This window comes from Podarcis gaigeae (genome assembly GCF_964106915.1).
Source record: "Podarcis gaigeae genome assembly, chromosome: 5".
In the NCBI taxonomy this organism is placed as follows: Eukaryota; Metazoa; Chordata; class Lepidosauria; order Squamata; family Lacertidae; genus Podarcis; species Podarcis gaigeae.
Window position 1 is genome coordinate 32385920 of NC_139681.1, and position 70782 is coordinate 32456701.

At 44.8% G+C, this 70782-nt stretch overlaps 3 protein-coding genes across 10 annotated transcripts in view; 2 read left to right on the forward strand and 1 right to left on the reverse strand.

Moving 5' to 3' along the window:
- The first annotated feature begins 740 nt into the window (after window positions 1-740).
- On the forward strand, window positions 741-24403 carry TBATA (thymus, brain and testes associated). 3 transcript variants are annotated; one of them, XM_083740785.1, is made up of 9 exons: window positions 741-884; window positions 7599-7838; window positions 8496-8666; window positions 10533-10621; window positions 15852-16016; window positions 18695-18776; window positions 20752-20923; window positions 21783-21835; window positions 23465-24403. In XM_083740785.1, exons 2-9 carry the CDS (start codon window positions 7619-7621, stop codon window positions 23542-23544), a joined length of 1032 nt encoding a protein of 343 aa, XP_083596911.1. In that variant the 5' UTR covers window positions 741-884; window positions 7599-7618; the 3' UTR covers window positions 23545-24403. The 3 variants fall into 3 exon arrangements, with proteins under 3 accessions (XP_083596911.1, XP_083596913.1, XP_083596912.1); XM_083740787.1 differs by having other exon boundaries at window positions 743-884; window positions 10536-10621; XM_083740786.1 differs by lacking the exon at window positions 741-884 and adding an exon at window positions 5568-6165.
- Window positions 24404-24843: 440 nt separating this feature from the next.
- Window positions 24844-43315, forward strand: LOC310845528 (microsomal triglyceride transfer protein-like). Its single transcript, XM_083740686.1, has 18 exons — window positions 24844-25339; window positions 26886-27073; window positions 27785-27919; window positions 29030-29137; window positions 29693-29809; window positions 30408-30547; window positions 31338-31488; window positions 31787-31944; window positions 32723-32891; window positions 33932-34039; window positions 34161-34373; window positions 35120-35334; window positions 36029-36129; window positions 36333-36454; window positions 37567-37788; window positions 38534-38658; window positions 39246-39416; window positions 43134-43315. Exons 1-18 carry the CDS (start codon window positions 25273-25275, stop codon window positions 43282-43284), a joined length of 2661 nt encoding a protein of 886 aa, XP_083596812.1. The 5' UTR covers window positions 24844-25272; the 3' UTR covers window positions 43285-43315.
- Window positions 43316-47955: 4640 nt separating this feature from the next.
- ADAMTS14 (ADAM metallopeptidase with thrombospondin type 1 motif 14) overlaps window positions 47956-70782 on the reverse strand; it is a 71502-nt gene continuing 48675 nt past the window's right edge. For 3 of the 6 annotated variants that reach the window (XM_083740678.1, XM_083740679.1, XM_083740680.1), the window contains 13 exons: window positions 70478-70591; window positions 67695-67843; window positions 66652-66827; window positions 64706-64839; window positions 63164-63287; window positions 62249-62332; window positions 59841-60004; window positions 59121-59286; window positions 56580-56712; window positions 55180-55387; window positions 53350-53479; window positions 52765-52875; window positions 47956-50387 (listed from right to left, as the gene is read on the reverse strand). In XM_083740678.1, the coding sequence (XP_083596804.1) occupies window positions 49756-50387; window positions 52765-52875; window positions 53350-53479; window positions 55180-55387; window positions 56580-56712; window positions 59121-59286; window positions 59841-60004; window positions 62249-62332; window positions 63164-63287; window positions 64706-64839; window positions 66652-66827; window positions 67695-67843; window positions 70478-70591 (2325 nt within the window). In that variant the 3' untranslated portion in view covers window positions 47956-49755. Of the gene's footprint in view, window positions 50388-51153; window positions 51246-52764; window positions 52876-53349; window positions 53480-55179; window positions 55388-56579; window positions 56713-59120; window positions 59287-59840; window positions 60005-62248; window positions 62333-63163; window positions 63288-64705; window positions 64840-66651; window positions 66828-67694; window positions 67844-70477; window positions 70592-70782 lie in introns of all 6 variants that reach the window. The other 3 variants (XM_083740681.1, XM_083740682.1, XR_014564824.1) reach the window with 2 other exon arrangements.

Sequence of the window (70782 nt, forward strand, 5' to 3'; positions counted from 1 at the left end):
TCTGTAACCTGAAGCGTATGTAACCTGAAGCGTATGTAACCCAAGGTACCACTGTAATGTATCTCAGAGTCTTCTCACTCGCATAAGTAACACTATACCATGCCCTAGGAAGTGATCCAGTGCTGTTTACAAAGACATTACTGATGTCAGCACGGAAGCCTGAAAATGCAAGCGTGTCAAAAGAACTCATCAAGCAGCAGCTTGATGAGATACATGATCTCCAACTTCTCTTCCACAAGGTGAGTGCCTGTCATAAACAAGTTACATGAACCCCAGTCTCTTGAGCGGTGAGACCTTTCAGGGGCTTCAAGCTCACACCCGGGCTATTTCCCCTGGAGTGAAGGTCACTGGAGACCAAAGGCATTTCTGTGCGATATGGCTTTATTGGCATATATGTACAAGCTGAGCCTAGCACTGGGTTCATCACAGAGTGCAAGACAAGTATGCGTGAGATTGTTAATGGAAAAGGAATAAAAATAAAATAGAAAAATATCTCAATCCTCCTGTCTCGATCGTGATGAATCCACGTCTCCTCCCACTGCTGAAACAAAATCGGATTTAAACAAAAAACAAAACTCAAGTGAATTTTCTTAACTGGAATTTGCCTCTGGAGGAAAGAAAACCAGGAGTTGACTATATGGTTAAGGTGGGGGGGGGGGGTGGCGAAAAGAAAACAGAGCAGATGAAAGGGGAGAAGGGGTAGGAGGGACAATCATTGGCTGTTGTCAAGAAAAAGTGTTACCTAGCAACTTTGACACAGTCAGGGGACAAAGAAGGCAGACTTTTGTTATGTACAGAAGTGAGATTATTTTTGCAGCCTTTGGCCAGACAGTAAGTCAAAAGGACACCCCACTCCCCACATGGATGTGGCAACAGCTTAAATGGTGAGTCGCTCCTTTATAAATATTGAATAAGAAGCACATCTGGGGTTTGTTGTTGTCTTTGTTCAAATGCCATAGCTGCAGGCCAAATTAGCTTATGCAGATCCTTTAAAAAAACAATTGCTTTCTGAGAACTCAGCAAGGGGGGCGGGCAGAGAAGAAAGGGAGTGAAAGCAAGAAATATACTACCTCCTATATCAAATTTCCATAAGTATCCTACAACGGCTTTAAAAACAGTTGAGAGACAAGAGCACTTTCTTTCTGCTTCTTACTAGGCATTTAAATTAATTGCATACGGCTGTTGACTACGGACCACCTTGATTTTCAAGCATATGGAGTATATTTTTTCTTGTTCTGTTTGACCGACTGCTATAATTTCTTTTCACGTCTTGTTCCATATTCATCTTGGAGACTGGACATTTTATGTATTTGTTGCATAAGTCTATTGGATGGTGGCTCAATTAGGGGCCCCTCCAGACAGGTGTTTTATCACAGGTGTATTCTGCAACGCTTTCTTCACATGACAATAGTGCATTAGTTGTGAACTTTTTCTGCTCTTCTCTGTTCTGGGATGCTGCCCCAACGCTACCACACTGTTGCTGTCTGGAAGTGCAACAAACGTGGACAAAAACAAACGGGAACATGTATGTTTTAAAAGGTGGTGGGATTTCAGCAGGAATTTACAGGCTATGCCCTGACGGGAAGTGAAGCAGTTTGAGCACCCCAAAAGTTTTGCAGCTTCAAACACGGTATTCAAAGCGGTATCATGTCTGACTGCCCCAAAAGCACCATAAGCAGAAATCATCATGAGTGTGGAAGAAAAAGGAAGTGCCCACAGTTTCAACAGCTCCCCCTTTTTTTGCAAAATATTTTTATTGAGAAAGTTTTCGACATAAAATAGAATAAAAACCGATCTAATCTAAAAAAGAAAGAGAAAGAGAAGCGAAAAGAGAGAATAAAAAGCAAGAAATAGGAAGGCGAGAGAGAAGAAAGAGAAAAAGAAATAAAAAGTAGTGGCATCATGTCCTTTATCCATATACCTCGGGTTGAAGTTGCTTCAAGTTGAGCACTTTCGGGTTGCGTTCCGCGGCGACCCGGAAGTAACGGAATGCTTTACTTCCGGGTTTCGCAGCTTGTACATGCGCAGATGGTCAAAATGACGTCATTCGCGGAAGCGGCGAATCACGGCACGCGCAGATGCAGGTTGCGTTCGCTTCAGGATGCGAACGGGGCTCTGGAACAGATCCCGTTCGTATCCAGAGGTACCACTGTACAGAAAAGTAGACCTTCCTAGCTCTCACCTGATAACTTCTGTTTCTTACTCCAGCCTCCCACCCTGGGAGATCCTTTTTCCTCTGTCTCCCACACCAGCCAGTCATGTGACCCTTAACAAAGAAAAGGAAGTACAAACTTTCCATTATGGGTGCTAGATCAGAAATTGCTTTAGGATTTGGTTGAGTCAGTTTCCCCATTCTTTTCACTTCCATAGGACATGAGGAAGCAACTCAAAATACGAGAACCCTAACCCATTCCCACAAATTACATTTATACATTGACGAGCCTACTGAAGCTGGATCAAGACCAGTGCCTCAACAGGAGATGGTGGCAAATAAAGATTTTTCAACACCGTCTGAATCAGACTGTGAGTGAAGTAGCTACCTCTTCACTGTGTCCATTCAGTCAACTCCCCTTCCTCCTTGCAAATCCATTCTCTCTTACAAGGACTTTCCTGGTCCACCACAGGCTCACCTATGCTTTCTACCACTACGTAAGCATCCCTGGATGGTACGGGCCCATCTGCACAACATAAACCCTTCTCCACGGTTGCCTTTTCTGTCAGAGGCGCAGGCAGAGAGTGATGAGAAATAGGACATTGTGTCAGTCCCTGGCATGGCCTTGAGACATTACACTGCATTGCACTAAAACTTTTGCAATGCCACAAAAGGAGACCAGCCTGTTTTCAGCACTAGGTGTACTACATGTGTACAAGCTCATCAGAAGAACTGCTGGATCGGTTCCACATTGTGTTTTCCACAGTGGCCAACCAAATCTTCTGGAAGGTCCATGAACAGAGTGTGAAGGCCAACCACTATGACTCACTCCCAGTAGCTGGTACACATTACCACACTACTTTTGAATCAGGATGTTGAATGTAGTCATCATGGCTACGAGCCATCGACAGACTTCTCCGTGAATTTCTCGAATTGCTTTTTAAAGCCACCTGAGCTGGCCATCATCAGAACCTGGCAGTAGCGAATAGTATTAATTGTGTCTTATACCTAGAAATCCTGTCTTTTGTCTCTGCTATCTCTGCTTTTTTGAATCTGCTATCAACCAATTTCTGTGGCTGACTCCCAGATTCTAGTAGTATGAGAAAAGGGGATATATGTTTCTCCATTTTTTCCATCTATGCATAATTATATAAACCTCTATGACAGCCCCACTTAGTCATACTGTATATCTATTTTTCTAAGCCAAAAGGACTCTGGTGTTTTCACCTTGATCATTTGGGTTTCTTTTCTCTGCCTCTTTTCCTACTCTATTACATCCTCTTTGAGATGGGCAACCAGAACTGTACACAGTATTTAGAATGAAAGAAATGTGAAGGCATCTGCCCCATCCTTGCAAAGAATAAAAAACAAAAGCAACTACCTTTGTTACTCAGACAGTTCACTGTCATGATAGGATGGTGAAATTTGTTTTTGAACTGAAGGGTGGAGGGAAGTATTTACTTTCAGTAACAACGGCACAATCTAACCAAAGCATCATTGATTTCTATAGAAGAGTAGTAGAGCATGTGCTTAAGTCAGAGGTTTTCAACCTTTTTGAGCCTACGGCTCCCTTGACCAACTACATTCTTTCTGTGGCACTGTGATGCCTGGGACTTGGGCTCAGAACCAGAGGAGTCTTAGTCCGCACCGGATCCTTTTCCTCAGTCGGCATCTGAACCAAGTCTGGGGCTTGATTCTGAAGAGCCCCAGTCTGCACAGGTTCCCCTGCAACAAGCACCAGCTGAGCCAAGTCAGGGGCCTGAGCCTGCCCTGGCTCCAGATGCAGGGATTACCTTGTTGCCTTCAGCTGGGCAACCACTCACAGCTGCTCTGCTTCCAGTTGGGTCAGGAGAGGCTGAGGCGGCCTCTGGGTCTAGTAACCCACCAATATTTCCGGAGCTGCAGAGACTAAGGTCTGAGAGAAGGAGAGACCCGAGTGCTCGCCTTCGGGCGAGACAGGGAGTTGAGTCACCAGGGGATCAGGATTGGCTGTTACCCCGACAAAGATAAAAGGCTGCCGGACCCCACCCCAGATTGCGGGACCAACATTGCTGTTTGCCACAACCTGCCTGAGACCCTGTGCCTGACCTAGCCTTGTTTCCTGGTGTCCTGCCTTGGCCCTGTCGGACTGACTCCTTGCAGAATCCTTGGATTCAGGACCGGACCTGGACCACGTTGCTCAGGTTAACCCCCAGGCCCAGCACAGGCACCCCTGTGGGGTCAGGGGCCCAGTTATGTCACCCCTTGCCTGCAGAACTGGCAGTCTCTTACCCTTTTCCAAACAACCTCCCTTGTGGAGTGTTTCCTCAGCCTCCTTTCCTTGAGAGTCCTTCAGGCAGCCGTGCTGCTGCCCCTGGTCTCTGCACTACGTCCCCACCCCACCACTGCCAAAGAGAGATGCCTCCTCACACTGCCCCACAGGGGCCTGGGACTTGTCTGTCCATTTCCAACAGCAAAGGCTGGCAGACTGGCTGTCTGGACTTCCTTGCCCAACTTCCTTGCTTGCTTAATCCGAGGCCATCTCAGCTCCTGGCAACTGCACCCCCTAGCCAGCCACAGAGGCACCATTCACCTGGGGAGCTTATAGCCAGGGCTGCTGCAACAAAGAGGTACACAAGCCTTTGGGAGGCAGAGATGCAAGAAGGCATCAGAGGAGGGAGGGAAGGAAAGAAGGACTGAGGCCAATGTTGCCTGTGGCACCCCTGGCCACCATTCAAGGCACTCCAGGGTGACATGGCACACTGGTTGACAACCACTGGCTTAAGTATATTCCATTGAAATGGGGGTTTCAAAGCTCTTCAGATGGATGATTGCATCTGTTTGTAAACAAAAAAAGTGTGAGGGTTCAAGCCCACCTGGAAGCTGACTGAGGAATCCTTTCACCCAAAGTCAGAAATAGGAAGAGCAGCTGCAGGGAGTCACTGGTAAGAGGGGACAGACTTCAGAGATAACACTCTTTTCCATTTGGCTGGGAAACGGTGCTGGGTTGCACTTGATATGGGAGAGCCAGGTCCCAAACTGAACAACGGGTTCAACAATAAATTCCAGGCCTGGTGCTGCTCAAATCAAGACCCTAATTGGCAATCTCATTTCCATGAGCCTAAATGGTACATGCAATATCTTTCCTTGAATGAAAAACGTATACCAGAGGTGGGGAAACTACAGTCGCCCAGATGTTGATGGACCCCAACTCCCATCAGTAACATGTAGGGACGATGGGAGTTGTAGTTCAGCCATATCTAAAGGGCCACAGGTTCCCCACTCTTGCTATGTATCATCACTCATGTAGGATAGGAATATCCCTGCCCAGGAATGGTAGCAGCGTTTGAATAAACAGGACCTAGCAGGGGCTAGTTAATATTGCAATGCAAGTTGCAAGATCACCATTTCACAAATTCTGATTACTATCAGATTCCAGGCTTCACCTCCAGTAATAGCTGTTGGCTCTGTTCACCTCCGTTGGGCAAACAAAACTTTGAAACCATAACACCTTAATGTAATTAATTAGCTGCTTTCCATATAGCACATGCTGTACACAGGTCTACGTGGAAACATCATCAAAGTCAACTTGGGCAGCACTGTGGGGCATCAAGATAGCATCATTAAACTGAGCTGTGTTTCTGAGTTTCTGTTTTCGTTTTGCTAAGATGCTTCAATGCTTCTTCACAATTGCATCTCTTTTATTGATGCTGACGGTGCAACGTGTGTGTGTTGAACAGCACACAATCCTTTGAGACAAAGAGCTTGCTGGGTCTTCAGAATATGATCTCAGTGGCACGGCCAAGACTCCAGGTCACCTTTCAAAACTGTCAGAAGGGAGGGTGTCTTTAAATGGCCAGTTGTTTTGTTCTTCAGCAGACCTGTTGCAGACTCTGTTTCTCAAGTTCGCGTTCATCACATGACTCAGGCTCCCTGTCATAGAGTCTCTGCCATTAAAACCTTTCCTGCACACCTATGCGAGATTGTTCACATCATCCTTACTTGCGGCAATCTGTTTAAGAGTGGCTTTTAAGGTTGGTACAACATTTGGGATTATTGACTTCTTTATAGAGAGAAAAATATAAGAACTCGCCAGCGTTCATCTAGACATTGGATTCAATCAAGTTGGTTGGATTCCCTGGAGTGTAAAAGATAACGTGTAATAGTTAGGCCAGATCAGAGCAAAATCAATGTATTTTTAAAGGCATTCACTTCAGTGGGAGGGAATAGAAATGTTTTAAACTGTATTGGCTTCCAGACAATGTGTTTTTATTCAGAATTTATTCGGATTTGCTTGTTTATACAGCATCATGTCAAGTAATTGTTATCCCACGCTTTTTCACTGCTTTTCCATTGCCTTCCTTGCTGTAGAAAGTCAGGTTATTTTTGAACCAGGCTTGATGCATAATAATAATAATAATAATAATAATAATAATAATAATAATAATAAATTTTATTTATATCCCGCCCTCCCCAGCCGAAGCTGGGCTCAGGGCGGCTAACAACAATCAAAATAATCCAACATTCTAAAAACATTCATTATAAAATTAATTAAAATCAAATTAAAATCAAATTGATGGCAACCATTAAGCAAAATTCTGTGCAGATTGCCAGAGGAGGGGGTCAGGCTGCGCCCTGACCAAAGGCCTGGTGGAACAGCTCTGTCTTGCAGGCCCTGCGGAAAGATGTCGGGTCCCGCAGGGCCCTAGTCTCTTGTGACAGAGCGTTCCACCAGATTGGAGCCGCGGCCGAGAAAGCCCTGGCTCTAGTTGAGGCCAGCCTAACCTCTCTGTGGCCTGGGATCTTCAGGATGTTTTTATTTGCAGACCGTAAATTTTTCTGTGGGACATACCAGGAGAGGCGGTCCCGTAGGTACGAGGGTCCTAGGCCGTATAGGGCTTTAAAGGTTAAAACCAGCACCTTAAACCTGATCCTGTACTCCACCGGGAGCCAGTGCAGCTGGTATAGTACCGGATGAATATGATCTCGCAGCGAAGACCCCATAAGGAGTCTCGCTGCAGCATTCTGCACCCGCTGGAGTTTCTGGGTCAGTCTCAAAGGCAGCCCCACGTAGAGTGAGTTACAATAATCCAGTCTGGAGGTGACCGTCGCGTGGATCACAGTGGCTAGGTCAGGGCGAGAGAGGTAAGGAGCCAATAAGAGCACCAGATCCAAAACCATTTTAATTGCACAAGCTGAATTTGCTGCAATTCTACTTGCAAACTCGCCACAGTCTAGAAGCGCCCTGTCTCACTAGAAACGGGGGTATTTGCAATTATTTAAAGTTGTTTGTCAAACTATTTTTGCACACCTTTGTGGATTTGGAACGAGGAGCCTGGGTACTACGTAAGCAGCCAAGGAAACCAAATTTCGCTGTTTTCCTAGGAGAGACATCCTTTAGGCATCCGTTGCTCTGCAAGTTGTATAATTGTTTTTTTATAACTTTGCCTCTTCTCTTTTTACTCAGGAACATCTACGAAAGAGGAAATGGGGGATCTGAAGAGTCCGTCTGCCAGCCCCTTCACAGGCAAAGACATCACTGTTCTGGCGGGGAAACTTAAACACATGGCCCTGAATACCCCACTCCGTTTCAGCGCTCAGGCCTTGAGACCCCATTCCAAGAACAGCGCTCGGTTTGGCTGCCTCAGCCATCACTCTTTCTTCTCACGGCACAATCCCCACCCTCACAGAGTCACTCATATTCAAGGTAAACACACAGCAGTGCCATCCTGTACAAGTCTGTTCAGAAGTAAAGTTCAGGCTTGCTTTTGTTAGGTAATGAAAATCCGAAAGCGCTTAAATAAATAAATAAAAATGCGCAAATGTTGCAGCACAAAATTGCTGCTTATAGCTGTAAATTACAGTGGCATATTTATGTGCTTTGCATGCAATAGAATGCAAAAAGTACAATGTGTGACAATTCAATTAGCTCTTTAAGGCATGCCACAACAACAACAAAAAATCCTCTGGTAATTAATACCCTAATGTAGGCTCACCACGCCACAGAAAGCACATGACCTCCCCCAAATAACACTGGGAATTGTAGTTTGCTAAGGGTGATGGGAACAACAGTTTCCAGGATTCTTTGAGGGCTGTTGGGTGCTTTCAATGTATGGTGTGTACATAGCTGGAGGCTCACCTTTGAGACAGTTTGAAGGCAGAATTGGAGCCTTCAAAATCCGAAATGGATTCCAAAAGGGAGTTCTAAAGACTCAGCAGGCACACAGGTGAAGAATCTGAGTCTAGGAAATCCTTTCTGAAGCAGAACCAGGTAGCTCCTCCAATCTCTAGTTCAAGCCAGTTTTCTTCTATAATGTGGTTCTTTCCTGTGCAACTTATCCATGGATGCCTTCTTCTGTTGCAGGCTTGAATGGTGCTCCTGTTTGCACAGTTAATGACGAGTGGTGCGAGCAGACCATTCTGCCACCTCACCCAATGATAAAAAGTCAGATTCGTGCTTCTATTTTGGGGGCGCCTGGGGCTCAGATACCCATCGGAGACCCACAACCTGTTCCAGTCCCCTGGCTATCAACAGGTTAGTATGCAACAGGAATATTTCCAACGCAAGCGCCACACTCACACATGCACAACTTTCCAGGGGTGCACACTGGCAATTTGCAAAGCAAGAGTTTTTTTGGGGGGACACCTCCCATTCACTTCAAAATGAGCTTTCCTCCCATTATGCAAATAGCCCACAGGGGCCTTGATCTGGATTGGGGCTAATAGTTAAACCTTCTACACACACACACTCACACAAACACACACCCTATTCCACAAACATGCTAGGGTCTCAGTCTGGATCATGTTCCTCATGCTCAAAATTTGTGGGATATATATGTATGTGTGTGTGTGTGTGTGTGTGTGTGTGTGTGTGTGTGTAAAGGTAAATGACCCCTGGACAGTTAAGTCCAGTCAAAGGTGACTATGGGGTTGTGGCGCTCATCTCGCTTTCAAGCCAAGGGAGCCAGCATTTGTCCACAGACAGCTTGCCAGGTCTCGTGGCCATCATGACTAAACTGCTTCTGGCGCAACGTAACACCATGATGGAAACCAGAGCGTACAGAAACGCCGTTTACGTTCCCGCCACAGCAGTACCTATTTATCTACTTGCACTGGTGTGCTTTCAAACTGCTAGGTAGTCAGGAGCTGGGACAGAGCAACAGGAGCTCATCCCGTTGTGTGGATTTGAACTGCTGACCTTCTGATTGGCAAGCCCAAGAGGCTCAGTGGTTTAGACCACAGCACGACCCGCATCCAAATATCTGTGCATAAGGGCACAGATCTGGAGCTGGCGTATTTTGTAGCTTGGTGCATAGATCAGATACTGATAAGAGTCTCCGGGTGAAGACTTTTTCCTGCCTGTTTGGACAATTACAAGGAAGCTTGTCTCCAAAGGAGAGAAAGCTTTTCGCACAGTCCTGATAGTCGTATGAAACAGGTTTTGGTGTGTGTATGATTTGTTGCCCGTCTTACGATACCACAGAGAGCACTACTGTCAAAAAGCTCAGCTTAGCTTCCTTCCGAGATCCACTTCACCACCTGCAATCTATCCTAATCAACAAGGGTTGTCAATGCTATTATATCACAGACTGTGCCATTAAATATCATCATGATGAATATGCCTCCTGAGGACACGGTGATTAATAGCACCCGCATTAAAGCAGAAACAGGGTGTTCGTGTGCCTCTTTCTTGAGCTGCCTCACGTGATCTCAGCAGGCTGTAGTGTGGTTCTCAACTGTTTCTGAATCTGCATCAAATTATTGCCAGGGGTTTAACAGATTCCACTTGGGTTCACATCCATACCAATATATACAAAGCATTCTTATACCACTTATACCATTTTCAACAGCCATGCCGTTTGTTAAGGGTGCTGGGAATTGTAGCCCCGTGAGGTCAGCACCCTTAACAAACAACACTTCCAAGATTTATTTGGGGAACTCCATGGCAATTACAGTGGTAAAAGAGTGCTTCGTATGTATGGCGTGAATGTGGCCTCGTTTCCGATCTGTTTCCGAATGTTCATCAAGTTGCTGCTGAATGTTCAACAGCATTTGAAACAATGATCTTCCGTCATAACCCAGAGGCCAGGATGCCTCTGTCAAAACTAGCATATAAGAAATAATAGAACGAGCATGCTAGTTTTGAATGCACAAGGGGTTTTTGTGTAGCAGAACGTTCAGTCTGCCTTCTGAAGTGGTACAGTCCAACTGCCTGCTATCAATATATCACACAAGACTGCCAGTCATGTATTTTGCCTATAAGACTGTTCCACACATTACACACAGAGGCAAGCTCAGGGAGGGAATCTGCAGCTGATCCTGGTTCCCGCATGACCACATTCCAGCCGCTTTTGTTTTTATTTTGAATTTGCCACCTTCCTCATTCCTCCTCTCTCTCAAGCAGGTTCTTTGTCCAATGCCTGGCGAGAAGAATTGAGGGAACTTGCTGCAAGAGTCAGAGCCGCCTCGTCCACTGAGAAAAAGGAGGCAGTGAGTATGAAAGGGTGGCGGGGCATTGTGATCCCATACCGTGGGGCTGATTTGCTAAGGAAGAGGGTGAGCCCAACACTGGGAATGAAAGTAACCAAGTACAGTGGGTGGGAGCAAAAACAGTCCAGCACAATTATTTGTCCAGATAATGAGGAAAAATAGCACTGCTGTTTTCCATTTTGTAACCCTGCTGAGACTTGGGCCGTCTTCTTTAGTGATTCTTTCAGAAGATGACAACTCCTCATTTTGTACATATCAGAATAAATTACTTCTCATTCAAAGAATACCCAAAGACGAATTAGTGGAATGCTTAATGTACAGATAAAGGTAAAAGGTAAAGGGACCCCTGACCATTAGGTCCAGTCGTGGCCGACTCTGGGGTTGCGGCGCTCATCTCGCTTTACTGGCTGAGGGAGCCAGCGTATAGCTTCCAGGTCATGTGGCCAGCATGACTAAGCCGCTTCTGGTGAACCAGAGCAGTGCACAGAAACGCCGTTTACCTTCCCGCCGGAGTGGTACCTATTTATCTATTTGCATTTTGACGTGCTTTTGAACTGCTAGGTTGGCAGGAATGTACAGGTATGGGATGATAAACCCATGGTACAGTGGATTGGTGTGTCTGACTGTTAACCAGAAGGTTGGTGCTTTGAGCCCACCCAGGAATGGCAGTGGGCAGGATTCCTGCAGTGCAGGGGATTAAATGAGATGGTCCTCAAGGTCCCTTCCAACTTTACAATTCTATGATTTTATGATATAGTTACATGATGAACTTCTGCTGAAATGAATAAGCATGCATAACACTCCCCTGCAGGGGGCAAGGAACCTGCAACTTCTAGATGTCATTGGACTCCCAGCTCCCATCATCTCTGTTGGCTAGAGCTGATGGGAGCTGGAGCCATCATCTGGAAGGGATTAGGCTCCCAAACTCAGCTCCACCAAGGGCTGGACTGAGACTGAAACTTGAAGAAGATAAGAAGAGTCTGCTGGATCAGGCCAATGGCCCTTCTAGTCCAACATTCCCATAGCGACCAACCAGGTGCCCATGGAAAACCCATGAGATCTAAGCAACCTCCAGATTTAGGGATGTCAACACTCCAATCCAGCTTACTTCTCTGAACTTTGAGGCTAAGGTCCAGTACCAGAGGACAGGGCACTGTGGAAAGACTGGGGTGGTTCCTAGGCAAAGAACGGCATGCAGTTGATAGCCTTCCCATTGTTGAAACTTTGGCTCCAACTGACTTTCTGGAGCAGCTGCCTGGAACGATAAATATATGTGGCCGGTTACACAAGGCCAACCAACTACACAACAAAACCATCATCTCTAGTTTTGTAAGGGTTGGTGCTGAAACTCTACTGGAGGTCAGAATTATGGAGCAGCAGAAGACTAGCACAACCGAAATTTGAGCTTTTCCTCAAATACAGACAATACTGGGAGCAGCTTGTTCCAACCTAACCTGGATGGCAGCTCAAAAATGAACTTTTTATAACGGCCTTAGAAGTTCTTTTGAACTCGATTAGACAAAACAAGATTATAAAGGGAGTGACAATCGGCCAGAACGAATATAAGATCAAAGCATTCGCAGATGACTTGGTTATAATGATTGAGGAACCAATAAGTACGATAAAAGCAGTTTTGGAGGAAATGGAACAGTTTGGAAATTTGGCAGGCTTCAAACTTAGTAAGAATAAAACAAAAATGATGGTCAAGAATATGGATCAAGAACAAATAGAAGCATTACAACTACAAACCCAAATAGAAGTGGTTAAGAAGGTAAAATACCTGGGTATTTGGATAACCCCCAAAAACATAGACCTATATAAAAACAATTATGAACCAGCCTGGAAGGGAATCAAAAAGGACTTAGAGATGTGGGGAAAACTGAAGTTGTCATTTTGGGGAAGAATCTCTACTATCAAAATGAATGTGCTCCCCAAGATATTATTCTTATTTCAGACTATCCCTATAATTAAGGGAAGTAAGATCTTTAGGGAGTGGAGAAGAGTGATCTCGAAATACATATGGCAGGGCAAAAAGCCGAGAATTAAATTTAAGTTGCTAACAGACTTAAAAGAAAGAGGCGGCTTTGCCCTGCCGGATCTAAAGCTATATTACGAGGCCTCTTGTCTCTGCTGGACGAAAGAGTGGATTAAATTGGAGAATAACGAGTTGCTGGATCTAGAGGGATTCAACAATAGATTTGGGTGGCACGCCTACCTATGGCACGAAAAAAAGAGAGCCCACAAGGGCTTTGAGAACCACATCTTTCGAGGCCCCTTAATTGAAGTATGGGACAGATATAAAAATCTGCTAGAACCTAGAACACCACGCTGGCTATCACCCCTAGAAGTAAAGAGCATAAAGAGACCAAATAGGGGAAATAGGTGGATAACATATGATCAACTGTTATATAAAGAAGGGGGAAAGTGGAAAATAAAATCGTATGAGCAGGTGAAAGAATATGTAGATGATTGGATGCTCTATTTCCAAATGAATGAGGTGTTTAAAAAAGACGGTAAAGAGCGAGGTTTTATGGAGAAGGAATCGATATTTCAGAAAGAGGTTATAAATAATGATATGAAAAATCTATCTAAAGTGTACAAACTGCTGCTAGACTGGAACCTGGCAGACGAAGAGGTTAAGTCGGTAATGATCAGTTGGGCAAAGGATGTGGGCCATAATATAGAATTCGAGGAATGGGAAAAACTATGGAAAGAGGGTTTAAAATTCACTGCATGTATGACGTTAAAAGAGAACACGATGAAAATGTTCTATAGATGGTATATGACACCGGTGAAATTGGCGAAGATGTATAAGACATGCAATAGGTGCTGGAAGTGTAAGGATAAGGAGGGCACGTTTTATCACATGTGGTGGGGCTGCGGGAAGGTGAAAGACTTCTGGGAAAAAATATATAATGAGTTAAAGAAGATTTTAAAATATACGTTTAGGAAGGAGCCAGAGGTCTTTTTGTTAGGAATGGTGGGAAAGGAGATTAAAAGAGAGGACTGTAAATTTTTTAGATACGCAATTACGGCTGCAAGAATGGTATTGGCCCAGAGATGGAGACAACAGGATATACCGACTGTAGAAGACTGGAGAACAAAATTGCTAGAATATGTAGAGCTAGATAAAATGACAGGGAAGATCAGATACTTAAGAGACCAAAAGTTCATCGGGGACTGGGAGAAATTTGTAGAGTATCTGGATAGCATAAGTAAAGGACAGATGACGCTTAAGGGATTTAAAGAAGCACTGTAAAAAAGCAGCAAGTATTGTCTAAAGGGAATAGGGGGAAAAGAGATAAATAATGTCAATACAAGTTTGAGGAATGCGTAAAGAATGTGATGAACACGGATGATTTACGGGACAGCTGAGGGAAGTTCAAAAGAGAAAGAAGTTAGGAAAACGATATGAAATTATTATTTTTGTTGTTGTTGTTGTTGTTGTTGTTTTGTTCTGTGTTATGTTCTATGTACTATGTTTAATAATAAAAATTCATTTGGAAAAAAAAACCAAAAATGAAGTGCTGCACTTTCTGGGAGGAGCTTTGTTCACCCAGCTCAAATTTACTGAGTGCTACAAACCACTCATATTTAGAAACAGAAGATTCAAGGCTCTCTCTTTCCATATCAGTCATTTAAAGCCACAGCTCAGTGGTTCATACACACACACGTAGATATAGATATAGATATAGATACACAAAAGTTGGGTGCCTCCCCCTCTCTCTGCTGAGCAGTGGGAAAAGTCCATAAGGTTTCAGGCACTCGCCCAGGGTTTGGGCTCCTTTGGAGAACTGAAAGCAGCGGAGACCATTGTAGCTTTAAGAAATATGATTCCCCCCCCCCCCACCTATTTAGTCTGCATGGATGGAGACCAGATTTTATAGCATGGTCATCTCAAGAGGGTCAGTGCAGCACTCAGTCCAAGGCATCTCTCCTAATTATACCTTCCTAAAAACTAAGCCTCCTCTATTCAGTTTCGTTCTTTTGATGCTTTGGAGTACTCATGGCTAGGTTTCACCTAACAAATGAGTTCCCCTGCCTTCATCAACACTTGTTGATTGACTAGGATTAAAGATTGGTAAGCACTTAGAACATTTACCTCTTTCCATGCTAATTGCTGATGCTCAGAAGTAGGTACACACATTCCAGTACACATGGATCTTGATTATATTCTCGACATTGGACACAGTCTTTACAGATAACTTCTGATTAAACCTCTTGCATAACCCCTTTCTAATGCACATTGAGACAGTCTTGCAACATATAACATACAAGTTCTAATTACATTCTTTTCATTAAACCTAAACATTTAGCACCACAGATCTATCTAGATCCATCCATCCATCCAACTATACACACAATCTCTCTCACGTACACATCAACCAACCAACCACTCAATCGTGTTTAACTAAAAGTCATTACAAATCTCTCACACACATATACACTGTTGGCCACCAGTAGATGGCTCACAAGCCTCAGCTATAAATAAGGATGGGTTATTTTGATTTCAACATCTAGTACTTTCCCCATGTCATATTTTGGAGTCTTACATAAATTTTCTTGATGCTGAAAGGCCACACCTTTAAATCACTATTACAACATTTAACAGTTGTGGCTTCCCCCAAGGAATCCTGGGGGACCCCTGCTCCCCTCTCAGACTGATTTAACAGTCCATCTCTCTTCCTAGGAGACTCTGGGAACTATAGTTCTGTAAGTGGAATAGAAGTCTCTTCAGGACTTTCAGCACCCTTAACAATCTACAGTTCCCAGGATTCTTTTGGGGAAGCAGTGACTGTTAAAGTGGTGTGGGGGCCCTTTAAATGTGGCCAAAATGGATTCACAATGGTTTCTTAAGAAATGTGTTTCCTTTACTGGAGCAAAAATAGGCTCCCGAGTTTATGTCCACATTAAAGGTTCCTTATCAGATCCATAATCAGAGAATTAATTTGCTGTAATATATGCTAATAGTGAATATAGGGCAGGCTGCAAACTCAACTCAGCAAGATCAGAGCATGCTCAGTAGACATGGAATACTGATTGACAGATGAGAGCAGGTGGGAAAGGAAAACCTGGGCAGGAGGGGAATGAAATGGAATGGCGAATCCTGAAAGAGGGTATGGCTGGCTTACTACAACTCTGGACAGGAACACTCTACATTGCAATATTTGTGTCTGACTTGTTCTTCCATGTCCAGTTCCTCTACTGTAGCTTGTTGTTGTATTTTAAGGCAGAAAAGTCTCGGAGGGAGACGCAATACTCAGAAGAAACAGGACGTCTCATCCCACCTCCCTCTCGAGCTACAGCTTGCCATTCGTCCCGCCGTTTGCACAGGAACAATGCCAAGAATAAAAGCAAGGATGCGACCCTGCTCTTCCGGGACCAAGAACTTATAGTAAGCCATGCATGAAAAAAATGGGGCAAACAGACCCTTCTTCTTCTTTTTAACCTGTACCACAAACCAATTACAACTATTTTCCTAGAAATTAATTGGTGGAGTAATAAGAAAAGTTTCTGCTCAGAGCTGATTATAAATTAAATTTGATAATTGATGGAATAATAAGAACAGTTTCTACTCAGAATGGATTAGAAATTAAATCTGATAAAGCAGATAATTATCACAAACACGATTGTTATGTTTCATTTGCTTTGGGGAAAAAGTTAGGAAAGCAGCAAAGTGCCCAGAGATGTTTATCTTTTTAAAAAAAACAAAAACAAAATTTATATACCATTTGGTTGTAAGAAATCTAGGTGGATTACAAAACTATAAAGTTAAACACTGATTAAAAAAACCATTAAAAACAGGTATTTGAAAACATTCAAAAGATGATTAAAATGAACAGTAACCAAAAAAGAGACAAGCACATGTAGTTTGCATAAACAACGTTTTAAACAAGTTCTGAAAAGAGTACAGCGAAGGAACCTGCCTGGTGTCAATAGGTGAGGGGGTCCAAAGTGTAGATGCTGCTGAACTAAAGGACTGATTTCTTACAATTGTGGAATGAGTATTATATGGCATCAGTAACAGCGCCAGTTTCACAAATTCAAGCAGCTGCATGTGCTTACAGGTATACGGATTAAGGTGATACTTCAGGTAAACTGGTCCCAAGCTGTTAAGGGCCAATAGTAACACACTGAACTTGGCCCAGCCCAGCAGCAAATGGGCAACTAGTGCAGAACTCTTTGCACTTTGAAAAGAATAAAACCTGGTTCTAAATAGCCACTGTCTGAGAGCCCTACGTAGAGCGAGTGCCCAAACAGACCGGAGATTCATGAGACACAACTTTTGCTAGGCTGTGTAACTCAGGCCTGCTGCGTGCTAACCTGCCTATTTAAGATCTTATTCTCAACCCCCACCCCCCAGAGAGTTCATGTCTCTCCTCTTGAATACACAAATAGATTTCGTCTGGTAGAACTGGGGAAAACTGGCCTTATTCAACTTTTCCATAGCCCATCTCCCAACTTCCAAAAGATGTTGAGGCATCTCCCTGGTGGACCTGACTGACTAGTTATTGGCAGGCCACAACCACCTGTCCACCAAGGCCCTCCTGGATCAGAAACTCTTTCAGAGATTACTGTTGCCAGTTCCTCAGCATTACTGCTACCTTATACATGCAGAGACCTGAAGCCTGATTATAAGTAGCAGTGATAGGTTGGAGAGATTTGAACATAAAGAATCCTTTTATTCTTTTCCCGAAGCAGCAGCCTATTTTCGTCCTCTTATTGCCTCTTTTATTCTTAATAAATTTCATAAAGTTGGTGTCGGGGTCCTGGGCGTACTTCTGGCCAGACTCAAAAGGGATATTTCCCCTTCACATGCCTAGATCCAATTGGCTCATGCTGCATTTGTGCAGGGTTTGACAAAGAAAAGCTAGCTATACCTTGGGCTCTGGGCTAGCTCTGTCCCCTCATAAGTGTTTGTTTTGGACTCTCAGAAAGCACGCCTGTCTAAGGATTGAGGGGTCCTAAGGAAAGTGTGGTGGCAACGGGGAAGATCTCACACTGCCCATGGCATTAGGTTACTCTCCAACACCAAGTAAAAGTTCCCAGGACCTTTCCTGGAATTCCTAAGCATTCTAGGGTTGCCATATTTTGAAGAGCAGAAAAGAGGAGACAATGACGGCCATGGGATGTGGGTGATGCTGTGGGTTAAACCACAGAGCCTAGGACTTGCTGATCAGAAGGTCAGCGGTTCGAATCCCCACGACGGGGTGAGCTCCCGTTGCCCGGTCCCTGCTCCTGCCAACCTAGCAGTTTGAAGCACGTCAAAGTGCAAGTAGATAAATAGGTACCGCTCCGGTGGGAAGGTAAACGGCGTTTCCGTGCGCTGCTCTGGGTCGCCAGAAGCAGCTTAGTCATGCTGGCCACATGACCCGGAAGGTGTACGCTGGCTCCCTCGGCCAATAAAGCGAGATGAGCGCCGCAACCCCAGAGTCGGCCACGACTGGACCTAATTCTCAGTGGTCCCTTTACCTTTACCTTATGACGGACATTCAAAGCAAATAAATGCAATGTGACTCAAATTATACTCCTGAAAAAGAGGGTGTGTCTTGGAAAAAGAGGACACATGGCAATGCTAATTATCCTAAGATAGTCAAAACAAAACAAAATTCCTTCCAGTAGCACCTTAAAGACCAACTAAGTCAGTTCTTGGTATGAGCTTTCGTGTGCATGCACACGAAAGCTCATACCAAGAACTGACTTAGTTGGTCTTTAAGGTGCTACTGGAAGGAATTTTGTTTTGTTTTGACTATGGCAGACCAACACGGCTACCTATCTGTAACTATCCTAAGATAGGTCTCCATACCTTGCTGCCTGCAAGCTACTAGGTATAAATGGAAGCCCACCAAGGGTTTGACCAGCGTCCTCATTCTGACCCCTGCCTGGGACTGCGGGGAGAGGCGTGGGGAGATTGCACCATAGGAACAACGAATGGTAAGGTAGGGCAAAGTTCTCATCAGCATAAAAATTACCGAGATAAGCCTGTGTGTATACCCTCTTGACCCTGTTGTTTCAATGTCACTCCGACCCCGGTTGTGCTGACACTTTCCCACTGTACTCTTCTGCCAACAGATTTTGGAGCTGCTCTGTCAGATCCTGCAGACAGATTCCTTGACTGCGATCCAGCAATGGCTGCTCATGGCTGCGCAGAGGGGTAAGGTGTATGCAGAGCCTGCAAGGAGCAAAAGGCTTTGGAAATGTGGATTATCTCTACTTTGTTATCAGCAATCTTCCCCTATTAACACCCGTTGCAGCTCAGTGGGTTGTTGTCTAATGCATCGAAACACTCAGGGCATGCAGCACGTTTGCAACGCCACCTTGAAGCATAGGCCTTTCCACACATTACAACACAGCAGCAGAATGTGCAGCCAACAAGTCAGTCCTGATTTTCTGGCCATTGTTTCCAGCTATGTCTCATTTGCATATAGCCCAGCCAATGTGGTCCATGAGTTGGTACCCTGCATTACTGCAATGCGCTCTGTGTGGTGCCACCCTTAGAACTGGCCTGGGAGCTGCAGCTAGTGCAGAATTTAGCAGCTCAGCTGTTGAGTGGGCTGGGTCCAGTGGCAGAGCAAGCCGATGGGGCAGCCTGGGGATGGGGCCAGCCACCCGCAGGGGCGGGGCCAGCCGGAGCAGGATGTTCCACAGGGCCTCAGAGGAGTCTGCCTGTCTCCTCCCACTCAGCTGCCCTACAGCTGAGGGGGAGGCAGTGGGCGGACTGTTTGGGGCAGCATGGAGCCTGTGGGCACTTAAGCCACCGCATCACTCCCAGGAGAGACGCGTGGCTCAGGCATGCTGCAGGCCCCGTGGTGAGTGCCACCTGGCAGTTAGTCACACACACACCCAGGGCAGGGCACACACCCTCACCACCCTCCCCTACCTCCACCCCTGGCTGGACTATGGAGACCGCACACATCACCTCTGCTGAAATATCTGCCCTGGCTGCCAATATGCCACCAGGCCAAACACTTTACCTGCTGGACCACCTCACTCCATATAGCCTGGCTAGACCATTAGATCATTAGGAACGACACTTTTGCCAGTGGTGCATGGTGGAACTACCAGGAATAGGTCCTTAACAGTGGCAGTGCCAAAAGCATGGAACTCCCAACTGATATTAAGCAGACACCTCACTATTAAGCATCGGACACTTAAAGCTTTTTTATTCATTCAGGTGTTGTGACTCAGCTGTGTTCAATCTGCATATTATGAACAGTTTTCTTTGTTTTATTAATTTTATGTTGTTTTATTGGTGTCTTAGGCACATCACCCTTTTTGTGACTTAGCAGTATATGAACCTGCATGATGAATAAACATAATAAATTAGATTCCTAGATATGCACCTAAATTAGCAACATAGGAATAATTCCTAAGTGTGGTTCAGGTATGTTAAACCTGTACAACGCCTTCCTCTAAGGAAGTCCCCAACTGACTTTACAGCCAAAGTGAAAATGCAATAATAAAATCACACAAGCGTTATTAAGCACAGTCCTATCACCAGGGTTGCTCAAATGCCTGGGGAAACAAGTATGTCTTTGCCGGATGCTGAAATGATGACAAAGTTTGTGCCCGTCAGGCCTCCCTGAGGAGAGCATTCCATCAGTGAGAGGCTACTACAAAGAAGGCCTGTTCTCTCATCACCAACCCACAGAATTTCCAAAACCTGGGTCTCCAGCTGTGAATAAAGACTGGGCCCTATTTGTATCTCATATGCATAAAATGTTTCTTGGATAATATTTTCACAATGCGCCCTTTATTTGCATCAGTGTGTCCCAAGCGTGTGTCTCTAGCTGCTTTTGGACTACCGTTCCCATCCTTGCATACCACTGGTCCTGCCAGTTAGGGAAGATGGGAGTTGTAGTCCAAAAACAGCTGGAGACCCAAGTTTGGGGAACCCTGCTCTATCTAGATCCCCCTCAAATATCTCAAGGTCTGGGCAGGTTCATTTGGTTATTTACAAACTGATAGTTTTATATGGGAATGATAACTTGTGGGCTAATTCTTATTTATATGTGAAATTGCATGCAGAAAAAAAAGAAGGGCAGCTGGAACAAACCTATTTATTTTACCTTAAAACTGTGCAGGTGAGATCTTTTGATTCCTAAACATGTCCTCTCCTCTCCCTGCAGAAAAGGACCTTGTCATGGGATTGTTGCAGACGGCCACTGCCAATTTACATCTTGATCCTCAGGAGCTGACCACAAGCATGGAAAGTGATGGAAAGCATCCATCACGGTTGCCCCCAGATACTTCAGGATTTGCTCCCAAACAACGCAACCTTGGGAGAAATCATGTGTCCAGGTGCCCTCTTTGCAAGTCCTTTGAATGTTTGCTAAAATGAATTTCTGTTGCATATTACAGAAAATAACTAGACACGTTATGGGGGAAAGTACTTCTTGACACAGCACAGACTTAAATCATGGAATTTGTGCCCACAAGAGGTAGTGGTAGCAAGCAACATGGATGGTTTTAAAAGAAGTCTAGACAAATTCATGCAGGGTAAAACTATCAATGGCACCTAGCTGCCCAGAGTGGCTGGGACAAGTGGCTAGGATGGACTACAATTAATACATTCTCATTATTGTTATCATCTTCTACTTCCAGTAGAGCGTCAAACCCACTGGTTATATGTTATATAAACACAGGGCTGGATTTAGGTTTGATGAGGCCCAAAGCTACTGAAGGTCATGGGGCCCTTTATATGTCCAGCTGTCCTTTGTCAACAGCCAATTGTCACTGTTTTTTGTGTTGAATATATGCTATACGGTAATTTATGGGCCTAATAGGTATCTAAAGCCATTTGCACAAACCAAAATATGTATTTTATCAAAGTAATGGTTGAACTGAAATACAATTAAGAAGTATATTAATAGTGAAATTGGGGGGGGGGGGAGAGTGGGGCCCTAAACTATAGCTTGTTTAGCTCATATGTAAATGTGGCACTGCATGAACATTAGGGACACAGCCAGCGGACTGCTAAAGTCTCCCCAGCATCATTCCTGCTGGAAAGAAACCATTTGAAGGGCTATGCAAATGCTGAAGATGAACAGATTGTCCAAGATGATCGCAAAATGACAAAAGTAGTTTTCATGCCAGAAATGTTGTCCAAGGTGCGTAGCTTCTCTTATAATCATGTTGGCCCTGGTTTATTTTGTTGCAGGCTGTCTGTTATGAGACAAAAACAAGAACCTATCCCGGAAGAAGAAAAGCCAGGTAAAAACAAAAACAAAAAAACCCTGTAGAAAATGCTGTGTTTTCATTGGAAAATGCAAGGCATTAAGTAGGTGCCCCTGCGGCAACCAGTGGAAATGTCCTGTGTAGGAATCTTAAGCAGGAAATTAGCTGCTGGATGTGCTTCAGGTGGGTTGAGAATCAGACTCTAGACTCAGAATAAGCCAAGGGCAGTGCCCGATTACACAGCTCAGCTTCCAACATGTTCCCATCAAACTATTTCATATGAGGCCGTCTGCGCAGGGTATGCTTGCTCCTTAGGCTCAGTGAGCTACCCTAAGGTGGAGGAGCAGGACTGCATATGTATTGTGTAAGCACTTCATGTGGAATTATGCTTCATCCCTGCTTTGTGCATGCTGAACCACACAGAGAGCCAACATTGTGCCCTCCTGACATATAATTACAGCAGGACTTATATAATTAAAAAAAGGATGGCACAATCGTTTCCTGTATTTCCAAAGAAGGAAGGTGTTCTCACCTGGGGCCTGTGTGAAGTCAAGACTTTGGTGAGCTGCATCCAAAAAAGCGAAAGATGCTGGCACTTCCTCAAAAAGCTTCAGGTTTATCAAAGTGATCTTTGACTTAAGCAAGGTTTTTCTGTTTGCGTTTTCTGTCGTGGCAGTGGGCCCAGTCCAAATCAGCAATGCTCCTAGACATAGCACATGACTTGATATTTCGTAACCAGCAACTGGAGAAAGAAAATTAGCCATGTATGCTTCCCATGGGACTTGATAGATATTTGTAATTAACATTCCTTACTGGATGACCGGTGAATGTGACCTGTTTTTAAATGACAGGCTCCCCGATCCTTCATTGAAATGGATCGATACTATACTGTTCTGTTGCTAACAAAATTTAACAAATTTTCTCCTGCAGATTACTTTTCCTGAGCGCTTCCCAGCATTTTGGTCTCAAGTTTAGGTTATAGTCAGTTCCGGCCTTACTGTTAGACAGTTTGAGGGGACTCCTTCATACTTCATATATATTTTTGAATACCATTAAAGGGGTGAAAAATTCTCTATTACTATTTCCCCATCCCCCCACACAACTGAGTGGGCCTTTTTGATCTTTGACCTCAGGCACCAAGTTAACTTGGATTATCTTTCCACTTTATATTTGTATAACCCTATTGAATTCTCTGCTGATTTTGGCTTACTTCGGTGGATGCAAGCAATCAGCCATCATTCATAATATGCTACCTAGTTGCCCAAAGGAGGTTTGGAAGTCTGGTGGTATGCCTTTATAGTGTTTAGGGGAGCAAATCTGGGCAGGGGGTTTACAAAAATGTGGCCATAATCTCTGGTTCTCATTGTTAAGTTGTGGGTGAACATATCAGACGACACAGCGATTCTTCAAACAGCTCTTGTTTATTCACAGAACTGAACTGAACTGAAGGGTTCAGTCAGCCTGCTTATATAGAGCTCCAGTACATCGTAACTGTAACAACTTTTCTAAAACTATCCAATCACTGAACATCACTTTCGATCCCTTATTTGCATAGCTATCTACAGTATCCCCCTGCTGGCCCAGGGTGAGAACTTCAGTACATAACACTCATATCCACTGGAAACACATTAACCAAACCGTCTCATTTGTGCTTTCCATTTTCAGTGCACATCGGCTCTGCAGAGGTTCTCCAGTTTCACCCCTCCGCAGATGAAAAGCAAAACCAATCAGACCAAACCAATTAGAAAGAAACCTTCCTCCTGATGTGACTCCTCTTGCTGCTCCAGCTTGTAGTGTTACCGCTCCTGCTACTCACCCAATGGCAACAATGCTGCAAGAAAAAGGGCTTCTTTAGAAAGACCTGACATCTCAGAATGTGCCTCTTGGATTGAGGCACTGCAGTCTTCAAGGGGGATGACATTTTGAGATGTTGTTCAATGAGACTCTGGACAATTCTGAAACCATTGGAAAGACCCATTCTGCTGTGTCCCCCTGTGTCCCAGGTTGGTATTCAGCATGATTCAAGAGAGGAACGCCAAGAAGTTGCAGAATGATGAACATAGAAGGTGCACCTTTAATGGCATGGTGCCTGTTGTAGGATGATTCTGAACTTTGAGACAAGGACTCAGAGCCTTTCATTCCTTCTTTGATAGTTGGTAGTATGTCAATTAATTATTTCCTCCCTTGGAACCATTTGCATTCCATCCCCACACTGCTGTTTGCTTGCTTGCTTTTTAATGACCATAGTAGGAGTGCAATTGAGATGTTACAAAATTCTGCAGCTTTGTTTTTTAAAAATAAAAAGCTAGTTGTTTGAGGCTGCTGCTTAGTGCTCTGAATTGTCCTGGGCGTGGAGGAGCTGAAACTTTTCCTAAAGAGGCAGACTCTAGTTACCTGTTTGGGCTGTGAAACTGACTAGAGTGAAGGGGAGAGGACAGAGAGAAAGATTCCTCCTGCTCAGGAATTTGCTGATGAAATTAATGTATATTACGTGAAACAAGGATTTAATCGTACGGAATTGTTTTGTTGTTGCTGCTGCTGCTGGGTTTCTAAAGTCAGCCTGTAGAATTCTCTTTAACAATAAATCTACGATGAGCAAAAACATTTGACACATGCCTCTGCCTGCCTCCAGAAGCCGTTCAGTTCTTGAGGCGAAACAAGGATGCAAAGTGCTTGCGGTTTGCACATTCCTCTGCAATGGAAAGCCTGTTCTGCAAAGGGACTGTTCCTCCAGTGTCAGGGAAACACCTAAACTTTCTGTGCCGCCATGTGATCCCTATCAGGGATGCCAAATTTCATCCAAGCAAAGGAAGTATCGGGTCTGCCTTTCATTCACTATGAATGATTTCCTCCCAAACGATCCAACTCAGCGTGAGGGAAGCCTTCATACAAGCTAGAATGGGCTGTGTTTGTGCATGCATATGCATGTGTGTGCTCCGTTCTTCCAGAAGCGCATTCACAAAGCCAAGCTTCTTCCTCCCTCCCAGCCTGCCCTTGAAGTAACTTGATCTTAGAGGCTGGAACACTGAGCCCCTTGATGTTGGTAAAGAGGAGAGAGAGAGGCGCTGCCTCTTAGTGCTATGCCCGATTCCTCCACGTCAGTTTCCCTCTGGAGGAGGAAGGTGAAGGGGGCCCCTTTGCAGAACTTTCTTACAGATGGGGGCTGATGGGTAGGGAGTAAGAAAGGCTACAAAACAGGCAAGCAGATTCCAAAGGCTCCGATTCAAACGTCCATTGCAGCATTCATCCCCAGAGCTTTGGTAAATGTTGATCCACCACATTCCAGGCCCTGAGTGCCTTTTACTGCTGCAGATTAATCATTTGCCTTCCCTGTGATGTGTAATTTGGGGATAGGAAGCAAGTCAGGGCTGGCCGCAATATATTGTGAGTCTCAGCTCGAGGGGTCTCTCCCCACCCCCTTTTCGGATTCGCTGCCCATCCATGCATTTTGATTTGCGCACACAATCTGCACCATGAACTCGCCGGCAGCTTCAAGATACTGCTGGCTGCTTCTCTTTTTCTTTCCCTCTGCAGCAAAAGGTAAGAGAGACAAGGCACTGGAAAGCTTTTGGGGAGGGCATGAAATCTGAAAAATATCTCACTGTGGTGAGTCCTGGTTAACTTATTTGCTCGTTGGGATTCTCAAGCTCAAAGGAGGGAAGCTGTGAAAAGGATCCCCTTCTCAGTCCCATTTATGTACAATTTATTGCCATGGCAACTATCAACCAGTGGATCTTGAGGGGCAGCTCTTTGTGACTCAGATTCTGGATCCCAGAGTCTTGCCTGCAAATTTCCCTGAGCACCTGTTGTTTTCCACATGTTCATGGGAAATATAAAATTAAGTGACACAGAAAGTATTTAAATATGACTTAGCTTTCATAGCTACCAAACGGTCAGTGGAAAGCTGATTATGCCCCCCCAACCCATAGCTGTCAACTTTTCCCTTCTCTTGTGAGGAATCCTATTCAGAATAAGAGAATTTCCCTTAAAAAAAGGAAAACGTTGACAGCTATGCCCCAACCCCATCCTTGGATCTGCTATGGACTTTTTGCAGAATTAAGCATGCCAAATCGACATGGGTTATGAAATGTAACTACTTGGTTGCTATGAGCATTCAAATAGCATGTTATATAAAACAACAATCATTTTAATAACACAACGTATTGGACCATCCTAGCGTTTGGCAAGGAGGATCTTTAAACCCTACAATTTATGGGGGCTTAAATTGGACAGCATCCGTATTAAGACGATTCAGATGTGGCACACCTCAACCAAAATTAAATACATTTTTAAAGCTATTGGCAACGGGGATTGAAAATGATCAACTCTAACTGGATTGGGCTGATTTCCCCTCACCCCCCATTAAGCTCTATGGCTGAAATTCTAAATATATTTTATGGAAGTCTCATCCTATTCAAATCATTGGAACTTACTTACCCAGTGTGGATCAGGATTAACAAATGTCCATTAATATCTGTAATAGTGTCTAAGAGCATCTTCCTGCAGACATGGTAATATCTCAGCAATGATTGTTCTCTCTTCTATTTAAAATAGGGGTGGGGAACCTGTGGCCCTCCAGAGCCTACTTGACTACAATTGCCATTATCCTTAACCACTGGCCATGCTGGCTGGGGCTGACAGGAGTTGGAGTCCAAAAAAACAGAGGGCCACAGGCTCCCCACACTCTATAGGAGTGAGCATAATAATTGCACTGCCCCTCCAGAATATTATGATACTAATCAAAGCCCATGGCAGATAATCACACAGAACTATGCTCATCTAGCTGTTCCATTTTCTGCCATCCAGCGTGACTTTCTCCTACCTCTGTCCAGCTGTTCATGGCATGAGAAGGAATTACAGTGCACATGATAAGAGCTTGATATTCCGTCCTTGGGGTGATGTAGGACCAAGCCACATTGCCTTACCAAAGGGGGGTTGTGAGATTGGTGGGGAAACTCAACTGGTCAGTAATCTTGGGGTCCAGCACCTCCAACAAATCCAGCCCTTCCTTCTCACATGGACCAGCTGAGACTCAGCATCTTATTTAAAAGTGTTCCAGTGACTTCAGTGTAGGACTCTTTTATAGAGAACCTGGAGGCACCATCTTTCAAGTCAGGAATCCTATACCAGTACCGCTACTCATTGGATGGCCAGCTAAGATACCTGTCAAGGCCATCTTTGCAAGGAAGCAAGCTGCAGGCTGAAGCTCTGGTTGATGTGCATCTCGTGTGGAGAAATCCCAGCAATGCCGGGGAACACCTTCTCCAAGTCCAAGTTGGTGACGTCTTCATCCTACAATGGGTTTTAAACGATTGAGAGGGGAAATACTGGTTTTCCATTACTAACCAATGCCGGAGATTTCATTAAGCATGTTCAGATTGTATGTCTCTCCTGCTACCGCTGGGCTTCTGTTCGGCACTAGAACTGACATTGCTCACTTAGAATGTTCACCTAGTCTGACCAATAACTCAGGTTGATCTGGAATTGATCCGCCTCAACTAACAACCCTCCCCGTTCCCTGCCAACACTATCTGCACAGATGTCAAGCAAAAGAACGTTGCTTATTATTTTATACACTGCAAGCACATAGGACTCTTTGCCAGCAGGGGAGCTCATGTCCACTAACTTAGATGGCTTTAAAAAGGGATTGGACAAATAATTAGCATTGTTATTCAAAGGGGAGTAGAGAAATGCAGGTCTTTTTCCTCAGGCTAGCCCTGGGTACATAGAATAACCAATGGATACTTCTCTTGAAGACCTGTTCTGTTTATAGACACTTAGCCCCACTGCTTTCAGCTGGGAGAAGAGAGGGACATCACGGTGTGGTACATTTGCAAATAATTTGTGGGATGGGAAAGCAAGAGATAGAATGAGAAGGGGTGCCACCTTGTCCCCTTCAGACCACCTGGCCCAAAGGTGTAACTCTGAAGGACTGGGGAGGTGGGCAAAAGTCTTAATTTTCTTCTGCTCATTTTGGGAACTTAGATCCATGGCCTGCAACTCCATCATGATCCGGAACAAAGTAAGAGTCAGACTGAGAACAACGATCAACCTGCCCAAGTTTCACTGAACACTACAGAACTGGAGCAGCCCGTTTTCCTGCATTGGAAAAATGGGAAGGTATGTTAATACGAGGCAGACATTTTGAGGTAAAGGCTTGCTCACTTTTCTCTCCAGTTTCAGCTTCATGCAAGCATCACCAACAAGGATGTTTATACTTTTCATTGTCATTAGAAAGCAATTAGTGGCGGACAATTGTCCATCTTTGCCTGAGTTAAGAGGAAGCTCCCTTCAGAAACCACAAGCACAGCTTTCTATGGGCTAGTGGCAGTGCCCAAGTAGTATCAGGTAGTATGCCAGGTAGTAACACCACTGATAATGCACTTGTGCAAGCCAAGGAGGAGACGGAAGTGACTGTACTACCCAGCCTGCTTCAGCCAGATATATTTCACAATAAATATAGGATAGAACTAATATTGCAAAGGACACAACAGAAGCCTGTGCTTTCATATTTCGGTGAACATTTTAAAATGTTCCAGTTCTCAAATAACTTTTTATCTACAGTGGTACCTTGGGTTACATACGCTTCAGGTTACAGACTCCGCTAACCCAGAAATAGTACCTCGGGTTAAGAACTTTGCTTAAGGATGAGAACAGAAATCATGCTTCAGTGGCGCGGCGGCAGCAGGAGGCCCCATTAGCTAAAGTGGTGCTTTAGATAGGAAAAAAATAAGTTGTTCTACTGCCACTGCAAGTAGAAAACCTCCCTCTTGAGAAACCACTGGAGAATTTCTCCTCACCCTGGAGAAATTTGGTGGAGTACTTAGCCCACCCACCAAATTTCCCTACTCACAAATGGGGCACAAAATTTCAAGAGGCTGCTTCCACATAGCTCTGACTTAAATGCTTGATAATTAACAGCTGATGTGTGTGGATTGAGTTTGCTGAAAAAGCATTCTGTTTTGAGGAGGTGCGTAAGTTTGGTCTGTGGTGTTGGACCTGAGATGGCCTGTTCATCTCAGAGTCACAATTCATCCTTCTGTTGTCTGAAAAGTTGTCTGGGATACTCCAATTTTCCTACCTCATGCTGCTGTTACTCATTATCAAACTACTGATAGCCCAAGAGGAAGAGAAATGATGACCATTTAGTTCATGCACCTCTTTCTGCTGTCCTTGGTCACTTTTTTCCTCAGGATTTCCTCCCACCATGGCCTTGCTTTTACTTTGCAGGTTGAAGGCATCTATGAAGACAAAGCTGGAAGCCCCTTAACTTTGGAGCTGAAGAGAGGCCTGATCAGCCTTCTCCAGTTTCAGACCCACCCTGGGACAGTGACTGAGGTAAAACAAGGCTTTTTCTTTCTTTCTTGTGGTATCCTTGTATTCTTATACAGCTGTAATAGGACTTGGAATACTTAGCACCTTTTACGTCCTCTAAAAAGTGCTCTTGCCCACCACAAAATATGGCCAACAATTAAAGAAGCGCCATGGGGGTTTATTTCATTGTGCCTCAACTTTATAATCGGCCAGTTCTGCTCATGTAGCCACTCCCCTTTTTATGTTTGCAAAAAATCAAACACCAAGTGCTTTCAGCATTGATAAAGAGCGTTTGTGCATCTTGTGTAGGAATCGTGGAATTTGGAAAACATCCTCCTTGCCCTTTTGCAATGGTGGATGGGAGCTGGAGGGCTACAGATCCGCCACCATTGTTACAGATGAGTCAACGCACCAGAATCCCATTTATTGCATCGTCTGGATAGAGTCTGCAGCATATTCAGAAAACATCTGATCCAGCCAAATCCATCACTGGAATAGTAAAAAAGACATTTGAACCAAACACAGGGCTAATTTAGCATCCACTATTCTACTCCTAATTTTCCCATTTATTATGTTTAGGATGACATTTCTGGGAGCTGCCCAGTGACCTACACAGTCTCCAAGGATTCTGTTCTGAAGACAAAAGACCTACATGGATGCAAAAGAACAAAGTTTGGATTCAGCTCTGTTAACAAGGCAAGTTTGATAATTGCATCTCTACCCATTTTCCAGCTTTCTCTAACCACTTTCAGAATATCAGTCTATCCTGCGCCTGAAAATTAGTGGGTTTTGATTTCAAAGTCCATGTAGAACTACTTTTCCTAGGCTGATTCACTGTGCAATATTCAATGAATGCCATACATAGAGTGCACATTAAGCTCTCTCTCTCTCTCCCTCCCACATGTTTGACATTTTATTTGGTTTTTATATGTGTTGGAAGCCACCCAGAGTGGCTGGAGCAACTCAGCCAGATGGGCGGAGTATTATTATTATTATCATTATCATTATCATTATCATTATCATTATCATTATCATTATCATTTGCACTGAGGCAGCAACATTTCCCCATAGGCAACCACTTACTGGGGTCTGACTTCTCTTTGGAGGAAAACCATTGGAGGCTAATGGCACTTTATAATATTTAATAGCAACTGGTTGATTTTAGTTATCTGTTTAGTTTAACTGGTTGAAAGTTAGATAAAGCTAACTTTATACGGAGCACGATTGCTCTTCCAGGCAACCTGAAGAAGTGGAGCGAGGGTCTAGTGAGGAAATATTCATCTTCTTTTTACAGATGTTTGGAGTCCTGTGGCAACCTGTAAGTAAAAGTCTTTATTCTGTGGAAGGACAGCTCCTCAAGTCCGCATTGTCCGAAGAAAGTCATACAATCTCTCTAAACCTGAAGTCTTCCGTTGGAGTCGATATCACCTCCAGGTTGGTTCTGCGCTGCTACATTCAGTTGGCCTGGCACACTGGGGGTGGCAAATGGTGCCTTCTTTGGTCAGAATTAGAAAATGGAGTCCTGTAGAATCTTGATTTCCTTGGAGTTGAGGCCAGAGTATGAGGAGAAACCTATAAGCCCCAAACAAGTGGCAACAACGTAGTATTAATGGCTGTTGTTGAGGGCCTCCTCACCATTTCTCAAATGTCTTCATCTATTTATATCCCATGTTTCCTTCAAGGATCTTAAGGTGAGCATACACAGTTCCTCCTCCCTGTTTTATCCTCATAAACTTGTGAGGGAAGTGAGGCTGGGAGACTGATTGTCCCAAGATCACCCAGTGTTATTCAAGGCTGAGTGGGATTTCAACCCTACTCTTTCAGGTCCTGGTCCAGCACCCTAACAGCACTGTCTCTCCCATTTGCACAACCTGCAGAAAACACCAAGGAGTTCACCTGAATTCATATCTATTTCACTCAACCACAGTAGACCACTATGTGTCTGGTGGAGCTGCTAGGTGGTCATGGGAGTGTGGCCAATTAGTGTTAATGAGGACGTGCCCAAGTTGTTCTGGTTTTCTCCTCTTGCAAGGATACTGTGGACACTTGAGTGTTGCATTTTTACCAATACTTAACACCTAACTAAACTTAAAAGTGCCTTACTTTGGTTCAGAAGGGGTCCCCACTGTCATAATTTCAAATGTGAGTCCATGCCACACAGTAAGTTATGTTCATGATATTTAAAGATGGAGGCCCTGTCAACAAGTGTCTTTTCACTCCCCAGGCAACACCTTGAACTTGTGACTCAAGTGCCTGGATCAAAAGAATTACCGGGGGAAAGTCTTCAGGAAGCCCTGGCGGCTGTGCTGAGGAAACCGCAACCCATTAACATAGCGAGTGATCCTGTCAAGAGGACCAACACCCAGTACCCAACTGTGAGTGGAACAGAAAACTATTGCTTATCTCTAGATTTACCCATTTTCTATTTAAACTTCAGAGTAGAGGAGGCCCGATCAGGAATTATTTAGAGCGTTGAGACCTCATCCCTTGGTTTCTTGGTTCACAAGGTGTGAAAACAGCACATAGCTTGTGGAGACTGTTTGTCAGGAAGGTGTTCTGCAAATTTCTGTTTTTGGAATCTATATCAGCATACATTGCTGATATATATTGTTATGAAGAAGGATGTTTGTGTATTTCAATTTCTCTCTCTCTCTCCTCCTCTCTCCCTTTTAGCTCAAAACCTACTTGAAAACACTGGCTAAAAAGAGACGAAGAATGGACCTCTCTGAGGCATCAACCACTTGGCATTTTTGCAAAGTTGTCCAGATGTTGCGTGATGCCAAGAAGAAAGACATCCTGCTGCTGTTGAAGAAAGCACCAGAAGAGATGGCGTAAGGAAAGAGATGGCAGGGCAAATAAAGAATTGCTCTTTCTTAAGACCCTGGAAATTATTTATGTATTTATTGAAAAAATGAATTTTTTTACTCAGAACCTTCTAAAGGGATGACTCAGGGTGGTCTGCAACAGTTAAAATCAGACAACCTGTTTGCTGAGCACCTTTCCTGATTTGTTTGCACACAGTTTGTGGGGAGCTTCAAGGACAGCTGCTATTTGTTGAGCATTTGTTCTGATCTGTTTGCAGGAGGAATTTTAAGATATATTTCTCTAGCCAAGCAATGGACACAAAAAAATGCATTTTATTAGGGTAAAGTGTGCATACAAGTGAATATAGTAATGAAAGTAATATACAATTGCATTATATTAGAGAAAATGGCTTTGCAAAAAAAAAATTGTTGGGCAAAACTGCATGCAAAAACATTTATGTTAGGAGACATTTGAATGAAAGTGATTGTTTTTTCAATTAAAAAGCCCAGAAAATTCACAAACAAACCAACAACAACAAACTGATGTGAAAATATGGAGAACGAAACTGAAGAATGGAAGGATGAGAAACTTAATAAAACAAAAATTGACAGATTTGCCCATCCCTTGCTGTCACAGTGTGTGTGGCGCCAATATTTAAATTTGGGTCACCTGATGTCAGATGCCCATCTAATTTATATACTGTATCTATAATTTGCACCTGTCTTGTTAATCCTGGGTTCTCTGCAGGTCTCTTTTCTTCCAACACACCTGATTTTTTTGTCTCCACCCCTTCCCACCTTTTAGGTCCTTTTACGTTGAAGCTGCAGTGGCTGCCCATTCTACAGCTTCCTTGATGGCCCTGTCTGAATTTCTCAGTTTCGGGAGCAGAGAGAACGCCGCCTTGCTGGAGAAGTTTTTCTACGCTGCAGCCTTCTCCCCTCGCCCTTCAAAGGAGCTCTTGCATCTGGTGGTAGTAAGTAGAGGGCACTGTGGCTTATTTCTCTGGGCATTTTCTTGAGCTATACTTCACCCCTTTTATTTATGAATGGATGTCCCTGTGACATAGGATGGACAGAGATTTAGATCTGGGCGTAGTTTGACCTACCTCACAGGGCTTTGGTGAAATTAAATGGGGCAAACTGCTCCTTTTTTTTTTTGCTGCCCTAAGGAAGGAATGAATTTGAAAATGTGAAATGCATGAATGTGACGTTCTGGAAACCTAGAATTCACTCTAGTGATTTTCTTGGGCTTGTTCACACACCTGTGCACTGTACTCGAGTGCTCAGCTCATGATGACTCTCAGGTGAATGTTTAAGCTGGCTCCATTGAAACAAGTGATGTTGAGTTGATATCCATTGGTAGCTAATATTGGCAGTGATTCATCAGTGGTGGCTTCTTCATATATGCAGGTTAACACTCAAGCTAGGGGTGGGGGCATCTCTGTTCCGGGAGCTGAATACAAGACTCTCTATCTGGCCCATAGGACTTTCCCCAGACCACACACACACACCCTAAGCCACACCCCCTCACGCATCCTGCTTTGCACCCTCCTTAAGTGATTTTGCCTAGCTGAAAGGCATCCTTGAACTTAGATAAGGACTCTTGCTTGTCTGGATGGAGGATACAGAGAGATGTGTGAGTGTGTAGAAACTGGTGTACAAAAGAAAACAATTATATTCATTGTTCTACTTACTTTTGCTTCCGGCCTTGCCAACCAACGTTTCTCATGCACGTGTGAAAAACCTGCATGAAAGTCCATGCTCACATAGGTATTTTTGAACACGTTTTCTCACAAAATATGCATCTCAAGCCATCTTCCGATACATTTTTTTTTTTTAAAGGCGGCAGCTCAAAAGGTTTGTACAGTACCCAGGAAGGCTGTGCTCTGATCCTCCCGGTACTCCCAAGAGGTGTGGATCAGGTCATCCCCGATTGGGATTTGTAAAAACAAATAAATCAAATCAAATTTCTCAGGCATCTCTATGCTATGACCGGTCTTCATTCCTCTTCCAGGATAAGCTGAATGGAAAGAAACTAGAAGCAGCCACCTGGGAAACGGGGAATATTGTAATCGGCAGCCTGATTGGCAAGCTGTGCCAAATGAAACTGTGTGGTCTTCAAGTGAGTTGACGCCCGTCCAGTGCCTTGTTCTACTCCCACCCACCCTCACCTAGGAAAGCTCAGACTTGTCAATTTAGTGCCCACCTCCCTTTTTCTTGTGTCTCCCGTGTCAAACAAACAGGAAGTAAGACTTGAAGTAGACTCCATCGTGCAAAGGCTCAAGAACACCAAGAAGGACTCTGAGAGGGTGATTTATCTGTTGTCCCTGAAAAGTGCTCTGCTCCCAGAATCCATCCCCATCTTCCTGCATTATGCAGAAGAGGGCTCTGCCACGGTCTCAGCCACAGCGCTGAACGCACTACAGAGGTATTCTGCACAGCACATCTCAAACACGGTATGGCACAGTCTCCGTTACTTAAAGAGCATTTCCCAAAAATATATCTCTTTTTTTCCTATGTAAGCTTTCATCAGTGAAACATTCTAGGTCCTCTTGTGTCAAGAAGGGCTCGGTTTATCCAACAGAAAATAATTTCACCAACCCTCTGTGGTTTTTGGAGGTTCCTCCACTTCTGCTTGAAAGGTTATATTCCTCCTTCTTCTCCATCTCCCGCTACTGGTGGGACCTGGAGATATTCTGAGGCTGGACTTTGAGACAGACTCCCCTTACTTAGGGAGAGTCAAGGGTCACTTCTATACCATACATTGCGAGCACTCTTATAATACTTTAGCAGTCCTGGCTTCCCCCAAAGAATCCTGGGAACTGTAGTTTGTTATGGCTAGGAGACCCCTTACAGGCCTACAATTCCCATGATTCTATGGGTGAAGCCATGACTGTTAAAGTGGTATAAGAATGCTCTCAATGTATGGGTGTGGAGGTGACCACAGTGGGTATAAATATATCACCCTGTCAAAAAAATAAAATAAATAGAGCATATGGTATAATCCTCCTGTGACTATACCACTTCACAATGCAATTAAGGGATTACATGACTGAGAGCATGGGGGAGACCCCTACATGTAGAAAACTAGTATTTCAGGGTTAAAATTGTAGCTTGGTTTCATGAATGATCTCTGTACAAACCTAGTTGCTGAATGTCATGCTAAAAACAAACAGACTGTGTTCAATTTCTGCGTTGCCAGGTTAAAATGGCAATGAAACGCATATTCCATGAAGTGCACAGACGCTATCCAAAAAATTCAAGGCTGGCTGCTGCAGAAATCCTGTTGAACAATGATCCATTGCCAGAGGACTTCACCAATATCCTGTTGGCCACCAGAGAACTTGAACCAGAAATGTCAAGATTTCTGCTGTCAAAAATCCAAAACATCGTACACTCCGGTCATCATCCAACCAGGTAAAAATATCCTTGTATGATAATATTCAGTTTGGGCTTGGGGAGAGATCAGAACAACCCCACTTTCAAACTGGCTTTTAGGAACATGGCAGACATAGGCATTCACAGGGTGTGGGGCAAGGGGAGGCAGCCCTATCCCAATGAATCATAATCCCCAGATTCTCAGATTTTATTTATAGGAAAGTGTAAGGGTAGGATCCAATGTAGTACTAAGTGAATGTTTCTGTCAGTGAAAGGATTTCTGCTTCTCCCCCTCTTCTTCCCCAGTGTATCTCACATATACTTTAGGGGTTCCCCTAACACTCTGGAGCAAGTTGGGAGAGTGTGGGCGCCTGCACAAGAGGAAGTCCCATTGCACAAGCGGAAATCCTTGTCTGACAGGATGCGGTCGTTTCTAGCATTTGTAGCACCTGAACTACAAGGCAAAATGTACTAGCACTGGTTGTTTTTTAAGTGAGAAATTAACCTCTCTGCCCTCCCCCCCCCACACGTTGTGGGTGTCCATGGTCACAGATTTTCTACATTATTCTATGGAATCCACTCCTCCTTCTCTGCATTTACCATATATTTCACAAATCAATTTAACCTCTTCCAAAATGGCAGCCAGGTTCCCCAAAACAAGTTTACTCTCCTTTGCAGATATAGTCCATATCACACACCCCTTCCTGGTTTTTTTGTTTTGTTTCCCCCACAGGAAGGTTGCTAAAGAGGTTCTGAATGACCCGCAGATAAATAATTACTACTTCCTCTCCTCTGAAGCTGGCAGCTCCATCTCCTTCTCAGGACCAGTGACAGGTAACTTTTCCCCTTCATGCACTAGGCAGCCATAGTCTCCTGCATATTCTGGGGTCAAGGGATCAGACCACATGTTCAGACAGATACTTCCCATGTTGCCACACTTTTATTAAAACCTTTGGAAAGCTGTCTGCTCCTCTTCATGCAATATTCCTTGACCGTGATGTGAAGCTATGTGTCTCTTTCTCGGATCTCCCTTTCAGCCACCAATGACACTCTCTCTACCATTGGCCTGGATCTCCTGTTCTCAGACATTGGCATTCTGAGGAAGAGCACCACCAGTTTCAATATCCTAAGCCATGGCTACCAGCTCCAAGCAGCTCAGGTATGGTGCTTCCTATTGCGCCATTGTGGACTCGGCTACATTAGTAAAGAAAAAACGTTTTATATGCGTTATGACACTGTGACACCAGGTGGCACTGTGAAGTCCCATCTTTCGCCAACGTGGCTTCCCACTTTGAGGTTTACAACGAGTTTTCCTGAAATGCTTTTTTACATGTCTAGATCCAGCCCATATTTCATTGTTCTGTTGTTGCTCGAGAGAGTTCTGAATATTTTTTAGGTGTCACCCTTGCCTTATGGGCAATGTGTAATTGTCGTCCAAGCATACCCTTTAATTTTCAACAGATTCTCCCTCTCCCAATTTTTATTAGCGGTATTCGTCAATTTATACAAAAAGATGCGTCCCAATTTGCTTAGGCAGTGGCCCCCACTCCAAAGGAGGAGGAGTTTCAATGGCCAATAATGCTCTGGAAACCAAGGCAGGTACTTGGCATTTTCCACACACCAGCCCAAATCCTGAAGATAGCTGCTGAGTGATAATTGGCTCAATGCCATAGTAGAAGACCTGCTTTAGGATGAGGGGGTGAGGCATTGCTGTGTGGTGTATAGAAACATCTTGACTCTTTTCCTCCCTTTATTTAGGAAAAGGGAGCTCTCTTGTTGGGAACTAGAGTGGAGTGGGGAGTACACATCCCTTAAACATCTGAACTAACTCTTTCCCTAAGATAAGCGGGGGGGACCCTCTTGGTGGTTCCACCACCCTTAGAAGTTCAGGTGGGTGGTGGTCCAGGAGAGGGTATTCTCTGTGGCAGCCCCTAAATTTTGGAACTGCCTCTCCATGGAGGCACACCTGGCAACTTAACCATACAGACTTTGGGGAATGCTGAAGATGCTCCTGGCCTTTACTCTAGCCTTTGACACCTGAGACGTGCATTTTCAGGGCCCGTCCTTTTTCAAGTGTGATATTCTTCACCCTAAGGTTTCAGGGCATACAATAAGTAATAAATCAAAATAATAGTAGTAGCAGCGTTAACAACAACAACAACAACAACAACAACATAGAAAGAGGAGTATGTTCTGAAGTGGTGGTCTAGTGCTGCAGAAAAAGGAGTAGTCCTGAACATCACACAGACTTTCCCATCTCATGTATCCTAGGTGGCCATAGAAGCAAAAGGATATGAGGGCATCCTGGGAGGCAACGCAGCCGACGGAGAAGACGAATTAATGGCCGGCATGTCTGCTGCTCTGCTTGATGTCCAGTTACGGCCAATCACTTTCTTTGAAGGATACACAGATCTGATGTCGAAGTTCTTCACGAGCTCAGGAGAACCCACAAATGTGGTCAAAGGGAACGTATTACTGATGGACCATCTACAGGTACCAGCCCCTGCATACCCGTGTACACTGACGGCATAGAAGGAATTGTCATGGTGGGACCAGCCCCCCCTACTCACACCCACCCACACACCCACTACGCTGCATTTGTTTAAGCCATGTTGGAACCAAAGCACCAAGAACAGGTCCTCCCATGACAGTTGGTACATTCAGGTACAACACCAAACATTCCCAGTGCCTGCAGTTTGATATATTAGCCTAAGGACATCCACCCTTCAACTGACAACATTGTACATCTGCATTAGCTTTCCAGTCACCCATGTGCATCAAGAGTACTGCTTATGAGAAGAGGTGAAGAGCTGCATCCATAAGAACATCCCATTGCTCCTGGTGCCACCACCTTTGGAGGCTAGCTTGGTGAGCTACAGGAAGCAGGACTTCTTTGTGTAGGGCTATTTAGCGGGGCTCCTTGATCAAGGGCTCTTATTCAGTCCAGTCTTTGACCATTTGCCATGTTGGTTGGGGCTGATGGAAGCAGCAGCCCAACCCCTGCTGGAGAGCACTACATTTAAATCCCTGATTTAGAGAAAGATGGGCTAGGAATGTGATTGCAGTTATTACTGTTTTGAAGCAATGAGCACCAATTGTCCCCTGCAGACTAGCTGGCGGGGGGGGGGGGGGGACACCTGTACAGACAAGATGAACCTTACTCAATAGTAAGCCCCATTGATAAGCCCATGATAAGCGCTTGAACAATCCAGTAAGTGAATGTTACTGTGCTGCATAGGCAATCCCACTTCAGTCTGGTTTGCAAACTGTGATCACTCTCCGAGGAGGACTTGGGTTAGATGTTTCAGCTGACATCAATGTGAATTTGTGGGAGCAGGAGTTCAAAACAGGCGTCGAAACCAGGTACGTGTGAGTAAGAAGTGGATTCATCTCTTAAGTATGATAGACCCTTACCCAATACTCTGTCAAACACTGGAAAATTCGTAGTGTTATCCCAACTCCATAAAGCCCATAAAATGACTATTTGATTGTCCAGCATTGCTCTCTGCATTTCAATCTCCATCTCCACATGCAAATTGCTGGACATGCTTTCTATGCTGGGACAAAGGTACAATTCAGAGTCTGCATTGCCCCTTATATCAACCATGCTAAACATGCACTGTTTCAGACCCATCCCAGTTTACTTTCATGTCCAAAATGGCACCTCTGGTCTTCAAGCCAAAGCAGCCAGATATGTGTGTCCTTTGTTTTCTGGGCCCAAGCAGTTGCATCAATGCTACTCAAGAGTCATGGCACTTCAGATGATGACTCTTTTGCTAAGAAGCAGCAGACATCAACTGTTACATTGTGTGTGGGGGGGGACACCTGAAATAACTGATCAGCGACAGCAGGACTTGGTGCAAATCAAGGTTAAAACCAGCTTTCCATTGCCAACAATAGTTAGCCAACTTCCTTGAAAAACAGTGCTGATTTCCCCTCTCCAATTACAGGGGCGCATTGACCATTGATTTCCAAGCAGAACTGGATGCGCCATTTTTTCAAGCCACAGTCAAAACCCAAACAGAAGTCGAAATGGCCACAAACTTCAATACAGCTGGAAGAGTTTCTACCGTGCCCGTGCTCATGTGTCTGCAGCTTACAGAAGAAGAAGTCGCTTACAGGTGAGCTGTAGATCTCAAGCACCTTCCATAGCTATGGAATCCAAACCAAGGATAATGTCAAATGTTCTCCAATTTTACAACACCTAACTTTCTCCCAAGTCACAATGGCTTCTCCATAAGGGGCACTGGAGCAGGTGCTGTTCTTGACTCCCATATATCCACACAACCAGAGCCCTGTCCAAGAATGCAAAACTCAACGACCTCAACATTAAGGAATCACTTGCATGGATAACAACCACCATAACAGGTCAAATACAGAGAAAAGTTCAACTCAGCATATCACACTTTTTGGGCTAACCATTATTCAGAGTCCACCTCATAGTCTGAGCTTCCAAACATATAACATACCAACCACAGTTTGGAGCGAGGGACACTTTTCAGTCCAAAAGCTCCATTCCCTTTGGATTACCCTTGAGAGCCACATGGCCAGTCGTGTGTGGGGCCAGAGCAGTTAATGTTGATTAAGGCAACTTTCTACACATATAAGAGGCATTGTCAGGGTTCAAGGAGACATTCCAACCAGGCAAAAACACTCAAGGGGAAGTGTTGCTGGAGAGAATCCAGAGAAGTCTGGGGGGCTGCATCTAGCCCTCAGCCTGTGGTTTCCCATCCCTGAATTATAAAGTATGAGTTGGGCACAGTAGTCCTCCATGTCTGTTGGCCATCATTGCTGTTGATGGATATTGCCTAGATTCTGTTGGTCAACATTGCTGCTGGTTAATACTGGAGTCTCTACCAAATCCCTGGCCAAAGGCATACCTAGGGTCCCTTGCACCCCCAGTAAATCTGCCCCCCAAATCATTTTACTGTGGTGCAAGAAGGACAGGAAGCTCCTCCCACATTGCATCTCGCTGTGAATGCGGTGTCATGTCACCACACGCATATATATCATATCCTCCATAGTCTGATAGGCACCTGTCCTGAACCCCTGGCCTACCTGGCAGCAAGTCAGTATGTCAAGTCCAAAGGTCAAAGTCCGGGGGCCAAGCCACACAAACAGAGTCCAAAGGTCAGGAAACACAGTCCAAGTAAGCCAAGTCTGAAGTCCAGCAGCCAGAATACAATCCAGAGTCAACCCTGGAGGACCAGGAGCCTCCAAGCCAGCATGAGCAGTTGAGCAGACACATCACCTCAGCTCTGCTTCTCTTTTGTACTTTGCCTGCTGATTGCAATATCTGAGCTTGACAAGGCATGTGACCCTCACCTGTTCCAAGCCTACTCCAGCTGAGGAATCACAACCCTCCTCCCAGAACTAGCAAGCCCCACCTGGCCACCTAGGGAGCTGGGCTGTGGGCCCTTGCCTGCCAGCGTCTGGGAGTGTCCCTCCTGCTGCTCGCTACACCTCAGAGCCTGCCGTGTTGGGTCCTGCTACTCTCGTTCCTGTGCATGGACCCCCATCCCCATGCTATCCTCCATCACCCTGCAAGTACTTCCTTCCCCATCTGCTGCTTGCCCTGGTGTGCCCCAGTGCCAGCTACACACCTTGCCAGGGTTCTCTTCCTCCTTCCCATCGTCCTGCCAGTTCATGAGAGTGCCCGTGGCGGGGACTAGTTTCACCAACCCCTAGGTATGCCTCTGTCCCTGGCTACTGCAGCGCTTTGGTTCAACTATGCCATGAGCTTAGCTGCCACTTGGGCTTTGTAAAAATGCAGAAGCCACAGGCCGAGGGAAGCTGGGATAGCCTCTCCTTTTAGAGAGCCAAATATTTATCGCCCTTGTCTTCAGCAACAAGCGATAATGAGTTCCGTACCCACCGTTTGAGCTGAAGCTGGTTCTCTTAAAATAAATCCACCATCTAGGAAGGTTGCCGGGAGGTTAATGGAAGCCTTGGGCAATGCCAGACTAAGGAGCTTAAGAGGTGCTGCCCAAATACAAAGAATGCAGGCTTATCTTTTACAGTGTTATGGCAATAAATCCCTTCCTTAGGACCATAACTACCGCATCTTGTGCCAAGATTGATTTCCCACCAGACATAACATCACTGCTCTCTTGTGCTCTCGTCAATAAATCTTTCATGGCTGCCTCTTGACATAAATAGACCCAGAGCAGGTTTCGGGTGCTGTGTATGACATCCAGCACAGATGCACTTGGCAATGTTCCCAGGCTTCATCCAAGCTTGTGAGACAGAGCCTTTGCTTGTGTAGAAGAGAATGGTCTTGGCATATCTGTCTAGTTCGGGGACATGAGACAAACTTTGGGACAAACAGGTTTGGAATTGGCACTAGGGAGAAATCAGAACTATGTCATGTCTTCCGCCTCTTCCATGGAGGTCATATGCTCTCAGGTTTTGATATTGTAGAACTCATTTGTAGAACTTCCCCAAAGGGCCAAACCTTCAGCCTCTTTGCCTGACATGCTCCTACAAAAGGCAAAGTGCAGATAGGTTCCAATCCTATATACACTAATGGCAAGCTCATTCTCCAATTGCGGATCTTTGGGCAGAGAAGGTAAATGCGATGCCATCCACATTGAGAGGAGAGCTTTCCTAATTCACGCTTTCTAAACAATACAGAAACTGAAACACAGCATCCCATATAAAAAGAAAAAAACTTCAGTGATTTTCACAAGGCACTTCTTCAGCCAAGTAATATGTACAAATCTGTGTAAAATTTTTTTAGGAAAAATAACATTTACAAGTGCCTTGCCAATTTGAGTGTGAAAGGCAAAATTTCAGACAAATGTGGGTATATTTTTTAAAAAAAATTGCACTGATGAATTTTCAGGAGGAGTTTTTGCAAAATTGTAGAAATATGTAGATTTGAATCTGGGAAAATGAGAACCTGAAAAGAACCAAAATAGACACTCCTAGCCCTATCCTGGAGTAGCCAAAACAGCATCACTCATGCACAAGAGAGTAAAATCAGCAGGCATGGAGGAACTCCAAAAGTTTGCAGAAATACAACAAATATTTAGCGCAGAAACTTGGGGGGGGGGGCATAAACTGTTCGGTAAGGAATGAGCAATGCTCAGAAGGAATGGAATATTAACTGGGAGGATAGAATGCAAGGGGAGGGGGAAATGGAATGGAATATCCTGGGAGAGGGCATGCACCTCTTGAACATGTGCTTTCTAGGCACAGGGGAAGTAGAAGTGTCTATGACCCCTTAAGCTGGTTGGCTAGGATCCTGAACAAGAGCACATTTTGTTGCAGGTCCCATATGTTGTAAATTACTGGGAGTTCTTGAGAGTTTTCAAAGATTCTACTTTTCCTAGTATATTTGCAGAGGAGGAAGGGAAACTGGGAAGGCTGTGTGTGTGTGTGTGTGTGTGTGAGAGAGAGAGAGAGAGAGAGAGAGAGAGAGAGAGTCCTGTCTAAAGGCTTATTGAGGCTGCATTCACCATCTGAGATGGGAAAAGTACATTTTTAAGAATCCCTCCAAAAACTATTTCGTAAAGATGTTAAGAACCAGCTATTTTTACATACAATGAATGTCTCCCAAAGCAAGTCTTCCAGGACCATATAACGTGAAAATAGTTTACCTGAATATGTTTTCTTCAGTACCAGTTGGTTTAGGTGATATTGTGGAAAGGTGGTATTTTCAGGCCATAGGGACATATCTAAAGTTAGTTGCATGGATGACTTGTCCTAGAGAAATGTGGGGTTTTTTTGTATGTCTGTACATGCACTCATTGAAATCCCAGAAGCCATCCTACAGATACGAAACGCTAGGTCAGATTGAGTTCACTGTTTGTTGGTTGTGTTTTATTTCCTCACAGAGAAATCTTCTCGGTCTCAGAATCCTCTGCAAAGCACAGCACCACTGTCCGCAAAGGGAAATGGACCACCATCCCTGGGCGCGAGCTTTCCTTTCACAGAGCCAACTCTGAAATGTGCAGGATCCTGCTTGCAGAGACAACGGAACAATAAAAAAGCAGCATCCATATGTTGTCACCTTGTACTTGCTGTTTCTCTTTTCCCACTCACATCTTATACCTAGGCCAAAGTTTAAAGTGTGCAAGTTCCTGGTCCCGTTTTTCCACTTACATTTTTATTCTGACAGAAGTTTTGGATGGACCAAAACAGTACATCACAGGTCACAAATCCTCCACATTTCCAATCTCAACAAATGCTGTTTTGTGCCTTTATATAGTTGCTAAGGCGGTAGTTCAAACACGAGAGTCAAGAAAGGAACTCTCGCCAACATTTTTGATCATTTCACAGCTTCTTTCATATCAGCCCCTTTACATGGGATAGCTCAAGTTTGGCTCACCCTGCTAGTCCATTCTTTGAAATGTTCCCCTTTGTTCTTTTCCAGCCTCTGCTGCAGGGCATTGGGGGAGAAAAGATTGTGCTTTGCTGTTTGCTATCGGATCACCTTTCTGCAACAACTGCTGGTCCTCTGCTTTTGCTTCTGAATAAAGGGGGCTGAATAAGCTTTCAGATAATTGGGGGGGTGATTCCGAGGTTTTCAGAAGTATAAACAAGAATTAATTAAGGAAGGGGAGAAAAATTCAATTTTTAATGCTGTTCCCACTAGAAAGACACCTCCATATTAGAGCCCTATTTACTGTATTTTTTGCTCTATAAGACGCACCAGACCACAAGATGCACCTAGTTTTTGGAGGAGGAAAACAAGAAAAAAATTATTCTGAATCTCAGAAGCCAGAACAGCAAGAGGGATCGCTGCGCAGCGAAAGCAGCAATCCCTCTTGCTGTTTTGGCTTCTGGGATAGCTGCGCAGCCTGCATTCGCTCCATAAGATGCACACACATTTCCGCTTACTTTTTAGGAGGGAAAAAGTGAGTCTTACAGAGCAAAACATACGGTAATTGCTAAGGCTGCAGTTGACAACCATTTGAATCACTGGGAGACTTTGCCACTGACTTTGCCAGGACCTGGTTTGTATCCTGTTGCATGATCATCAAACAACGTTGTGTCTCAATTCCTAAAGGTGCCTGGCCATTAGATCTTTCCAAACTGCTGACATTGAACTCAGAAATAATCAGTCCAGCAGTGACCTCTAGTGCTTGCAAAGTGTATGCAACTGAACGAGTGCCTATGAACTGAAACAAAAGCCCTTGTACCCGAAGGAAGGATGTCAACTTCTTTTAATGGTGTGCGGGGGGAAATCTCAGTAAACTGTGTGGACACAAAACCCCTGCTCACTCACCAACAATTTTCAATGGAAGCAAAAATGGTGAAGGAGTGGATTTTTAAAAAAATAAACCAAACAGCTTTAGAGAATGGCTGACTCCTGTCCGCAAAATTCCAGTATCTACTATGATGGAAGCATCATATTAATATGCAACCTGCAACTTAAGTTTTGGTCTTTCTCATGCAACAATACCTGGCTCTTTTTATTATAAGGATAAAGAAAATATGTTCAAATTCTTGAACTGGCTATGCATTGCCTAATATTTCCCATCCACCAGAGGAAGCAGCCCAAAAGACTCAGTGTGCAGAGGTGTACAATACTGTATTCACTAAGGCCCAGAGTAAAAATGACCTGTGACTGTTTTACCACCATTTAGAGAGGCAGAAATGTAGACAGAACATGTAGAATGCATGTGCTACTTATATGAACATTATTGGAAGGGGGGTGTTAGGCTGAGGCCCAAGTCCCACTGACCTGGGATTAAGCCCCATTAAATTCAGCAGGATATGCTTCTGAACATGGACTGTGCCATTAGTCAAGTTACAATATAGTTACTGTGACATAAACTTTAGTAGATTAGAGCCCTAGATCAGATGTATGATCCTCAGTTACATGCACATTCATTGGCAGATATAACTGGGTATAGATCGAAGAAACTGAAAAAGATGGGGGGGGGGTTAGCAAATTGCTGCGAAATGTACCAGGGTAGTGTTTACCGAACAACACTTCAGTCATCTGAGGAAGTTCTACTCCCAACATGTGACAACACAATTCTATTCTTCTTTTAAGATGCCACGAGACTGTTTTCATAAAAACCACTGCTGCCCAGTCAGCTCTCACGCCGTTGTCCATGGCTGCTTATTCATCACTACAGAGCGGAGTCATGCATCGCAATCCTGAGCAATGTTTGCTAACTTCTGTTTGCTCAGAGGTCCTACTGAGTTTAGCAGGACCAGTTCCCAGGGACATGTCCTTTGGACTGCGGCCTGAGGGTCAAGGTACATAATTATGCAGCGGGTCCATGGATTCATCTCCTTGCTTGACCTTTTCACTGAAATACAGTCACACATGGTGGGTGGTCAGTTTGGTGAGGGGGGCAGCAGTAGAGCGGAGGGAGGAGCCATTAACTTTCCTTCCTCGTTCCATTTTCCAGATATGCCTTTACATGCGAACTGAATTTTCTCCCCCCAGCTGAGCAGATGCTCAGAAGCACCGTTCTGTAGCCTTTCTGAGCCACTGTTTGACTTACAACACCATGTTCCCCAAACCATGCCCATCTGATGTCAGGTATGGGGCAGGTAGAGGCAGCTACCAATGCACAATTGGGAGCCTTAAACTGAGCTGTCGATGATGATGATGATGATGATGATGATGATGATAATGATAATAATAATAATAATAATAATAATAATAATAAAATTTATACCCCGCCCATCTGGCTGGGCTTCCCCAGCCACTCTGGGCGGCTTCCAAAAAAATATTAAAATACTGTAATACATCAAACATTAAAAGCTTCCCTAAACAGGGCTGCCTTCAGATGTCTTCTAAAAGTCTGGTAGTAGTTGTTCTCTTTGACTTCTGGTGGGAGGGCGTTCCACAGGGAAGGCGCCACTACCGAGAAGGCCCTCTGCCTGGTTCCCTGTAACTTGGCTTCTCACAGTGAGGGAACTGCCAGATGGCCCTCGGTGCTGGACCTCAGTGTCCGGGTGGAACAATGGGGGTGGAGACACTCCTTCAGATATACTGGACCAAGGCCTTGATGCCTTAGCAAAGGGAAACAGGCTTTGGCCTGTGGCAACCCAGCAGCTGATGAGCAGGAAAGCTGAAGCCTCAGGAACTTTGCAAGCCCTACCCAGTGCTCTGAATCCCCAACTTGAGGACTTCAAAGCACCCAAACACTTTGTGTCATTCTGATATCAGCTGATTGACCCACCTGCCACATTTGATATGTTTGGGCCATGATCAGATAAGGTTCTGACCCGCAGAATCAAGAAGTTCCCCATGCCTGTTCTAAAGGGATGCTTGGTGGATGGAGAGTGTGCTACACCTATATGCATTCTGTGATGAGTTCATCACCGCAAGCTAAGAAGGCCCTGTGTTAAGGACAAATTGTGGTTATTTGGAGAGCAGTTTCAGGAGCAGTGGCATGTAATATAGGTGATTAAAGTGAGCTGTTCTGTATCATGGGAAACAAAACAGGAAGCCTCCGGTAGACAATTGGTTAAGCTGATACACAAATACATTGAAAAACTAGGCAGGTCTTACAATCTTAGAGGGGAAATGGTTGTCCATCAACACATTAGAGAAAGCTACGCTGTAAGAACTAACCGTCACCAAATCATTGCAATGTTCTGACTTCATTATTTATGTGCTTATTCCAGCTTTGCTACATTTAATTAGAAGGAAGGCAGCAAAGCCAGAAGCAGCTTCTGGTGGTGTTTGTTAGATTTGTTTTTGTTTTTTTTTTCTTGGTAGGAAAAATCTAGTTGCAGTGACATGATTTGTATAAAATGGCTTTCTAGTATAAAGCAAATGGTGATTTAAAAAACGAAGTAACTTAATTTATTAGGAAAGACTGTCACGTCAGTGACAGATGAAGCAAGCCTCTGTGAATGAACTTTCAGCAGGAGACGAGAACGTGATAGCTATATTTATCATGCTGCAAAACTGTGATGGGCTTCAGTAAAGCAGCTATCGTATAACCAAAGGTACAGTCCCCTTGCATTTGATCAACACTTTTATATTTCCTTGAATTCAACTGAAGAAATTTAAGTTGCTCAACAGACTGGACAGCTGAGCACCCTTCCAACACGTCTCTCGGTGGAAGATTTCCAAGTAGAGCTACACAAATCCTATGAGTAGATCAGTGTCTGGAGCAAGGAGGGAAGCTAGCAGTGCCTCAAACACTGTATACATATGTTTCTCACAATAGCCATTTCTGCACAGTCCCATGAAAACATGCAACGTGGAAAGTATAATTTGAGGGTGTGTTTTTTTTTTATAAACAATGAACTTCAAAACATGCAAGTCTCTTTCTGCAAATGCAAACATGCGGCTGCTGAATCTGTCCCCTATACTTTCCAGATATTTGCCCTGCTTTCCTTCATCTCTTTTTGCCATGGCCTGATGTGTTTTTGTCTGGATACTAAAATGATAGGACTTTTGTCTTTTCAGACATAGGAAACATCTCCCAGACACAAAAAGCAGCACGAGTGATCAATGCGGTTCAGTGGGCACCATCCAAAACTGTCCTGATCCCTGAGACTACGCTTGTGGCATTTGCAAGGTTCTAGAAAGGACAGATAACATGGTGCAAACACGATTAAAAAGAAAAGAAAAGGGGTAGCCAAAAAAAAAACCCCACCAGCAAACCAAAATAATAATAAAAAAAACAACCCACCACCACCAAACCAAAATCCCAGAAAAGAGAGACTCAAGTGTGTTGTGTGGGGTGGAATGGGGTGTCCATTTAATATTAAACCAGCCTTTCTCCCCAAAAGGCAATTCAATTATTTGCATAACCTTACATCAGCTCGATCTTATTTAGCATCCACCGTTGGCAAAACACAGCTCGTATCAGACAGTTTCAAAGCTGCCTATTGCAGCTCATGTTGTTGTTCTTGGGTAAAAGTCACTCCAGAGTTGTTGTTTTTAAAAATGCACCTGTTACCTAACTTATTCAGAATTCCTGTGGTGGGCATATTTTATTAAAACTGGTGTCACCTCACATCACAAGCAGAGTTCCAGAACAGCAACCTGCCAATGCAAGAGGACATCTTCAAACTCAGAAGTGACATAAACTGCATTGTGAGGAACAAAAGTGGCTTTTCAGAGGGAGAAGAGAGAGAGAGGGAGGTGTGGGGAGAGAGAACCAGGAAGCCCACAACATCCTTGCAGTAATAACATTGTTTTAAAACACAAAGCATTTGGTAACACGCTTGGGTATCTGGTTCCCTGGTTTGCTCTGAAAATCTACTCATTCTGAGGGCAGCATACCACTGATGACTGCTGGGGGCAGACAAATAATGGCTGAAAAGCAATCATGAATTGCTTGCGGGTGTCTAGCTGGCCACTGGAACAAGCAAAGTGCTGGAACAAATGGACATTGGACCCAGTTAGCAAGGCAATCCTCATGTTCTCATATTCTCCCTGCTTTTGACTGAGAATTGTCACTGCCATGGTGAACAAAAAGGTCATAAAAATGGTTTTTAAAGACAAGGTGTTCATTGCTCATACCCTGTTCAAGGGACACTCCAAGTGAGCTGGGGAGGGGGTGTTTCAACACCCCCATCCCAGGACTCTCAGCACACCAGCTCAGCATTGCAAGGAGGCAGCTGGCCTGCTGGCTCAGGAGCCCATTAGTCCAAACCACACACACTATCCCGGGATTGGTGCCCCTCGTGCATGCAAGGTTTTTGCAGCATCTACACGGTGCCATCATCATCAACAACAAAAAAGCCAGCCTGCATTTCTCTCCCCACCACCACTTTTAATCTAGATTTGCCCTTGCCAAGGTAGAAAACAACAACAATAACCTGTTGCCAACAACCCGTTTGCGCTACCTGTAAGACCCGTTTGCAGTATTAAGCCCTCCACCTGGAAGCACCCCAGGTCTCCTCCTCTCTCCTGACACAATTTCAGTCCGCATAGCGTGCTGTTATGGAGACGTGTCAGGCTCGCTGTCCACAGTAACTCAGACTAAAACCATGTCCCTTGCAGCACCATTTCAAGGCTCCATCGGATGGCTGGGATAGCAGCAGCAATGAGTGGAAACTGAGGAGGGGAAACAAGGTCCTTGAGCTGGCTTGGCTCTTTCTTGCCTTATTGACTGAGAAATTGATTGAGAAACTTGTTAGCAACCTTGACGGAAAAGCCCTCAGAGGCGACCTAACCTGGGCTACGGAACCACTGTGTGTGTGTGTGTGTGTGTGTGTGTGTCCAACCTCAGCAGTTTCAATTTGTTTCCTTCACTGGTTTTTTCTTAAATATATATATATACATATATATTTCTAAAAAGTGGCACCGAACAACGGCGAAATCACCGCCATTGCTAAAACAAACGTGGTTGCGTTGGCAATGGTTACGCCTTCCATTTTGCAAAAGGGCCCCAGATAAAACAACAACATCATGGTGGCTTTGCCGCTCCACTCCTCTGCATGTAAACGGTGTAGAGAGACGTAATGAAACCCCGCCAAAAAAATAAGAGAGGGGTTTCTGGGGGGGAAAGAAAGCACCACCCCCACTCATGTCACAACAGGGGAGGAGGTCCTGAGAGTGGCAGCTGACTGTTTGGGCCCCACACTGTCCTTTCTCCACCCACCTCCATCTTGAGGAGGAGATGGGCCTCCTTTCTGCGAAACAACGGAAGGCTTGTCCAAGGCGGCAGGGAGCCATTGGGACAGAGAGCTGCTCCGATGCTCCTCAGGGTCCCACCCTGCTGGAGCCTGCCGAAGAGGAGGAGGAGGAAGAGGAGGAGGTAGTAGAATTGGCATGCCCACTTTCGAAGTGCTATTGTCTGGGCTGCCCTGAGGCTGTGAAGCAGCGTTAACCTGGCAGGTGCCAATGGCCGTGGAGCCGGCGAGAGTAGCCAGGAGGCCACGGGATGCCTCTGTCTCTTTCGGAGAAGTGCCCTTCATCCTCCGCAGTTGGCTCGTGGCAGTGGGATGGGGAGACAGTTGTGGGAGAGGGCCAGGAAGGGCAGCGCCTCCGCGGGTGCCAGTCTCAGAAGCTCCTTGGTCAACGGCGGGAGGCTGGCTGGTGGGGACTTTTTTGCCGCAGGATTCGCAGCAGAGCTTGTTATAGCCAGGGATGGAGCAGTAGCGAGCCAGGACTTCCATCTGGCAGAATATGGACTTGTCTCCAAGGCACGGCTCCTCTGCAACGAAGGGAAATTACGGAAAGTTGGCGTGAAAGTGACCGTGACTTCAGACGACCGCACACAAGAGAACAGTGCTACAATGCAGTCTAAGACTATTATCTCAAAAGGCTCATGTGTGTGGTTAAGCCATGTCAACCTAGGCTACAACACTCTTCTAGCCATAGAATAGCATCTGTGGCTGCCCAGATGTGCCTGGGCTCCAACTCCCATCATCCATGAAGAGTGGGCCATGCTGGGTGGGTCTCATTGGGTTTGGGAGTTCAACTTATGGACAGCCACGGGCTTCCCCACCCCACCCCGTGCCATAGAAGGAATGCTCCATATCAGTTACACAAACAATACATAGCAGTGATACCAGAAGCGGAATCAAGCAAAGAGAGAAACAGAAATAGGAATAGACAAAAAAGAAGGAGGAGAAAGAATCACAGACCCCAGTAGAGTTGTGGGGCAATCGCAACCTCAGGCGAGTGTCAACGATGCAGGAGGGGTGGGTTCCATCCATATTATGATCCTGGTTGCATATGGTGGTTTCGATTCAGAGTTAGAAATTTGGGATTGTGGGTGTGTCACACTACCTTTCCTTCTATGGGATAATCCCAGCCCCTATGATACAAAGACTAAAGAACTACAAGACTCAAACCATATTTCTAAAGAGAAACAGTGCTGAGGGGAGGGGACTTGGGGGGGAAACAACCATAAGTGGTGGGGTGTGTCTGAAGATTCAAGATGATACATATATAGAGACAACCACTGTATTATTTACTCTTTACAGGAATCAAGTTGCAGAAAAGCATGTACCCAAACGCCATTAGGCCTATGGATATGTCAGCAACTGCAGAATGTCAGCTGGGGAGCCTAAGAGGAGAAGACAAAGAGAGGAACGTAAAAGTCAGTGAGATGCAAGTGTACAGACAGCTGAAAGAGAAACAGTCAGACAAACAAACAGGCAGACAGAAGCACCTACACAGGAATTTGTATAAACATCCCAGAGAGTCAACACTAGCGAGAAACACCTGCAGATGAACGCTAGAGGGCAGTGATTCATTTTCAAACAATGATCTCAAGGGTCTGCAATTACTTACCTGAGTAAGCCCCAATAAACTCAATGGGACCTGCTTCTGAGTTGAGCTTGCACTGTAAGGCTCTCGGATGAGCATTAATCCAAAATTAATTCTGAAGTGGGATCATGAATCTAGGGATCCATATAAAGGGAAGCCTTTCCACTTTATTTGGTGTATTTTAAGGTGCAGAAGATTCTACTGGCTCTCTAAGCTAAATAAGGTTGGCCTCTTCCTCCCAGTGATTGCTTATAATTATAAGCGCTCTCAGCTTAGGCTATATAGTTACACTGGAAGCAACAACAGCAAATCCACTTGTAGTTAACCTTTTCTGCAAATTATTTATGTTTCACCATATGTGATGTTATAGCAGGCCTGCACAACATGAGAACCAAGCTGTGGCATGGTGGCCCACTGAGAACTCAATAAATATGCTTCCAGCTGGAGCTGGTCCAGAAACCTGGCAGGTGGGCTGCACTCAGCTTGGTGGGCCCCCAGTTGAGTAGACCTGATCTACAGAGTACAACAGAAGTCTGAATTGGGATGCGTCGACTTCCATGTAATGGCCCATGGCAGGGGTGGAAAACCTATCTGGAGCCCAAGGGCCACATTCCCTAATGGGCAGCTTTCCAGGGGCCAGAGGTGGGTGAGGCCAGAGGCCAGAGTGCATAGACAATGAAGGTACTCTTTACCTCTGTGCCATAGGCTAGTTTCTACATACTCACCCATCCAATGCAAACAAGCAAGAGTCATCAGACTTCAAGGCCACATTCCAGCAAGACAAAAATACTCTAGAGGTTGTGGAACAAGGCCAGGGAGGGTTTACGGCCTGGGGAGAGTCCCAAAGGCTAGGAGGAGAGTCTTGGTGGCAGTGGTGGGGAGACACCTGGCCTCCAGGACTGAGGTTCCTCACCTCTGACCTCTGACTTCAGAATTAGTGTATTTACTCACTTGCAGAACTGGACAGAGAACATCTAAAGTTTTCATTCTTCTCAGTTCCCCAAGGGTAAGGGGAGGTCCCAGATGGCGGCTTCCCGTTCTCAAGCACACAGCAGCCGCCCAAGAAGCATTCCAGGCAAAGGAAGGTTTCTTCTCCTTGGATTACGCCCCTACACCAACTTCCCACCCATTAAAGTCACGGGAAGTCAGCTGTTTGACCTGTACAACCTGGCAAAGCCTCAACAACTGTTATAATATTCTACAAAACCCATCTTTTCTGAGTAGTGTCTGAATTTTTTTATTTTTTTTTTAAAGAAACCGAGAGGGGAACAGGTGATGATCCAAACTGTGGAACTCAGAAGTAGGTGGGCACTTACTTGATGATATCTTGGTAACAGGATTTTTGGCACTCTCCTGAGGCACCCATTGGACCTTGGGAGTCACATGATCGCTGGTGCCTGAGTTTGTTGTGATGCTTGGTAGGTTTCCTGGGGGAACAAAAAGGAAGGCGGGTCAAAGTATCTAGATCACAACAGCGAGTCAAGTTTTTGTTTTGTTTTTCCGGGGCAGGTGGGACACCAGAGACTTTCCTATAATAATGGATTCAAATGGTGTGAAGAAAATAAAGTGCACTCCAGCATTCTAGAGACTAACAGGATGCCAGAGTACCTTGGAGGGGGGGTCATTAGGTGTCATGGCTCCTTAGGATTCTACACATATGTACAATATATGGTACAAACCACCCTGTGATCTTGGGATGAAAGGTGGTATAGAAATTAAATAAACAACAACAACAACAACCAAATGACCCAACCCCTAGGTGTAAACAAGCACAATGCCACACACCCATGGGCATCAGCATGTTTCGATTGTGTGTGTGTGTTTTAATGCTGCATCTATTTCATCCACTTTGCATGCATTTTTTTATTTTGTTCCTTCTGCAACTGCAGCTCTTCTCTTACCTGGGCATGCTGCCATTTTGCAAACCTGGATGGTCTCTGGCTTCTCGCTCTCGCACTGGCCGAGGTTGTTGTCGTTGGACTTGCAGACCACCTGGCGCTGCTGGATGCCTTCTCCGCAGCTGACAGAGCACTGCCACAGAGGAGGAAGAAGAAGAAGGAAGAAGAAGAGTTTGATATCCCACTTTATCACTACCCGAAGGAGTCTCAAAGCGGCTAACAATCTCCTTTCCCTTCCTCCCCCACAACAAACACTCTGTGAGGTGAGGGAGGCTAAGAGAAGTGTGACTGGCCCAAGGTCACCCAGCAGTTGCCTGTGGAGGAGCAGGGAGTCGAACCTGGTTCACCAGATTATGAGTCCACTGCTCTTAACCACTACACCACACTGGAAAACCCATCTATCAAGGCTAAGGGGAAATGAAGGGCTGGAGCAATTTCAATGCACTCCCCTGTTACACCCTGATGAAAAGAGGGCTGAGCTAGCAAGGAGGATCTGCAGGAACTACATGTCACTGGAGCAGGGCAGGTGGTTCCTCTGTCAGGATTCATACACCCAAAACAAATGTGATTTCAGTCACCGCATTGGGTCGACTGCAAACACATAATGTCCTCTCCCCTCCAACAAGTGGCTGACTCTCAAAGCTGCCGTCGGAGGTTCTGGATGAGGACTGGTATGCGTTTGAGAAATACAAATAAAATGATTCTTTTGACTGCAGTGTAACTTATCCCCTCAACCTTGAGGGAAAGAGAGAATGTCAATATTTTACATTCTACAACACTTCACTTAATCCATCTACCTTCACTTGGCTGCTCCCAAACTGTTAAAGAAAGAAAGAAAGAAAGAAAGAAAGAAAGAAAGAAAGAAAGAAAGAAAGAAAGAAAAGGACCCCCTCAAAAGAACGCCAGTTTGTGTCTTGATATACAGATTTAGAAAAGCATTAAAAAGAATGGGAAAACTTCAGTAATTACATCCTTTATCAGTTTTTGCCAGAGATATTTTTGAACTTCTCTGTAGCTGCAAGGTCTAGGATGTTCAGGATTCTGAGAAGATCTCCCAGGCAGCTCAAAAGTGTCTAAAAAGCTGCATCATGACCCCATATCATTTGTTTGCTTGCAGCAAATGTAATTGCTCCGACACCATTCTCAAGCCATGTTTTTCCTCACCCAGTAATACCAGTGGCACTGCTCTGTGCTCGCTTTTCTTTTCTTTTTTCTTTCTTTCAGAAGCATCCTCCTGGCACAGCTAAGGGTTCTCAAATCCAGCCAAATAAGAAAAATAATATTGCCATGTAGTCTGAGCTATTTGGCTAGGCTCTTCCTTAACAGCAAACCCAGTAAGACAGGTTCTGTTAAGGAGAGGGCTGAAGTCAAAGGAAGGACAGGTGTCTACTGGTATCTTTAAAAGAATAACTCCTAGCAACAAGCATCATCATTGGGAATTCTGGCTCCTAAGCTTACTGTCACCGAGCAAAGGGAATATGAGACTGTGGATTAAGGTAGGGCAGTGGCCTTCTGGTAGAACATATGCTCTGCATGCAGTAGGATCCAGGAAAAACTAGAAGACTCCTGTCCAAAACCCTGGAGAGCAGCTGTTCATCAGTACAGACAATGTCAAGCTAGATGGAAAACTGTTCTGCCTTGGCATTAGGCAGCTGCCTAAGGTTCCTTCCCCAAAAAGTCCCACTGTGCTCTGACACATCATAGGGCTGCTAGTCAAATCAAGGTGCTCTGTGGTGCACTGCAGAGGTGCAAAGTGTCGATATTTTCCTTGTTTTGCTTAGGGCACCGAAATGCTGGCTGCGGCATAGTAGCCAAGTGGCGGCGGCCCCTTACCTGAGACCAGGCACCTGTCCTCCACTGGGCAGGGCACGGGATGCGACTGCAGGGCCGGCGTGCGTCTGGCTTGTCTCCTGTGCAGTACTTTGTGTGCACGGTCCTGTTTGTGCCGTTGTGTAGGTGCTGGGTGCACTGCACCACTCTGACCTGGACTCCCAGCTTGCCGCAGGACTTGCTGCAGGCCCCCCACTCCTCTGCCCCCCAGCTGAAAAGAGAATAGCAAAACCAGACACTCTTAACAGAAAGACTCGTCAGCTCGGTTCCCACTGAACAGGATAAATCTGGGCTGGGCCACTTCAGCCTGCAGGAACAAGCTCACAAAACAAATTCCCTTGGCAGAAAAAAACCAAGATATCAAGGGTAGGGAGGAATATAGCCTAGCTTCCAACCTTGACATGTAAGTTTTCTATAGGCAGGGATGAGGGTAGTTAGCCCAGATGCATATTTACCATCTCAGTGAGACCTAGGCCACCTAGGTTGAAAATATGAAGGCTGTTGAGATTTCAGATTATGGGTGTCTGGCTCTGCACAGATCAAAATCAAAGACTGAACTACATAGTTGCTCTGATCCTGCAGGGAACTTCTTAAGTTCTCGCCACTACAATAGTATGATCTTAACCAAAAAAACATTGCCAAATAACCACAGAATAAGCATCTGTCAAAAGCAAGAACACCAGAGTGGATTTCACACGACTGTTATGCAGTGATAGCCACATGGTGGCTTTTTCTTTCAATGTTCATAATAATAACAATTTAATAATTATTTCTTATTTATACCCCGCCCATCCGGCTGGGTTTCCCTAGCAACTCTGGGCGGATCCCAACAGATTAAAAACAGAATAAAAAAAACTTCCCTAAACAGGGCTGCCTTCAGATGTCTTCTAAAACTCAGATAGTTGTTTATTTCCTTGACATCTGATGGGAGGGCGTTCCACAGGGTGGGTGCCACCACCGAGAAGGCCCTCTGCCTGGTTCCCTGCAACCTCACTTCTCACAGCAAGGGAACCACCAGCAGGCCCTCGGAGGTGGACCTCAGTTTCTGGGCAGAACAATGAGGGTGGAGATGCTCCTTCAGGTATACTGGACCGAGGCCGTTTAGGGCTTTAAAGGTCAGCACCAACACTTTGAATTGTGCTCAGAAATGTACTGGGAGCCAATGTAGGTCTTTCAGAACCGGTGTTATATGGTCTCGGCAACCACACTCAGTCACCAGTCTAGCTGCCGCATTCTGGATAAATAGAGCGATCTCAATGGTTTTCCACTTACTTGAGATTTTATTACATATGGCTATTTCACAAGACCACAATACCGTGGTAATATTGAGGTGAGTTCTGCACATCAAAAATGGTTGTGTGAATTGGCCCCTGGACCTTTAAGACAATGAAAAAATGACTCACAAAGGCTGCGTGCACTCCTGCATGTTGCATCTCCTACGGATGGGTTTTGGTTTCTTCCCGTTATCGCAGAAGTTCCGGGGCACCATCCGGTTATCGCTCTTCCTCCGGCAACCATACTTGGTATACTGTATTCCTGCAAAACAGCAGAATCAAAACTACAGCTACGAAGGAGTCAGCAAGTCTAGGTTGCTCAAGGCACAAAGTGGGCATCCTCCTGACAGCCACTAATGCCTTTGGGGGGTCCAGAAAATGGCCTGAAGGCACCTGATGTACTCTACAGTGGACGCTCGGGTTGCAAACATGATCCGTGCAGGATGCACGTTCGCAACCCACGTTTGTGCGTCTGCACACGCACAGGTTGCAATTCGGCGCTTCTGCGCATCCACAAAGTGCGCTTTAGCACTTCTGCGCATGCGCGACCGCCGAAACCCGGAAGTAACCCATTCTGGTACTTCCAGGTTTCAGCGGTCTGCAACCCGAAAAAACACAACCTGAAGCATCTGTAACCCGAGGTATGACTGTACTCTTGTCAACTATAAGTGGGAAATAGGTCCAGACAATATATGGAGATAGCCTGAGAGTAAAGACACTGAAAAAGTGTCATGATGCAACAAATACGTTAAAAAATAGTGCAAGTGAGGTATTTGGAATCCTGGTGTCACAGTGCCCAGCAGGGACAGATAGGCCACTTCCATGCGGCATAAGAAACTACTTTTGGATGAATGCCACCTGATAAAATCACTTCTCTCTTTTCCCGCCTCTGTCTCTGGCTAACACAGGCTCATTGAGGCAGCTGAAATCCTCCCCCTTCCCCTCCCCATTTTTGTTTCCGCTTTCACACCTTGCTCATTTGCATAGTAGGGCACTTCACTGAACAGCCATATTACACAGATAGCACAGCCATACAGAAAACGTGCCCATTGAAAAACGGACTTCAATATACTACAGTATTTGTGTGTGTGACTTCCCATTCACATCTTTGCACCACATGAATGAATGAATGGATACTACACAGCTGCTGCTGCCACCATTAGCTCCTTACTGCTCTGAGGAAGCAAAGGGGCAGGAAGCACTCTGCATCGGAAACGCAGTACAAAACGGACGCTGGGTCTTGGTGTAATCGGCAGCTTCGGTCTTTCAGGCTTGGCTTTCACTTCGTAGGACGGCCCACCAAAGGCAGCCTACTGTGATTGCTTGGAAACCCAAAGGCAGCACAGTGATTACTTGTAAAACACCCTGTCTATGATACAAGGGTCTACAGATCGGAGTACCTTCTCTCAAGTATTTCCATTTGTTTGGACAGATGCAGGCTGTAACCCCCGCCTTGCACAGGAAATTTCTAGCCTAGCCAGTTTTACTAGCGCAATCCCTCCTTGTAAGGTGCAGAGCTGATCCCTCAGCCTGGACTCAAGCACAAGTGAACAAGGTCAGAATCCAACAGCTCCACACATGGGTGACTGCTGTGAGTGAGTGAGTGGGTGGGCGTGGGTGGGGCAATATTTCTGGCATAATATCTGCTGAGACAAACATAGATAGGGGAGGACCGAGGCAGCTGCTTTGATGTGCTACTCACCTTCCCAGTAAAGAACAACACAGATATCAAACCCTAGTCACCAACACAACTTGGGGTGTGTAGGGTGGACGTTGTCAGCTGTTCCCAGGATATATCCATGGAAATGCAGTTTATGCCACTCCAATGTTAGCAGGGCAGGCTTGAGTCAGCAAGTTCTGACCTGGCTTTTCAAAACCTGCTTTGTGTATTTAAATGCTCTAGACAGAAGCTTGTGTTGATCTGCTCAATATTTATTATTTCACTTCCTTTCAAAAGGGGCACTGAGAAGAAATGTGACCCCCATCTAAAGTTTGAATTCACGCTCTCTTAAAAGCAGCTTACTTGCCTCAAAAACGCAAGAATATTAATATTGCCAAGGGTTTTCCTTTCTTCGTATTGGTAACATCGAGAAATTATAGGGAGCAATCCCAGCATATGACTAATGCCAAGATTTAGGAGGTGGGAGCACTTAAATGTGCACCAGGGGATGTCCTGATTTACCCTGCAGCGCCAGTAACAGCATGCAAAAAATATTGCTCCTTTTAAAGCAGACTGATTTGGGCTTTACCTGAAGTGACACGCAACATGCCATTCCTAGACTGGAACCAGAATGTCCACTTGCATAGACATTCATTTTTAAAGAATTCATGTTTAACACTAAGCAGTTGAAATAAACACCTAAATAAAACCTGTCAAAAGCTTGCAACAAAGAAGGCACTCTTATTTTTCTCAAGGTTTCCAAACACAGCAGCTAACAGCTAGTTTCACACATGCAGGTTCATTATTTGAAAGACTGACTACCAAATCCAAAGTGATGAATGAAGTACCATAGAGTGAACACATCAAAAACACTGCTTTTCAAGAGTCGGTTCATGCATGCAGTCCTGGGATAGACATTGATACATGAACCAGACCTCTGCAAGCAAGGAACATTCCATACACTGGAAGTGCATCCAAGGCACTTAAACCAAGAAATGCAGGGAAAATACCTCCTCCACAAGCTTTTGAACACTGAGACCAGCTTTTAAGGGCCCACTCATAGGTGTCCATTTCTTCCAGGAGGACATTGTTGTTTCCAATGACAGGAAGGAGATCTTCGTGGATGATGTACTTGTACATCAAGCTACTCTTGGATTCGTCTTCTTGCGGTATGACCTAGGATGCAGAGAAAGGGAAGAAAGAGTAATGAGAGACGAAATGACCTCTCTCCACTTGTTACACAAGTCTTCACAAATGTATAGTTGTGCGCACAGTTCTTCAGTTTTCTGCTGAGTCCACCAGATCCAGGCTCCCAAGGGCTAAAGCCAAACTAAAGTCTTTTTATAAGATGCTAAATTTCGTGAGGGGAAATACAATAGGGCTATTTTTTTCCTCTGAAACTCCAGCAGAATTTTTTTAAAGGCACAGGCGTGGCCCAGTGAATGGAAAGCGAAGGGGGAAAGGACAGCTGTGTTTCAACCTGAACCTAGCCTCTCTCTCTCTCATTCTCATGTGCAAAAGAGGAAAATGCCAACTTTCCTATTTTTTCCATGGATTCTGCAAACAACACTGGTTGTGCAAAGTGCTCTTGAATTAGTTTATGCATTGAAATAGTTTTGTCTGGTGCAGTTAAGCAAAAGGCTTAAAGGGCAAAAGGAAAAGGGGGGGAGAGACTGCACATGTGTTGTTGAGCATACACATGCATGCATCTAGCTCTCTCCAGGACTCACCAGGACGCTGATGGCTTCATGAAGGGGCCCGCTGGTTTTCAAGCTTTCCTTGCCGTTCTCAATGGCGTACTCCCATTCCAAGCCCATTTCCAGGAAAGTGCTGCTCTTGGCATCTTTGCCCTTGGGATTAAGGATGATGTTGCCAGAGGCTTGGTTCTTAACAGCTGTGGGGGAAAGTAGTGCTCAGGGTCATCTCCGCTCATCAACGTCCTTTTACATGCAGCAGAATTTGGGCATTAGGCAATCAGGAGTGTTCAAGCCTTTTCTTTTCCTTTTAGTGTATGTATGGGGGTTTTTGTGTCAGTGGCAGTTGGGTAGGTTCTCTTTCTGTTCCAGGGCAAGAAGCACGGCACTTTGTCCCTTCCCAAGGGGATGAAGTTCCCCTGTAGTGTGCATACTTGATTTATGTTTACGTTTTTACTATATTGTGTTTTAATTTTATTATGGAACCATTTGGAGAAAAGCAGGCTATATAATTTACTAATCAATAAAATAATTTGGCACGGATGGCGTTTTTTGAGATGGTTTAAGATAACTTTTAAAATTGGATCCATTTGCTAAATCACGCTGAGTGCCTAGGGGCTGAAAAGTCTTCCAAGATTCCGCCCTGCACCAAGAAACAAGCCCCAGGGCGCAGAGAAAGGGAGGCAACTGGGGTGATCATGAACCAAGCTTTGTTCCCATTCCAGTGGTGTCCCTGGCTCTACGGTTCTATGATTCTACAACTCTCCTGTTTGCTCCTATGGAGGGAGGAGGAGTGCTGTCCTTGGGATACTGACGCAATGAAAGCAAAACCTGCTGCTGAACACATATGCATACATACAGACATGCAAAACATCCACACACAAGCCAAGACCTCTTGCAATATAAAGGCTCTCCTTCTGCACACTTCCTCATCCATCAGTATGACGGACATTTTGCTGCAATGTAAAAACAGTACTCTTTAAAGCTAGACCTTCTGCAATACATTTGCCTCTCTTCTTGGGCAAAGGTAGAAAATAAAACCCCAATCTATCTCCCCTCCGTCTTCTTTATTGTTCATTTTCATTTTGCTCGGCTGGTTTGTAATCAGCTGGCACACTTAAATCATGCCTGGCATTCCAAGTCGTCCTCTGAATTAACAGAGCTTGTAAACAGAAAGAGGGGGCGGGAATACACTCTCTCTTCCCCTTCCTCTCCCCCTATGAGCACGAGAGATTTGGCTTCTAGTCTGGACCTCTCCAAGTTTGTACAGCGCATAGAGGAGCATTGTGTGAGCAGCAATAAAGGATCACAGCCAATTCCACCAGAAGTCTCACAGATTTTACAGACAGCAGGACGTGAGCTGCAGACAGACGCACAAGAGGGAGGGAAACCACTGCTTCACATTATCTACCAATTGATCAATTCCTGCCACCCACACTTCCTTGCATCATCATCATCATCATCATAAAGGTTTGATATCACGTTACTAAGCACATTGGTGGAATGCAATTTAAAATGTCTACTGTGATGCTGCAACGTGTTACAAAAGCTGTCAGGTTCAGATGGGCTCATAAGGGGCTTAATAGTTGTGTAATGATGCTGAAAGAACAGAGGGAAACAGAGAAGAAAGGTGAGCGACAAGAGAAACAAAGATAAATATGGGGGAATCTGTTTAAGTTTAGTTTCAGACCAGGGTATGGACTAGCCTGCTGTTTACTCCATATTAAGCACTTATCACGTGTAGTAATTTGTGGAACAGCCATTCAAAACCCTTATATCTTATGGTGGGTATTATGTCAATTGATCTGGAATAGGCTTACTTTGTAAAATTTTGCACCTCAATATTTTGAGTTCAGTGAAGAATTGTTTGTTAGGAGATACTCCCATGTAGCCCTTTTCTCAGAGTACACAACATATACAAATACACAAGCCAAGCCTGTGATGCTTATTTACAGTATATATATAGCTGTATGTGTATATATATGTATACAGATTATATATATATATATATATATAACACTGTATGTATATGTATGTGTGTGTTTATATTTACACACACACACACACAATGATTAATGAAGCTAGCACAGGACAAGAAAGAGGAAAAACAACTTGATAAATACTAATGTGCATCTGACATGTGGTGTTAGCAATGTGTGGCCTAATACCCAAAGTCAGCTTGCTGGGGATTGGGGGGGGGAGGATAGTGAGATCCAGCCAAAATTTAAAATCTCACTTATTTCATTGAGAGAATTAAACATCTTTAGTTTGTTTTCTCCTGTTCAGATGAGCAAGGCTTTAAAGTGATTTAATGCTGACTGGACTGAACCCTGCAAATGTCTTTAACAAGCTCTTCTTGAGAACTAAACTGTTAAAAAGACCTTTGTATAAAGAGTGTCAGGCAAAATCGACCCTGTCTACCTAAACCCATTTTCGGTTCTTACCAATTGTATGGGTTGCTGGCTCCATCTCTTCAATCTGCACATGCCTGGCGCCGGCTGGAATCTCAAACATTTTCAAAGCACCCACTGAAAATCGTGAAGAAAAGAAACCATTCTTAAATTGGGTAGAGCTACAGTCAGAGATAAGTTCCACGAAACATTCGCTTTTAGACTCTCTGAAGCTGCAGGAAATAACAGGCTTTGAAAAACACACACAAGTATTTTTCTCTTTTGACTTTTGCTACAACTATGTTTATTTAAGTATGTGTTTGGCACCCTAGGGACACCTCCGGCACAAAACCACATTGAAAGTCAATGGAGATGTCCCCAATGGACTGAGTAATCCAATCCAGTTCTGCGGATCTTGATTACAGGAAGCCAATTATATCATTTTTTTGAATAAGGGAATTTGTACTTGTGTATAAGAAATGCACACACACCAGAATATGCCCAGATGGAGAGCATAAACAGGAAATTTCAACCCGTGTAGCTTTCAAATGACATTGGAGAATATACACAAAATTAGAGAACAAACAGGATGTTCTGCGCATTGCCTGGTCAATATATACAAATGGATGGAATCCCTCGGATGAGTTCATATCCTCAGTCACCCAGAGACTATGGCTACTGGGAAAGCAACATCCAGAAATTCCCTGCGTGTTCATTGGTGCACACTCTGCATGTCGTCATACAGATACACTCCATCACCAGTGTTTATCACACTAGATACAGCTCACATTAACTCCAATATAAATAGTTCCCCCCTCCAATAATAGAGGTGGGGAAAGGGCTGCTGCTAATTATGGCAGCCTATATAGCTTGTAAGGAAAATTTTAAAAGACACTCTGTCTTAGAAGCACTCTAGGTCCTCCCCCCCCCCCCCCCCGCCTTGAGAGACGTTTGTCTTCATACTCTCACCTGCCTGCTTTGGGGATTTGACCAAAGTCCCCTTCACCGTCCGGCAATGGGAATTGTCACCCCCACAAACACCACATTTGTCGTCCTGTTTGAGGGAGCCGATTTCTTTGTCGCACCCAACGTGCTGTCATAAGTAGAAGAAAAGCACAAACACAGAGAAAATATATACACAGATAGAGTTTTGCTTCAGATTAGATAGATAGAGTCTATGTATCACCAGTATCATTAAAACAAAGTTATGATCCCAAGTGTTTTTAGAAAATGTTGGGTGTGTGGGTGTAATGGTATTCAGACTGCGTTGGATCTTGCAACACCACAGTCAACCAAAGTCTTCCTATTATCCTGGAAGCAATCAGCATTGTCCAGTGTTTTATTCTATATCTAGCAAGCTGAGCTTCGGCAACTGAACAGCATGCTATAAATACTGAAATAGTAAGCCAGAGGATTTATTGCAATCACCACAATTACAGCCCTGTGTGTGGTGCGAATGAATAGCAGCAACACACAAAAAGCCAGTGCGGTTGTCTGGTGAGGAGTTCTGGGTTTGTGGGAGCAAAGTTCAACCCACTTTCTCAGTTACGAACTTGCTGGGTGGCCTCAAGCAAGTACGATCTCTCGTGGATTGTTTCCCCGTCTGCAAAATGGCAAGGCATAGGCCTGCTTTGCAAGGCTGTAGGAATAAAGAAGGATGGATGAGATCCTATGCCCATGTACTTAGAAGCAAACTCCCTACACATCCACTGGACTACTCTCTAAATGAATGCATTGCAAAAGGGTGTGTGCAAAATTCAAATACACACCCAGGGTGGGGATATTCCCTTCCATGCAACCTAAATAACAGTGAGGAAATTTGGCTAAAGATCCAAACAACAAAGACTTGTTAATATCTCTTCAAACCAAAATTGCAACATGAAAGGAATTTTAAGCTAAGACTGAGCTGAAATTACTCATATTTCCTATTTTGTGAGCATCAAAAAAAAAAAGCTATCACTTTTGGTGAGTTTTCTGCACTTGTCGCAAACACATTTGCCTTGTTTTGATGCTTTCCTCGTTGCCCCCTTTTCCATTTTTCTCAACCTCACAAAGTCCCCAGTCTCATTTGTGTATGATTCTGGTTATAAAACTATCCTATGGGTTATGACTGCCCATGTGGTTTGTCAATGACATTACAGACACTCAAGACAAAATCATGTGCGTCAACTCAAGTGACGAGATTCGAAGCTGTGTTGGTAAATGAATCTCAGGATTACATGGGCAAAGGAGAAGGAAAATGGCACCTAGAAGCTGGAGAATTGAAAGGATGCTGAAATTGCTGTAAGGTGGGTATTTGGGGGGGCAGTTTGCTTTGGTGCACTAAATGTGCTACTTTGGAAACAAATATGAAAACTACAGGACATCTGGCAAAGCCCTGTTCAATCCCATTCCAGAAAAATCTACCAAAATCTGTGAAGGTTCAACCAACAATAAATAGCTGTCCTCTGCTCTTTCTTTTGACACAAAAAGTATAGGAAAACAGATGAACCAGCAAGTTCAATTACGTACCACACACTCTCCCCTCACACAGACACTGTATGGGTCTCTATAGCTGCACCTTGTACCATCATGAACAACTTGATTCATGAATACCACGTCTCCAGTTTCCTCAGACTGGCAAATCAGCTCACACTTCTGGGCATCTGCAGTAAAACAAACACACAGAGGCATTTGGTACTATGTGTGAGGATTTCAGACAAAAGTGAAACAACAGTATTTTGTAGGACTGATCCAATGTTCTCAGAAGAGATTTATTTTTTATTTTTCTCACCCTCCTAGAAAATGGAGAATTTGCAGAATTTTTCTCTGGATATTCTCCACCATTTCCCCCATACCAGAATGAGGCTGGGTCCAGACCTTGTGGAGGATGCAAAATGGCACCCAGGCTACACACGCAGTTGCTGCCGTTGTCACTTGCAACAGTGGCAAAACACACACAGCACCCTTCGCTTCAGGGAGGAGTGGAGGGAGATAAAATCTGCTGCTGCCACTGTCAATGGTGAGCCCCCCTCCCCCCAAAAAAAAATGCTGGAGGGGGGTGGTGTGAGCTGGAGTTCAACACCATCTGCATAGCACCACATTAACTACTCTTAAGTTGAAGTCCACCTTGCCTTCTGCTCCTGGAAAGCTTTTTTTCCACCCATCCAAATGGGATTCAAGTGCCTCTTGAAGCCCAACATTCTCTAGTACCATATGCGAACTTTCTTGCTCTGTACTGGTCAAACATCCCTATCCCAAATGTTTTCCCGTAGGGCATCCAAATCAGGAGGTCAAAGAACACATGTGTACCATATTTTAGCCTGTGAAAGAGCTTAGCAGGTTTGGGGTGCATTTCATATCCTCCATTTTGAAACAAATTTTTAAAAATGCCCACACTTAAGACTTTTCTTGATACACTTATAGGAGGACCTTGGCTTAAAGAGTAAAAAGGTAAAGGGACCCCCTGACCATTAGGTCCAGTTGCTTTATTGGCCGAGGGAGCCAGAGCAGCACACAGAAATGCCATTTACCTTCCCGCTAGAGCGGTACCTATTTATCTACTTGCACTTTGACGTGTTTTGGAACTCCTAGGTTAGCAGGAGAAGGGACAGCTTAAAGAGTACCTCACACTGAATCACTGTTTAGCATAGCATGCACAAGCAAGAACAAGCCTTGGGTCCACATACTGCCCATTGCCTCTTGGCCAAGAGGAAGAATCCAAAAGCTTTTGAGTTAATTTTCCCTTAACCATGAAATGCGCTGCATTGCCCGATGGTGGTGAAAATCCCCAACTATGGTTAACTTCAAAAGCCAACATCAAACTGTGGAGCTGCTAACAGCAAAAATAAGAAACCAACATGACGGACTATTCACGGAAGAATGGAAGCCGTTTTTGGAACAGCTGAAAGAATATTATAATCAGGTGAAATTGCAAACAGGATTTGAAATATGAGAATTGGTAGAAGATTGATAATATATGAAATAGAAGAAAATGTCTTAGGTGAAATGCAGTATGTAAATGGGATGGGATTAAGAACAGCATGGAGGGAAAGGCAGGAAGCCAAAGTTTAAAGAGAAATGTATAACAAATTTGAAATCTCGATTATATATGTTAAGATTCTGAAGTTTAATAAAAACTTGACTTTGAAAATTGCGGTGGGGGGGGGAGGCAACATCAAACTGTGGTTGCTGAAGCTAACCATAGTTTGCAATAACCACAGTTCCAGGTTCAAATTACACAGTAAACTGTAGCCAACTAAAAGCAGAAGCTTTCAAACTGCTGCTCTCAGCCACTTGGGAGGATAGGGAGCACATAACGCGGAGGCGCCTGCGCATGAATCACATCTAAAATGTTCAGCTAGTGTGGAAACAACAGTGATGATAAGAGTGAGTCGATCTCTCTCCTAGCGTATGAAGTCAGGCCAGTTCGGTAAGCTCTCGATTCAGGGTGGATCAGCAGTGTCTCAATGCCTTACCATCATGGTGTTCATAGGGAAGCCAAGTGTGCTTGGAGTTCTGGTGGGTGTAATAAGAGTTCCTCTTGGAGCACTGCTGGGCACGGAAATCCTCATAGGGACCACGGCACTCTTCTGTATTGCAGACTTGGTACTCGTACGTGGCACCTGGGCAATGGCGCCCTCCGTAGGCTGGGCTGGAAAACAAGCAAGCTGCTGTTTAGGGAGCCCTGCATTCTCACCACCCAAAAAACCTTAAAGAGAAATTGCATTCACTTCCATGCTTTCTAATTTAGCTAATTTCTTTTCTTTGAACCAAAATTTTTGCATCAGAAGCTCGGGCAAACCCAAGGGAGCGTCTCCACCCACATCGTTCAGCCCAGACACTGAGGTCCTGAGCTGAGGGCCTTCTGGCAGTTCCCTTGCTATGAGAAGTGAGGTTGCAGGGAACCAGGCAGAGGGCCTTCTCAGTGGTGGCATCCACCCTGTGGAACGCCCTCCCATCAGATGTCAAGGAAAGAAACAACTATCAGACTTTTAGAAGACATTGGAAGGCAGTCCTGTTTAGGGAGGTTTTTAATGTCTGATTCTATTTTTAATATTCTGTTGGTAGCCACCCAAAGTAGCTGGGGAAACCCAGCCAGATGGGCAGGATATAAATAATAGATGATGATGATGATGATGATTGGTAAAACAGAGTGGAGTCCCTGAAAACTGCCAGAATCTCAGTCCAACTAAGCAATGCATTTAGTTTTAAATATAGAAACATGCATATGAGATAGCTCATATCTTTGGCATAAAATGGTAAACCCAGCAACTGAAATATCGCTCAAGGATACAGATCACATGTTTCAGTTGTTACTAGATGAATTTCTGCTTTATTTTATTGCAATTCATTTATGATTTGTTCTACTGTTCCTTCAGCTACGATTTCCCACAAACTCTCCTCCTGCCTTTTTTGTTTTTCAGTGACCCAGATGCATTAGAAGGAAGAGAGGCCCCTTCGGTCCCCTGCCAGATGAGATTTCCCCAAATGATGCTCCTAGCGGAAGGGCCAAACTTACGGTGGGTTGTTGCAGTTCCTGCTGCGGGAGCGTACCCCACCCCCACAAGTCCTGGAGCAGGAACCAAATTTGGACCAGGAACTCCAGCTGCCATCCTGGCTGTACGGTTGTTCTGAAGTCTTCCAGATGCAGTGACCCTTGAAACACCACTGGAACAGGAGAAGAAACAGGGGTTACCTGAACACCTGCCTCTTCATTACTGTCCAGTGTTAGTGAGGAGATCAGTTCTACAGCCACGGAAGCACCCGGCTTTACAATAGGGTTCGGAATCTGTTTCTCCCACTCTCATTGGTCAGGCGGACAGTGACGGCTGTGAAGTCACGAAACCTTAAAGTAATAAAGAAAGGTCTCAGGGGGCCTGGGTGGCACAGTGTATTCATGAAAAAAAGCCTGTCACCTCTGCAGCACCAAGCTAATCCCCTGGCACAGATTGCAATCTGAAACCACACTGAGGTCGGCGATCCTGTCCTTGCCCTTGATTTTTCCACATCAGAACTTTGCAGTATTTACACTGGAACAGCTCAAAAGACCGGAATGGGAAGGGATGGAACGAACCTCCTGTTTTCCATGACTGCACTTGAACACAAAGCGCAAACACCCAATGCTTGTTGCTAAAAATGCAGTGGGCATACACCAGGGAGCTGCTGGTAGTGAGGATTTCCTGATGTGCAGCTCTGAGTATTTAAGGATGCACAGCTAACCATTGTACTCTACTGTGGAGACCACCAGAGTAAGGCCAGCATAGCCTTGCAAACACAAGCTACCAAGTGGAGCAATGCAGACCTATGTAACAGTCGGCGCTGGACCAAGTTCCAGTACCCTTAGACGTATGCATTTATTCTTTATTTAAATTTAGGAGTTTGCTTTTCCACCAAACGATGCTCAAAGCAGCTTACAACAGAATTAAAGCAAGAGTCATGAAACTTATAAAATAGCTTGATTTTTAACAGTCTCGTTTTAAAGCCAGCAGTTGACAGCACTGAAAGATAACAGAACCAGATTTAGAAACATGTGGTGGGCAGGTAGAACAAATGCTTCTTCGCACTAGGTGTCAAATTACTGCAATGGGACGTGTCTGGGTGGGCTCTCCTGGGGAGGGAGTTTCATGATCCAAGAGCCATCACTGTTAAAAGTTTGCTTTCTGGTGGCATTTAACTTCATGCCCAATGTTGGTGGACTCAAGAGTATCATCTCTTTTAGAGATCTCAACTAGTCTTTGTGTTGCGGAGGGCGGAGTATTCCCTGAGACAGCAGTAACTAACATGGTGCCCTCCAGATACTGTGAGGCTGCAACTCTCATCACCCACAGCCAGTATGGCCAATAGTCTGGGATTATGGGAAAGGTAGTCCAGCAATATCTGGAGTGCACAACATTGGCTACCCCTGCTCTAGATTATTTCTGAGCTGGTCATGATAGGGCTTTGGCAGCACCAAGAATTTAGCCTGTAAATAAACTAGCAACAACAGTTGCTGGTGCTTCCAGGAGCTAGCTCCTGACAAAAGTCTTGCTGCTGTGTTCTGGCCTGTCTTTTTCTCGGGAGCAAAGATGACAGAAAGAGCGGCAACACGGTCTGCATGGAAACAACCACATCAGCATAACAGAAGTGAAGTACTTTTCTGCTAAGTTAACGTGGGAATAAATGAGCGGCATGTAGGTACAAACATAATGGTTTTCACAGTGGAGGATGGAGAGGTGAAAGATTCCTGTTTTTCTAGAAGTCCATGGTAAAAAGGTAAAGGTAAAGGACCCCTGACAGTTAAGTCCAGTCACGAACGACTCTGGGGTTGTGGCGCTCATCTCGCTTTACTGACCGAGGGAGCCGGCGTACAGCTTCCGGGTCATGTGGTCAGCATGACTAAGCCGCTTCTGGCGAAACCAGAGCAGCGCACAGAGTTTACCTTCCCGCCAGAGTGGTACCTATTTATCTACTTGCGCTTTGACCTGCTTTCGAACTGCAAGGTTGGCAGGAGCAGGGACCAAACAACAGGCACTCACCCCATCGCGGGGATTTGAACCGCTGACCTTTCGATCGGCAAGCCCTAGCCTCTGTGGTTTAGACCACAGCGCCACCCACATCCCTTCAAGTATATGATAAAGGTAAAGGTACCCCTGCCCGTACGGGCCAGTCTTGACAGACTCTGGGGTTGTGCGCCCATCTCACTCAAGAGGCCAGGGGCCAGCGCTGTCCGGAGACACTTCCGGGTCACGTGGCCAGCGTGACAAAGCTGCATCTGGCGAGCCAGAGCCGCACACGGAAATGCCGTTTACCTTCCCGCTGGTAAGCGGTCCCTATTTATCTACTTGCACCCGGAGGTGCTTTCGAACTGCTAGGTTGGCAGGCGCTGGGACCGAGCAGCGGGAGCGCACCCCGCCGCAGGGATTCGAACCGCGACCTTTCGATCGGCAAGTCCTAGGCGCTGAGGCTTTAACTCACAGCGCCACCTGCGTCCCTCAAGTATATGATACTTTTGTACTAATCTTAGGAAGCTATTCTCCAAGGTGCAGAATGTTACTGACATCTCAGGCTTGGTTGTTGTTTTCAACCACTGTCAATTTTGGGCAAAGTTGTGGACATACACAAAACATTTTAATGTTCTAGACGAATAAAAGGTGCCTGCGTATTGCTGCCCAAAGAGATACACACAGTCCCTACATAGTCCTATAACAAGGCATGGTCTGGATGCCCGCATGTATTGTGCAAAAGGGTTTGGGCAAGGGCGGAACACGCCAGCCTTCTGCCAAGGATGAAACCATCCAATATCAGATTCAACAGCATGGGTACCTTGCCTGATGCACACTCAGTTCCATCTAAGGGAGGTCCTTTCTTTGTCTTACAGAAGTAGGGGTTGTCAGGATGGCTGCACCACAGTTGTTTGCATGGGTCAAAGGTTCTGAACTGTGAAGAAGGAAAATACAATGCAGACAAAGAAAGGACTCACTTTGTACATTTAATCCAACAGGAAGTGCAAGTAGCTTGTTCCCACCAATACTTCAGCTTATGATCTAATGAGGATCATGTATTATTGTATTATAACACCCAGAGTACCATCTATTTAAATGAGGAAACCTTGAGGTTAGGATGCTGCT

Bases quoted from the DNA above. Each gene is read 5' to 3' on its own strand.
- TBATA (XM_083740785.1), top strand. From the start codon at position 7,619: ATGGGGGATCTGAAGAGTCCGTCTGCCAGCCCCTTCACAGGCAAAGAC. The intron at 16,017-18,694 runs GTAAGCCATGCA...TTCTGCCAACAG, and splicing joins TCCGGGACCAAGAACTTATA to ATTTTGGAGCTGCTCTGTCA. The intron at 20,924-21,782 runs GTGCCCTCTTTG...ATTTTGTTGCAG, and splicing joins GGGAGAAATCATGTGTCCAG to GCTGTCTGTTATGAGACAAA.
- LOC310845528 (XM_083740686.1), top strand. From the start codon at position 25,273: ATGAACTCGCCGGCAGCTTCAAGATACTGCTGGCTGCTTCTCTTTTTC. The intron at 27,074-27,784 runs GTTGGTGACGTC...TTGGGAACTTAG, and splicing joins AACACCTTCTCCAAGTCCAA to ATCCATGGCCTGCAACTCCA. The intron at 35,335-36,028 runs GTAAAAATATCC...TTTCCCCCACAG, and splicing joins TCCGGTCATCATCCAACCAG to GAAGGTTGCTAAAGAGGTTC.